Genomic DNA, 62,475 nt, shown 5'->3' with positions numbered 1-62,475 from the left:
GATCAATGCCGCCCTGTCCAGGGCTCGCCAACAAACCCAATTACTTGCTATAGTGGGATCTGCAAAGATGGGCTGGCAGCGGTTGTCACAGATCCCTCCGGAACTTTCATTATGCACACCTGCCCCCTATTCCCACTGATTAGTACTTGTATAAGTGTGCCCTTTGTAACAATAATGGACCACCCAATGGAAACCAATGTGCTTGTGAGTACCTGTGCTGTGTGTTTTGGGATTTCGTGCCCTTGTGGATTGCGCAGATGATTACAGGTCTCGTCCCTTGTGTTAATCATTGTGCGCGTGCTATTTATTCGAGGTACTCCTCACTCTTTTGTTTGGGTTTCAACACTGTTTGTTACGTGTCTGTTTGGTCTTCGTTCCGGTGCCTTTACATGTCACGCTGTAATTTGGGTTTAATAAAAAAAACTATTACGCATTCCTGCGTCTGTCATCCGATCCTTCCTACCAACGTGACAGTGGTTGAGGGCCAAGGAGTTCCTTTGATCACCCCCTCAGCAGATGGAGATGGGGATGGCAATGAGGAAGGAAGCTTTATTTCTCAGATCAAATGATATTTTTACAAAATAAAGTTAATTGATTACACCCGAATTGGCCATTTTAATTTATAGGATTCTATAATATTCAATAATTATAGTACGTAAAATCTTGCCTGACGACTCAAACTGAATTCTTCTGCTTTTCAATGTTCGCGACATACTTCAGTCGGAGTGCCATCGCTGAAGTCATTTGTGGTGACGTCAAAACAAAGTAATTAGGGATTGGATCATCTCTAACCAATCAGTATGAAAGTCAATTACACATTTTCTAAACGCTGCATACCCTCATGTGTTCTGGCTCTGGCACAACTCATCGGTTTCTGGGACTAATCAGAACGGTTAGAATGTGTTTGCATTCTAGAAATTGTCAGATCCAGACTCACTGCGGAGAAGAAACTAGCATTTGGCCAGAGCACGGAGTCTGGGTAGCCAGGCAACCTAACATCCAATTTGGACATTTTTCTAACATTGAGTAAGACATGAGGAATCCAAAGACGTGTTCAAAAGCCATCCACGGACTCCCCACACCCATGTCAATCTCACCGCAACAGTTCTTGGGTTTATGTCCCATCCTACAGCCTGTTACCAGGTTCTGACCACTAGATGGGGCTGTTCCTGTTATTAGGTGATATAAACATATATTTTTTTATAAGGATCCCCCCCATGGTTAAAGAGTTCACCCAAATTCTAAAATTACATATTGGTTTTCTTACCCTTGAAGCAGTCTATGGACCAGAGCCCTATACTACGAATCAGGTTTGAGGAGTTAGTGAGGTGGCTCATCTTTTTAGCCAGGTATATTTTCTTTGGTAATGAATCCTTGAGAACTAACCTGCTCTGGGGCATGCTAACTCGGATAACTCAAATTTTATCCTAAATGAAGTGTCTACCACAAGTTAAGCACCAATGAAATCAAATATCCTCCCTCTCACAAATATTGTCATCATCCCCTTTATTTCAGGAAGACAACTGATTTAAATATTTTGTGTAAAAAAAAAAGTCATGATAAAATACCTATCACATTACATATTTAGTAATGACAGCATTTACTTTCCAAACTATGTTTTTCGCCCAATTGTATTTTGCTTAAGGCAAACTGACAACGCACCCAACCATAGACATATAATCCATAGATGGTAATTCCCATTCAAGACTGACAGCCATTGCAAGCGTATCCATGAGGTTAACAGTCATATTGCCAGAGTTAGAGGTTCCAAAACCCTTCTATGGATTGTGTCTATGGCCACAATGCAACAAGCTGTTCCACAGATAAAAGAAGCGATAGGAGTGGGGAAAAAGGTGATGGTGCATTGATAAGCACAACAAAGACAGCATTAATAATAAGTAATAAAATAAAGACTGCGCTTCTAAAAGCCTATTTCACACCATAGCCTGCTGAATTTGAAAGATAACTTTAATTTCAGGACAAATTAAAATGTGGCACTGACTCACCCGTGTATTGACATTTCAGCATAGAGTACCACAGTATGAGTCATAACACCCATAAAACCTAGCAGTCAAACAAGGAAAAGATTCCAATTGTATTCCCACCATAAATTTTCCCATTCTTAAAATAAGGGCTGCGTTTTGTGTAATCTCTTGCGTGATGTTTTGATAACCATGTAAATATCTCTATGACAAGGTGATAAAAAAAAAAATACAAATCTATATAGTTGCCTGTATTTCCCCCCCCCCCAAAAATGAAATGCTAATGTGGCTATCATAAAGAACTACAAATGTCAGGATGATCTGGACGAGACTGCCGAATTGAGGCAAAGGTAAGAGTCTCTGGATTAACTAAGTGTATTAATGAATAAATTGGCTACATTTCTTTAAGATGAGAATTATGTGAACTGTCTTGTGCAAGTTTTAAATTGACACACTACCTGTTAGCAAAGATGTCAGTTAGAGATGATTTGGGTGCAATCAATTTGCTTAATTTCTCAGAGATAATTAAACAAAATAGTGTTAAAGGAATGCTAATCTTATCTGTTTCTAACAAACTATTTCAGAAAAATGTGGGATGGTGGGAGTTGAAATCCTCTTTATTCTGCTTTTTGAGCTGGAAGGTGTTCATTATTTTGGGCAAGACATTGAGATCAACTTGTACAGTAAATGTATTGGTATTTGACTGCAATCAAGCTTGTTTGACATTCTCCTTTGAATTCTCATTTCCTCACATTTAACAGAGAAAGAAAGTCAACAAAGGGGATATCGCTCCCGTTGAGACCACCAAGGATCCTGCTGATGTTGACTATAATAGTATGTATCTAATCGATTACTATCTTTGCTTTCAAAAGCCACATCCTTTGTTCACAATATTCTGCACAACTCCAACACTGAGAATGCACCATTACAAGAGCAAGATCTTGTCTCCTGCTCCTCAGAGGAAGGAGAGGCCAAATAACCAATTATTTTTAATCAGGGTATACTCTGCCATGTCTAGGCATGACAACAGCTAGTGTCAGTAGAAATGTCCTTTTGGTTATTTGGCAACACAACCAGAGGACCATCTCGTCACCTACTCCACAACGAGGAAGTAGAGGCTCAAGACGCAGTCCTTTTACACTACTGTTATTTGCTGTTGTCAGTCTTCTACACTGATTTGGCAACTCAGAGGATCTTCCCTCCTACTCAATGAGGGAGGAGAGACCCAAGAATGTTTTCATTTGTCAACCAGTCCTTTCAACTCTTTCAAAACCGTCATTCCAAAACTCTCCTTTATCTATTAGTTTCTATTACGAAGCTTCCGAAGATCTTTATCAACAAAACTGTAAGTGGATCTCTCGCCCATTTCGGCAATTCAGGGTGAGACCACCAAGGATGCCCTTTTGATCATCCAGAGTGAGATGTAAAACACAGGTAGTTCTGTGCATGATCGGTATTTGCTATAATCTGTTTTTAAAAAAAAAAGCCACTTCCTCTTGTTCATAATGTCTACACCACCACCAGAGGAACTTGCCTCCTTCTCTCCAATGAGGAAGGAGATGCCCATGAAACGTCCTTTCACTTCAATAATAAACTGCCACTTCATGCATTTATAAGTGCTTTAGTGAAATTAAAAAGTAGTCAAGAGATTGACAAAACAAGGAAATTCATAGGTGTTCAAAGAAATCCTTCATGACATTCTATGACAATTAATGAGACTCCAGTGGTGGAGTTCAAAACAGACTATGTAGGCCTTCCTGCCAAGCCTGTAAATTCTATTCTAGTCTAGTCACCCCTTTGGACTCAAATATTGAGAAAGACCCTGGCAATCAGGTTCACGTGTGACACGAATGGTCTGACAAGAATATTGGCTGAGTAGAACACCACAGCAAACCTTGATGCAAGCTGACCATCTCCAATAAATAAGATGTCCGTCAACATTGTTACTGTTTAAAATGCTGTCCATAATATGTGATCCTATGTTCAATCACACATTTGGTTGTAACAGAAGATATATGTGAAGTAGCGGCCTTCACTGTAATTCAGGGTTTCCTGAACTCGGTCCTGGGGACCCCAAGAGGTGCATGTTTCGGTTTTTACCCTAGCTCTACATGGATTATTTAAAATAATTAACTAGGTGTACAACTGTCTAGGTATCTATACAGGGGGTACCGGTACTGACTGAGTTTGGGAAATGCTGCTGTAAATTGTGTAGTGTGTTTTATATTTCTAGGATCCTAAAATGTCAAATAAACTAAAGTAATCAGTTCAAATCACATGTACAACAGGTGAAATGTTTACAAGGCCTTAACCAACAATGCAGAAAATATTTACCAAATTAAAGTAAAAAATTATAAAGAGTAACAATAACGAGGCTATATACAGGGGGTACCAGTACCGAGTCAATGTGCGGGGGTACAGGTTAGTCAAGGTAATTTGTACATGTAGGTATGGGTAAAGTGACTATGCATAGATAAAACAGCGAGCAGCAGCAGTGTAAAAACAAATTTGGGGGTGGGGGTTCAATGTAAATAGTCCAGGTGGCCATTTGTTTAATTGTAAAGCAGTCTTATGGCTTGGGGGTAGAAGCTCAGATCAAATTGTATTGGTCACATACACATATTTAGCAGATGTTATTGCGGTTGTAGCGAAATGCTTGTGTTCCTAGCTCCAACCGTGCAGTAGCACTGTTTTTCAGTATCTCAGTCCCAGCTTTGATGCACCTGTACTGACCTCGCCTTCTGGATGATAGCGGGGTGAACAGGCCGTGGCGGTTGATGTCCTTTTGATCTTTTTGGTTTTCCTGTGACATCTGGTGCTGTAGGTGTCCTGGAGGGCAGGCAGTGTGCCCCCGGTGATGCGTTGGGCAGACCGCACCACCCTCTGGAGAGCCCTGCGGTTGCAGTACCAGGCGGTGATACAGCCCAACAGGATGCTCTCAATTGTGCATCTGTAAAAGTTTGAGGTGCTATTGCACCTTCTTCACCACACTGTCTGTGTGGGTGGACCATTTCAGATTGTCCGTGATGTGTATGCCGAGGAACTTGAAGCTTTCCACCTTCTCCACTGTGGTCCTGTCAATGTGGATAGGGGTGTGCTCCCGCGGCTTTTTCCTGAAGTCCACAATTAGCTTCTTCATTTTGTTGACGTTATTTTCCTGGCACGCCGACAGGGCCCTCACCTCCTCCTTGTAGGCTGTCTCATCAATGTTGGCAATCAGGCCTATTAGGTTTGTGTCGTCTGAACTTGATGAGTTGAAGGCATGTGTGGCCAGACAGTCATGGGTGAACAGGGACTACAGGAGGGGGATGAGTACGTACCCTTGTGGAGCCCCTGTGTTGAGGATCAGCAAAATGGAGGTGTTATTTCCTACCTTCACCACCTGGGGGCAGCCCGTCAGGAAGTCCAGGACCCAGTTGCACAGGGCGGGGTTCAGACCCAGGGCCCTGAGCTTGATGATGAGCTTGGAGGGAACTATGGTGTTGAAGGATGAGCTATAGTCAATGAACAGCATTCTTACATAGGTATTCCTGTTGTCCAGGTGGGATAGGGCAGTGTGCAGTCCAATGGCGATTGCATCGTCTGTGGATCTATTGGGGCGTAAGCAAATTGAAGTGGGTCTAGAGTCAATTAAGGCAGAGGTGATATGAGCCTTAACTAGCCTCTCAAAGCACTCAGTGATGACAAGTGAGTGCTATGGGGCGGAAGTAATTTAGTTCAGTTACCTTTGCTTTCTTGGGTACAGGAACAATGATGGGCATCCTGAAGCAAGTGTGGACAGCAGACTGGGATAGGGAGAGATTGAATATGTCCGTAAACACTCCAGCCAGCTGGTCTGCGGATGCGGCTAGGGATGCCTTCTGTCCCGGCAGCTTTGCGAGGGTTAACACGCTTAAATGTCTTACTGACGTTGGCCACGGAGAAGGAGAGCCCACAGTCCTTGGGAGTGGCCCATGTCGATGGCACTGTGTTATCTTTAAAGCGTACGAAGAAGGTGTTTAGCTTGTCTGGGCCATTGAATTCATGTCTGAGCCGTTGAATTGCGACTCCACTTTGTCTGTGGTAAACTGTGGGGTGTTGGGTTGAGCGTGCAGAGATTAACACAGAGACAAGGAGGTTTTAGTCCGCAAACACAACTTTACTAGGCCATGAAATAAACAAAGAAAATCACGTAGGTTTAGCTCAGTCCTTCTTCTCAGCTTTGGTTATGTGTCGGTCTCTCCCAGTTCTCTCTCGCGTTCTGCCACAGTGCTCCTTTTATATGGCCTCCACGGCTGGTTGGTACGTTTCCCATAATTATCTCCACTTGGAGCTATCCGTGTCGGTGTGCCCAGCTCCTGTACTCCCAGCAGAGGGCGCCAACGTTGCATCACGTACCTCCCCTGTATTACCACCCCCCGGGGTAGACGTCCTGGGATACCACACTGTACTGATGTTTTGCTTGCATTTGAGGGAATAACTACACTGTTTGTATACGACCATATTACCAGTCACCTTGCCATGGTTAAATGCGGTGGTTCGCGCTTTCAGTTTTGCGCGAATGCTGCCATCTATCCATGGTTTCTGGTTTGGGTAGGTTTTAATAGTCACAGTGGGATCAACATCCTCTACACTTCCTGATGAACTCCGTCACTGTGTCCGCGTATACGTCAATGTTATTCTCAGAGGCTAATCGGAACATATCCCAGTCCGCGTGATCAAAACAATCATGAAGCATGGATTACGATTGGTCAGATCAGCATTGAATAGACCTTAGTATGAGTACTTCCTGTTTGAGTCTATAGGAAGGGAGGAGAAAAATGGAGTCGCAATCTGATTTCCCAGAGGGAGGACGGGGGAGGGCCTTGTAGGCATCCCGGAAGAGAGAACAGCAGAGGTTGAGTGTTTTCCCAGAGCAAGTACCACAGTCAATGTGTTGGTAGAACTTCGGTAGCGCTTTCCTCAAATTTGCTTTGTTAAAATCCCCAGCTACAATAAATGCAGCCTCAGGATATGTGGTTTCCAGTTTGCGTAAATTCCGGTGTAGTTCCTTGAGGTCCGTCGTGGTATCCTGTATCCAACCTAGGAATAAGGCAGGACGCCACCTTGGGTTCTCAAGAGCAAGCTACCCATTAGATGGTGTCTCCTTAGAGTCCAGTGCGAGTCAAGGGACTGGAGCATGAAGTTTCAGTGTGTGTGAGAATATTAATGAGAAGTGTGTTAGCACTTAGAGTGTAACACACCCATCTCACTTTCTTTCATGTGTAATACACTTGATCAACAACCAAGAGTTGATTTGAATAGCCCAGTTCCCGCTTTCCCTAAAGCATCTTAAGGTTAAGTTCATCCAATCTGGGCCCTGGTAGGTAGTCGGTTCCCCGGAATCAAGCTGTATATTGTATGTCTAACGAGTGAAGCCACTCGTGATAATAACCTCACTATGTCAAATGGCATTCTGCGTCTTTCCATTGAATGCTCTATTATGTCTCAATTGTAACATACAGTAGATAATCAATCCACTTATGTTGTTCCCTCTTACATTATCTTCAAAGTAATTGAATTGGTGATGATTAGGTTATGAATGGATTCATTGTGTCAAAAATGTTCCCATGAGCAATTTGTTATATATCAAGAGGTCTGGGGTCAGTCTGCAATTTGTTCAGCAATGACTCAATGTGTACATGAATCAGAAGTAAACATAACCCAGTGACTTTATCTCTCTATTTATAGAAGTACTACAAAGCTGTTGTCTGCATTACACACAGTGGATGAAGTATATCCTAAGTATAGTAAGCTCATACACACAGCCACTTTCTTGTGTTTCTATATCTTCCACACAAAATTGTGGAGATAATGGTTACCTAACAATGCAGTAAAATGTCCTTTTAATCACATAATTCCACTGCTGCAATCTCGTGATTCTCCTGAACTGTTAGCGTGAGCGACTGCGGACAACTTCGTAGTGGTAAAAAATGTAATTCTATTTAATTTATTTACTGTGCAATCGTCCTCACAGCAAGGTGACTTACATAATGTACATTGAAACCATGATTATTTTAGCTATATATTTACTCTTGCCAAGAACCTCACTTGGGTGGGTAAATGTAGAATTATGATCAAGGTTTTGATCTGTCAGCCCAGATTTATCTATCTGGGTTGCCAGTCTGGTACCATCACTATTCATCTCAACTGTCAATTGGAACCCATAACCCCTTATTCATGCCCTGTATCGTGTTTGCCAGCTTGTCACCAGACTGCCTTCTCCACTATCACTGTACTGCAGTGTCCATTGTTGCTGACTTGTGCGAGATAACAACAAAGGGAGCTGGATATTGTTTAAAGGAAAAGTCTAAACTGTTTCCCTGGGATGTCCAACTCTGAAAGTGTACATTTAAAACAGTTACGATTAGGGTTGGGTAAGGGTTAGGGTTAGGGGTTTAGGGTAGGGACATCCCAAGGATCCCAGATAGCACTAACCATTAAGAGATTGGTGCCCAGGAAAACTATAGGCTTCTTCTCCTCACACATTGCAGGCCTGATCACATGGGTCCTCTTTGAATATTAATGTTTTACTAACTCTGGAAGGAAAAGTGATATGAATTAAGTGTTGGCTATTTTCATTGTTGCAGTCTTTCAAGACGGTTGTACATGGTGGGAGCATAATAATATATATAATATATAATCTATACCGATGAGCCGATCTTGTTTTAGTCTGCTAGGAGATTCATAAATAACGTTAGCCTCCATGCATGTGACTTCAACTTGTAAAACTGTGCCTCCAATTAAGAAACCACGAGATCCATTCATTCCATATGAGTTCAGCCTACCAAATATTCCCATAATGGATGTTACAACACACAGGAGGTTGGTGGCACCTTAATTGGGGCTAACAGGCTCGTGGTAATGACGGGAACATAATCAATGGAATGGTATCAAACTGTACATCAAACACATGGTTTCCAGGTGTTTGATACCATTCCATTTGCTAAATTCTCGCCATTTATTATGAGCCGTTCTCCCCTCAGCAGCCTCCACTGCATTTTGGTGTAGCGTTGCAGGTGGGATGTGACAATTGTCCAGAGTCAAGTCAATTTCACATTTTGATTGGACCGCTTATTTCTAATTTAACTGTAAATTGTAATCAAGCCCTCAAACACAGATAACAGTTTACCTCAAACTGTCACCAAGATGACGGTAAGAGACAGAAGTCAGGCATGCTTGTGTGAAGCAAGTATTCGCTCAGCACTCGTCTTGGGGTTCAGCGGGGAGAGGTAAGGCCAACTTTGAGAATTTAGAAAATTGTTTTAAATTTAGACATTCAGTTACATAGCATTGTTTAAATATTCCCAATGTAATATTAATGGGGAGCTAACATGGCTGCCATAGAATGTTAGTGTCATATAAATGCATCAATGCAGAAACCACATTGGCCCAACTCTCTAAATACATTTCTCTACTCAGAGTTTCGCATCAGTGCCAGTCTGCAGCAAGCATGCTTTATAGGGCTATAGCAGGAAGCATGCTTTATAGGGCTATAGCAGGAAGCATGCTTTATAGGGCTATAGCAGGAAGCATGCTTTATAGGGCTATAGCAGGAAGCATGCTTTATAGGGCTATAGCAGGAAGCATGCTTTATAGGGCTATAGCAGGAAGCATGCTTTATAGGGCTATAGCTTTGGCTCCCATGCCCCAATTCTCCTTTTTATTACCACTTCCAAGCATAAATGTTTTCCCCCATATATTTTCAATAACAGTATAGTTTTTATGGCATCCCATAAAGCACACAATTTGCATACAAATGATAAATGCAGTGTAGGTAAACCTAAAGATGGTGTATTTGTTATAAATGTGCAATAGGCCACACGGGCTCCATTTACACAGGCAGTCTAATTCTGATCTTTTGCCAATCATTTGGGCTAAAGAATGAATTGGGCTGCCTGTGTAAACGCAGCCTATGAGAATATGACTAAGAATGACAATGTATTTTTATTTAAACGGAGCCACATTGAGATTACAAATATTTTACAAGAGACCTGTATACATTATAATAATTAAACTAATTCATTACAAATATTTAATAAAAGCAATCACGCTCAACTACATAGAGGTCCTCAATAAGTTAAACCGCTTGAGAGACGCATCTAACTGCAGTGAACTACAAATTAGGGGCAAAAACACAGATTTTCCCAAATCTGTGGAGACTTAAGGGATCTCTAGTGTTATCCAGTTCTAAGAACGGGTTTGGTAATTTATGATCTTAACTTAATTAATGAAGTAACATATGGAGGGAGTTTCTGTAAGATTGCTTTGTAAATAAATAAAATAGACTTCTCACCGACAGAGGTCCATTCCACATTTTTATACAGACTACAAAGAGTCCTGACATGGCCCCCTGTGATAAAACCGATTGCAGAATGGTAGACTGCGTCCAAGGGTTTTAAAACAATATCACAATAACCAATACAGGGAGAAGTGTTGTTTGAACAATCTTTCTCCTATTGTCAATAGAGGCATGATTTATTTTGATATAAAAAAACTTTGGGATCTTAGCTTCTTAGTCAGATTTTCTATATGCGTTACCAAGGACAACTTGTCATCAATCCAGGCACCAAGGTATTTACAGTGGCAAGAAAAAGCATGTGAACCCTTTGGAAATATCTGGATTTCTGTATAAATTGGTCATAAAATTGTGTCTGATCTTCATCTAGGGTCACAACAATAGACAAACAGTATGCTTAACTAATAACACAAACAATTATACGTTTGTCTTTATTGAACAGTGTAAACATTCACAGTGCAGGGTGGGGAAAGTATGTGAACCCTTGGATTTAATAACTGGTTGACCCTCCTTTGGCAGCAATAACCTCAACCAAATGTTTTCCGTGGTTGCGGATCAGACCTGCACATTGATCAGGAGGATTTTGGACTGTTTCAGTTCAGCAATATTCTTGGGATGTCTGGTGTGAACTGCTCTCGAGGTCATGCCACAGTATTTAAATCGGGTTGAGGTCAGGACTCTGACTGGGCCTCTTCAGAAGGAATATTCTCTTCTGTTGAAGCCATTCTGTTGTTGATTTACTTTGTGTTTTGGGTCGTTGTCCTGTTGCATCACCCAACATCTGTTGTGGTTCAATTGGCAGACAGCCTAACATTTTCCTGAAAAATGTATTGATAAACTTGGACAGCAGTGGCTTCTTCCGTGGTGTCCTCCCATGAACGCCATTCTTGTTAATATCTCGTCAGAGATATTAACATGTTCCAGAGATTTCTTTAAGTCTTTAGCTGACACTCTACGATTCTTCTTTCGGGGCGACAGGTAGCCTAGTGGTTAGAGCATTGGGCCAGTTACTGAAAAGCTACTAGATCGAATCCCCGCGCTAGCAAGGTATAAATCTGTCATTCTGCCGCTGAACAAGGCAGTTAACCCACTTTTCCTAGGCAGTCATTGTAAATAAGAAGTTGTTCTTAACTGACTTACCTGGTTAAATAAATAAAAATGTACCTCATTGAGCATTCTGTGCTGTGCTCTTGCAGTCATCTTTGCAGGACGGCCACTCCTAGGGAGAGTAGCAACAGTGCTGAACTTGATCCATTTATAGACAATTTGTCTTACCGTGGACTGATGAATATCAAGGCTTTTAGAGATACTTTTGTAACCCTTTGCAGCTTTATGCAAGTCAACTATTCTTAATCTTAGGTCTTCTGAGATCTATTTTGTTTGAGGCATGGTTCACATCAGGCAATGCGTCTTGTGATTAAAAAAACTCACATTTTGTGAGTGTTTTTTATAGGGCAAGGCAGGGTAGCCTAGTGGTTAGAGCATTGGACTAGTAACCGAAAGGTTGCAAGTACAAAATCTGTCGTTCTGTTACCTACTGTTCCTAGGCCATCATTGAAAATAAGAATTTGTTCTTAACTGACTTACCTAGTTAAATAAAGGTAAAAAAAATAGGGCAAGGCAGCTCTAACCAACATCTCCAATCTCACCTCATTGATTGGACTTCAGGTTAGCTGACTCCAATTAGCTTTTGGAGAAGTCATTAGCCTAGGGGTTCACATACTTTTTTTCCAACCCTACACTGTGAATATTTATATGATGTATTCAATACAGATAAGAAAAATACAATAATTTGTGTGTTATTAGTTTTAGCCAACTGTTTGTCTATTGTTGTGACTTAGATGAAGATCAGATCAAATTTGATGACCAATTTATGCAGAAATCCAGGTAATTCCAAAGGGTTCCCATACTTTTTACTGCCACTGTATATTGAGAAACAAGCAAAATTAGGCCTCAATTTACAGTGCCTTGCGAAAGTATTCAGCCCCCTTGAACTTTGCAACCTTTTGCCACATTTCAGGCTTCAAACATAAAGATATAAAATTGTATTTTTTTGTGAAGAATCAACAACAAGTGGGACACAATCATGAAGTGGAACGACATTTATTGGATATTTCAAACTTTTTTTAACAAATCAAAAACTGAAAAATTGGGCGTGCAAAATTATTCAGCCCCTTTACTTTCAGTGCAGCAAACTCTCTCCAGAAGTTCAGTGAGGATCTCTGAATGATCCAATGTTGACCTAAATGACTAATGATGATAAATACAATCCACCTGTGTGTAATCAATTCTCCGTATAAATGCACCTGCACTGTGATAGTCTCAGAGGTCCGTTAAAAGCGCAGAGAGCATCATGAAGAACAAGGAACACACCAGGCAGGTCCGAGATACTGTTGTGAAGAAGTTTAAAGCCGGATTTGGATACAAAAATATTTCCCAAGCTTTAAACATCCCTAGGAGCACTGTGCAAGCGATAATATTGAAATGGAAGGAGTATCAGACCACTGCAAATCTACCAAGACCTGGCCGTCCCTCTAAACTTTCAGCTCATACAAGGAGAAGACTGATCAGAGATGCAGCCAAGAGGCCCATGATCACTCTGGATGAACTGCAGAGATCTACAGCTGAGGTGGGAGACTCTGTCCATAGGACAACAATCAGTCGTATATTGCACAAATCTGGCCTTTATGGAAGAGTGGCAAGAAGAAAGACATTTCTTAAAGATATCCATAAAAAGTGTCGTTTAAAGTTTGCCACAAGCCACCTGGGAGACACACCAAACATGTGGAAGAAGGTGCTCTAGTCAGATGAAACCAAAATTGAACTTTTTGGCAACAATGCAAAACGTTATGTTTGGCGTAAAAGCAACACAGCTGAACACACCATCCCCACTGTCAAACATGGTGGTGGCAGCATCATGGTTTGGGCCTGCTTTTCTTCAGCAGGGACAGGGAAGATGGTCAAAATTGATGGGAAGATGGATGGAGCCAAATACAGGACCATTCTGGAAGAAAACCTGATGGAGTCTGCAAAAGACCTGAGACTGGGACGGAGATTTGTCTTCCAACAAGACAATGATCCAAAACATAAAGCAAAATCTACAATGGAATGGTTCAAAAATAAACATATCCAGGTGTTAGAATGGCCAAGTCAAAGTCCAGACCTGAATCCAATCGAGAATCTGTGGAAAGAACTGAAAACTGCTGTTCACAAATGCTCTCCATCCAACCTCACTGAGCTCGAGCTGTTTTGCAAGGAGGAATGGGAAAAAATTTCAGTCTCTCGATGTGCAAAACTGATAGAGACATACCCCAAGCGACTTACAGCTGTAATCGCAGCAAAAGGTGGCGCTACAAAGTATTAACTTAAGGGGGCTGAATAATTTTGCATGCCCAATTTTTCAGTTTTTGATTTGTTAAAGTTTGAAATATCCAATAAATGTCGTTCCACTTCATGATTGTGTCCCACTTGTTGTTGATTCTTCACAAAAAAATACAATTTTATATCTTTATGTTTGAAGCCTGAAATGTGGCAAAAGGTCGCAAAGTTCAAGGGGGCCGAATACTTTCGCAAGGCACTGTATAGTGCAAATATGCAGGTTCTCAGGGTCAACATTTTGTGACCTAGAGAACAGCATGAGCTTAGTTTTACTTGTATTTAACACTAATTTAAGATCTGTAAGTGATTTCTGAATTGAATCAAAGTCATGCTGAAATTCACAAATGGCCTGCTGCACTGAGGTGGCACAGAAATACAAAACTGTGTCATCTGCATAGAGATTAATGTTACAAGTATTAAGTGTTTCCTATGTCATCAATATACAAGGGGAATAATAATGGACCCAAAATCGAACACTGAGGAACACCTTTTTGAATCTTAAGAAATTCAGATTTAACCTGTCAAGATGGCCTGAGTTATGTCGCCAAGATAAATCTGAAACCATAAACAGACTGTATTTCCCAGGGCTATTCCTGATAACTTCTTCAGCAAAACAGAATGATCGACAGTGTCGAAAGCCTTTGACAGGTCAATAAACAAGGCAACACAGCTCATTTTAGCATCCAAGGCATTGACAATATCATTAACAACTAGCGTGGTTGTTGTGGTGGTACTATGCCCAGGCCTAAACCATGATTGGTTTATATTAAGAATCAATTATCAGATTAAAAGGAATGAAGTTGTACATTTACCAAGGATTCATGAATCTTAACTAAACAAGGTAGTCTAGAAATAGGGCCATAATTGTCGATATCAATTATATTCCCACCCTTATGGAGTGGTATGCAGATTTCAATGCTTCTGGAATACTTCCTGATAACAATGTTAAATAAAAAATGTGGGCTACTGAGCCAGCAATAAGGGGAGCTGCACACGTAAACAGACCAGGCTCCAAATGACCAGGCCCTGTGGATGTTTTTTTGTCTGTCTAATGTTAGCAAAGCATCCAGGACTTCTTTATCAGTGAATTTCCCGAAAAGAAAACTCCTGACCAGCATTTTCAGTATCATTCAATAGATTTTCCCCATCAACCTCCAAACTACTATTTTCAAAGCTTTGAAATGCATTCAAATATATAGCCCACCGAGATAAAATTGTGATTAAATGCATTAATGATATAAATTCTGTCAGTAATAGGCAGAAGCTAAATTAATTTCTGGGGGGAGAAAAGAGGAGACACAAACCTTCAGTGATGTAACTGCGTTCCAAAATGTAGCTGAGTTCCCTGTACATTCAGATAGTGTATTAACATAAGAATCTGATTTAGATTTTTTTAACTAATTTAACACATATTCCTCAATTGCCTGAAAGACTGCCAATCTGGGTCCGAGTCTGTGAATCTAGCTTTAGCCCAGGCAGGCATCTGTGTAGGACTTCAGATAGCTCTGGACTGAACCAAGGGCAAGACCTATTTTTAATTCTCAGTTTTTTAAAGGGATCATGTTTATCTACAATACAATTGAAAACATTTGAGAACTTGTTCAGAGCCAACTCTGGGTACTGTATATATGCAATACAATCAAAGTCACCAAAATAAAGGTCACAAAAAAAGCCTGTTCATTGAAATGTTTAAGATTAATATTGTTGATAAAACGAGGTATGGCTCTGGGCATCCATATATCCCTGGCACATACAATAGGACAGTGGTCACTAATATCCAAAGCAAATACTCAATATTTCTCTGGAGTATTTAGCAAATATGAGGTTAATCAAAGGCAATTTTGTAGGGTCCTTATGCATTCGTGCAGTGTGCATGACATGTCCATACAGTAGGTTCATCAGCAAAGCATTTTGAATAGTCAGGTATGACCACCAGCCATATTCTCACAACAATACTGTTAAAAAAAGAAAAAAAGTTAATCAGTTATTTATTCCTATAAAGCCTAAACTGCAGCCTGTTTATTGCCCTGTGGCTGATTGATCGCGGCGTGATCATGTGAAAGATGCGTGATCGGGCGGAGACAAAGTGACGTACTTACGCTAACTGGCCAATAGCCGGCTTTGTCTTGCAGCCTATTCTACAGTACATACTGTGACCTATCCTCCCTCATTGCAGCGATGAACCGATAAGAGATGCGAGCGAGGGTGACTGTAGCAAATACCGATGGATAGAACTGAGAATACACAGAACATGTTAATTTAGAATTCCTCATGTTTTGTAGTTTAACGTACATAGGAATTAAAATAAAACCTGTCCGTTCAAAGAGGGGATTGTACGAAACAGAAGGGTTTGTGTGACGTTAGATGACTAGCTAACGTTGGGCAACTGCAATCAAATCAGTTTTACTGATTTTATAACCGACGTCGCCGATATTACGAAGTGCGCATATCGTCATCCAACCCGGTCTTCCTCATTGACGCAGTCCGAAGAGTGTACTGGTTCGGAGAATGCTAAAGAATGAGTCAAAGGGATACCCTGGTTCATTTGTTTGCCGGAGGGTGAGTTGTTTGTTAGGAATAATGTTAGCTAGTTAACATGACCTGACTGTCGTTTATAGAGTCAAAATAAGCTTGCATAGAGAAAACAATAAATTTTTCCAGACGCGCGTGCATGTAACATTAGCAGCTGTCACTACCTTTGCCATCCTCAGCAGCTAGTTAGCAAATTAGCTCTGTCTTGCAGCATCAAAATAGGCAACCACGGTTTAGCTAGGTAGCCAGGCGCTAGCCACTAGTTTATTACACATCGCATTATTAAATTCGACCGAAAACAGGTTGATATTAGTACACATCACACTCCACAGGGTTCGTGGTTTGCCTTACGACAGATGAGTATGCTCGTGAATGAAGTCCACGACAGTGACGCACGAGCCTTTGTTGTCCTCGAGCAGCCGTTGACCGAGTAGCTATATCGTCGAATATTATGATTACATTTCTTGACACTTTGTGCTTTGGCATACTCCGATAGGCCTTATAAAACACACCATTGAAAGATGGAGAACATGGGTACTGTATATATGCAATGCCTATGCAATGCATCCTCTGTATCAACCACTATTCCCTGTATCAACCACTAACCTACAGCAATATCTACCTTATTTGCCTTCCGAGGTTTTCAATGGACTGGATGAAAAGGTCAGGTCAAAACACAGGTTTGGATTCAATATAGCTAGCTACATCAATCAATCAATTGTGTTTATCAAGCCCTTCTTACATCAACCGTTGTCACAAAGTGCTATACATAAACCCAGCCTAAAACCCCAAACAGCAAGTAATGCAGATGTAGAAGCACGGTGGCTAGGAAAAACTCCCTAGAAAGGCAGGAACCTAGGAAAAAACCTAGAGAGGAACCAGGCTCTGAGGGGTGCCAAGTTGTCTTCTGGTTGTGCCGGGTGGAGCTTATAACAAACAGTACGTGGCCAAGATGTTCAAAAGTTCATAGATGACCAGCAGGGTCACAGTGGTTGTAGAGGGTGCAACAGGTCAGCACCTGAGGAGTAAATGTCAGTTGGCTTTTCGTAGCCGATCAATCGGAGTTAGAGACAGCAGCTGCGTTAGAGTCTAAAACAGCAGGTACTGGACAAGGTAGCACGTTCGGTGAACTGTTCAGGGTTCCATAGCCACGGGCAGAACAGTTGAAACTGTAGCAACAGTAGGTAGGTGGACTGGGGACAGCGGGTAGACTGGGGACAGCAAGGAGTCATCATGCCAGGTAGTCCTCAGGCATGTATTTGACACTCACAGGATAGGCTTGATCTGCATGTCAGTGGAAATATTGTGTTTACACAGTTTACACAGGTGTCCCGGTGATATCGTCAAGTGTCAATGTACAGTAGCTAGCTTATTTTTCATTCTCATTGTAAGAAAAACCCAAAAAGAACATCTGTTGCGACTTTGACCACACTACCGGAGTGTCTGTTTCCGTTCCTGTACATCATTGGCATCTTCTGTGTTAAGGTGATACTGAAGTCATGTTCTACCTTTACTACATTGTAGACTTTCACATTCAATACATTATGTTGACAATGAGGACATTGGAAGGGCTGAAGGGCACCTTGCTGAATTTACATGTTTTTAGTTTTTTTTAAATCAATGTCTGACTGCTCCAAGTAAATTGAGATTGTAGATTTTAATCAATAAGCTTAGTGTCATTGAAAAGCAACCTGTTGGTTATTGGAGCCATTCTCACAATTGGACAAGAATATGCCTACTTGTCATGGAAATCGAATTCTAGTATGGTTTTGGCTCAAGTCTTAGGATAGCCTAACACTAGATAGTTTTTTTTAATATATATTTTTTTTACCTCAGAGAAAGGCTAGATTGATTCCATTGCAGTGCCAGCATATTTTCTTCCTTTTATCTTTTCCCCTTTGTCTTGTTTTCTATCAGCCTCTGGGCAAACTTTAAAAATGTCAACAAGTAAGGCCCATCTTGTCGAACCAGATGTTTTATTTTTTTTAATTTTTTTTTGAGTTCTGAAAACACAATGTTAGGGGCACAAATTTAGTTACTTCAGCGAGAAGCAAATAATGATCTCTAAAGCCCCTTGATGTTCCTCACAACAGGTCTCAAGGCCTGTGTGTCTTGTTTCCTCTCACTGTCTGTTGGTTGTACACACAGGCTCAGGCGCAGGCAGCAGCAGCAGCAGCAACCTGGAACAGCCCCCTGAATCTGGGCCGAAGGTCGCTCTTGCCTGTATTTGGTCCGGTCTTTTGAAAGGCAGCAGCGGTAAACGGCCTCAATCCCAATAACCCCCTTAGCCTTCCCCCTCGTTTTCGAGTGTCCCTTGGTGGGGGAGTGACTCTCAAACGGAGCTACTAGTGTTAGGGAGAGAAATAACCCTAGGTAATGGGACATCGCTATGTCACTCGTGCACAGCAGAAGCCGCCAAAGGATTATTCTAGTGATGCACCGATCGGACATTTTTGCCCGATACCGATATTTACAACTTTAGCGGCCTTTTAAGTATTCTAGTACAGTTAACGAAGTGGTCTAAGGCACTGCGTCTCAGTGCAAGAGGCGTCACTACAGTCCCTGGATCGAATCCAGGCTGTATCACATCCGGCCTTGATTGGGAGTCCCATAGTGCAGCGCACAATTTGCCCAGCGTCGTCATTGTAGATAATAAAGGTTACACATACACTGACCAAATCGTTATTTTGTTGGTATTTACATATGTCCCCATTACCAGTAAAACATAATCAAAAACAATTTCTTTCACTTACTTGCTGTGCTGTTTCGTTGTTTAATTCTCAACCAGGATTTCTATGGAACGCTGTTTGGGTCTTTGTGTGTCAAAAAAGATACACATCAATTAGTATTATTTGAAGTGTCAAATAACACATCTGTTTCAGTAGCTATAGTTAGCTAGCTATGTGTCATCTGAAATAACCCTTATTTATAAGACGTTTCTTATTTGATTAATGGTGGTTGGACACATCTATGTGAAACTAGCCACGATAAAGATTAGCTACAATAGTAGACTTTGCGGTTAGCCTTCATAATAAAAGTATGGCATAATTTAAATGTATTAATTTGAATTACTTTCAATTACATACTTTTATTTTGAAGGCAAACCGCAAATTCCACTATTGTGCCTAATCCTTATTGTGGCTAGATTCACAACAACCCGGTGCGGTCGAGCCTCACTAGACAGATGAAGCGAGCTGGCTGCTTATAATGTTAGCTTTGGCCAACAGGAGCTGACTAGCAATTTATTTAAGTTAAATTTCAATAGGTGAACAACAAGTGGCAACCTAGCTAATACTTACTCACAAGGATTCCTAAAATCATTGCTAAGAATAATAAAATTGACTGCAGTTTCTACTGGTCATTGTTTTCAGGCTGGTTGTATTGGTGCTAGCTAGGTACCAAACTAAAGCTAGCTACTCCAGAAGTTGCGGTCGAACAAATTATGCTTAATTAACAACGTGGTATTGTAAGCACATTGTTCGCGGCTGGCGTTTGCTTGTTTGCAGACTTTTTTTGTACAGCTTTGACAGTGCTACTGTATCTTTTTTTGACACGCAAAGACTCCGTTACTGTGCAACTCCAGTAGGGAAACATCTGAAAAATAGCGCACTTGGTAGTGTGTACCGGTGCTTGATCATCACCCACGACAGAGAATGGTTGATTGTCAAGGGCAATGAATTCTATTATCTTGGCTTTAATGTATTTAGCCTTTTGAGTTGTCTTGCTGAAATTTTGTTACTCTTTCAAATGACTGCTCGATCCACATAGCAGACATTGTTGGCTAGTTTAGGAATGCTGTGTTGCATGTGTCAAGTTCCTTGCAGACAGGCCATGCGTAGCCAATGTGATTAATGGGATATTTATTTTTATCAGGACATTTTCTACCTGCGGGCTGCAATGTTTTTATTTGTTGGCTTTATGTAGGCTATTTTTTTTACATATTGGCAATAGAAGTTCCTTTTAGATTTGTATAATCATTTTAGATATAATTTTGATTTACCACACGACATTGATTTTGAGCGATGAAGACTTATTATAAATGAAACTGTTCCACAAAAATGTATGTATGAAAATCATAACTGGCACACAGATCAGTAGAAATTGTACGATAACTTGACACTCGAAATGGGAAAAGGTTGGTGTAGCTTATTACTGGTAACTTCAGGTAGCAGAAGGAGAGTCGGGAATTTTTTAAAAAGTTTTATTTATTTATATACATTTTTTTTTAAATCAGTGAAATCCCTTCTGGTCACACCATACCCAAACTGTCCGCAGGCAAATTGATTTCGTCCCCCTACACCAAACGCGATCATGACACGTAGATTAAATTATAAAAACAAACTCTGAACCATTTATATTAATTTGGGGACAGGTCGAAAAGCATTAAACATTTATGGGAATTTAGCTAGCTAGCTTGCAGTTGCTAGCTAATTTGTCCTGGGATATTGAGTTATTTTACCTGAAATGCACAAGGTCCTCTACTCCGAAAATAAATCGACACACAAAACGGTCAAATGAATCGTTTCTTGTCATCTGTACTAGAGGTCGACCGATTAATCGGAATGGCCGATTAATTAGGGCCAATTTCAAGTTTTCATAACAATCGGAAATCGGTATTTTTTTGGGGGGGCGATTTGCCGGTTTTTTTTTATTATTATTTATTATTATTATTTTTATACCTTTAACTAGGCAAGTCAATTAAATACACATTCAAATTTTCAATGACGGTGGGTTAACTGCCTCGTTCGGAGCAAAACGACAGATTTTCACCTTGTCAGCTCGGGTGATCCAATCTTGCACCCTTACAGTTAACCTGTCCAACGCAATAACGACCTGCCTCTCTCTCGTTGCACTCCACAAGGAGACTGACTGCCTGTTACGGCGAATGCAGTAAGCCAAGGTAAGTTGCTAGCTAGCATGAGTAACGCTGCTTCGATGGTGGCTGTTGTCGTTGTGTTGCTGGTTCGAGCCCAGGGAGGAGCAAGGAGAGGGACGGAAGCTATACTGTTACACTGGCAATGCTAAAGGGCCTATAAGAACATCCAATAGTCAAAGGTTAATGAAATACAAATGGTATAAAGGGAAATAGTCCTATAATTTCTATAATAACTACAACCTAAAACTTCTTACCTGGGAATATTGAAGACGTTAAAAGGAACCACCAGCTTTCATATGTTTTCATGTTCTGAGCAAGGAACTGAAACGTTAGCTTTCTTACATAGCACATATTGCACTTTTACTTCTCCAACACTTTGTTTTTGCATTATTTAAACCAAATTGAACGTGTTTCATTATTTACTTGAGGCTAAATTGATTTTATTGATGTATTATATTAAATAAAGTGTTCATTCAGTATTGTTGTAATTGTCATTATTACAAATAAATAAATAAAAAATTGGCCATTTAATCGGTATCTGCATTTTTGGTCCTCCAATAATCGGAATCGGCGTTGAAAAATCATAATCGGTCGACCTCTAATCTCTACTCCTTCCAGGCTTTTTCTTCTTTGGACATTTTTTGGCGATTGGCATCTAACTTTCATAGTTACCACGACGACCGACCGAACTCAGTTCATCTTTCAATCACTGGGGATAGCGCCAAAAAGGCAGTGCTAACTCTGCTGCAGGGCCAGCTATCCCTGGGCTAAGGTTGATGCTAGCTCACATTAGAATGTGCAAGTACGAACACTCTCTTAGGCCCGGGCTAAAATCTCCCTTAGCCCCGGGCTAAGGAGCAGTGTGATTGCGCCCAAAGAGTATGTGTTCTACACAGCCCATGTTGAGGTTCATTGACAAATATTATTTGAAAGCGGAGGTGGGAAAGCCTGTAGCCTAGCAACCGCCTGTAAAAAAGCCTGTAGCCGAGTAAATCCAGTTCAGTCTCCGCAGGTTACCACTGTTTGTCTGTATTTACAGTTGCACGTTTTATGTTCACCTCCAGTTGCGTAGTCTGTATTCTTTATCTGGCCCAGATCCAGCTGCTGCTAGCAGGGAGCTCAATGAAAATCAACCTAGTTGTTTCCAGAAATATCAGGTCTAGATGTGGGTGGGTCTTTCCCTACTTCTCAACAGCATTGTTGGACCTTTCCTCAATGAAGTCAACGGTGAATGATCACCATTAAAACTTAAGAGGTGTTATGGCCATTTTAGCATCAAAAAAGAATCAAAGTATAAATACATCATCCCCCTTGGTGTTTTTCCTATTTTGTTACATTACAACCTGTAATTTAAATGTATTTTTATTTGGATTCCATGTAATGGGCATGCACAAATAGTCCAAATTGGTGAAGTGAAAGAAATTACTTAAATAAAAATATTTTTAAAATAATAGAAAATTGGAAAGTGGTGCGTGCATATGTATTCACCCCCTTTTCTATGAAGCCCCTAAATAAGACCTGGTGCAACGAATTACCTTCAAAGTCACAATTAGTTAAATAAAGTCCACCTGTGTGCAATCGAAGTGTCACATGATGTGTGGTTATAAAAAAGTCTAAATATTTCTGTTACATTGCACAGCCTTCAATGTTATGTCATAATTATGTAAAATTCTGGCAAATTATTTCGTAACGAGCCAGGCCGCCCAAACTGCTGCATATACCCAGACTCTGCGTGCAATGGACGCAAGAGAAGTGACACAATTTCCCTAGTTAATATTGCCTGCTAACATGAATTTCTTTTAACTGAATATCCAGGTTTTAAAAATATATATACTTCTGTGTATTGATTTTAAGAAAGGCATTGATGTTTATGGTTAGGTACATTCGTGCAACGATTGTGCTTTTGTCACGAATGTGCTTTTGTTAAATCATCCCCTGTTTGGCGAGGTAGGCTGTGATTCCATGATAAATTAACAGGCACCTCATTTGATTATGTTCAAAGCAGGACAAGCTAGTTAACCTAGTAATATCATCAACCATGTGTAGTTTAGTGATTGTGAAGATTGATTGATTGTTTTTTATAAGATAAGTTTAATGCTAGCTAGCATCTTACCTTGGCTCCTTGCTGCACTTGCTTAACAAGTGGTCAGTGTAATCGGCGTACAAAAAAGCCGATTTCCGATTGTGGCTAGATGTGCCAAGCTTATAGAGACATACCCCAAGAGACTTGCAGCTGTAATAGCTGCAAAAAGTGGCTCTACAAAGTATTGGGGGGGGTGAATAGTTATGCACGCTCAAGTTTTCTTGTTTGTAACGTAACAATGTGGAAAAAGTGAAGGTCTGAATACTTTCTGAATGCACTGTATCTACTTCCCCAGAGTCAGATGAACTCGTGAATACTATTGTATGTCTCTCTGTCCAGTATAAAGGAATTTAGAGAGAGTTTCGCAAGCCAATGCTATTGAGCGTTAGCCCAATGGTTGGAAGTCTATGGGTATCTACTAGCATGCTAGCTTCTGTGATATCTGAGAAAATCGGGGTGTTACATTTGCCCAGTTTTACTTAAATGCCGGCTCTCCGCTACTTATTTGCATTGTAATTTATTTGTTTAATTTCATACTTATTTGATCTATTTGGTATTTGGTAGCCTATTCAAATGTGGATTATACTTGTTATAGTCGTATTATTTTGCATTCCTTTTCGCTAGTCAACAAAGCGCAAGTTTGATAGGCCTGTTCGCTTTATATAAAACATAATTTGTTTAATGTGATTGATAGCTTTGAAATAAATGCACTGTTCATAATAGCTATTCAAAATACATTTGTTTGTGACAACTCTTGACAAATCATTTATTTTTTGTTCCCGTTGATCAAAAACACCACTGTGGGAGCTTATTTAGGCTGATGCCAAGTGTGCAATTCAAGGATATGAATAAACACTTCGACAATAAAATAAATGTTAGGTGATAAGTTTAATTTACACAGGTAACCTTTACTGCCACGTTAATTGACCGTAGCCTAATATAGGCCAATATTATTGGCTGATTGGTTTGCAAGGAGGGATTTTCCGGCGGCACACTTAGTTTTTTTCCTAAGGCTTTGGTCAGGTGGACGGCAGAAACTTCCAAACTGATTATTCTCTTGCAAAAATGTTCTCCCATTACCATACCATGTTTTTATTTTGGCTATTCACAAACAACACACAACTTTCCGAGAACTCGGTTACTGGCCTCCTAGATAAATTGCATTATGTTAATAACAGGCTACCTACCTACGACATGTTTATTGAAATAGGCTATGGGAATAGGTAGGTCATTTGGTATTTCGCCCAGCTGTGCGCTGCCCGACTCCAGCGGTGCCAGTCAAGTTCAAATAGGCTAAACTATCGTCTGTCAAATAACGATGACGGTCAAACATTGTTGATTTCCAATTGTACCATTATCACCCAGTTTATTTATTTAGTTATATATATTACAACACAAGTAATTAAGACAAGAAAAACAAGATTCAGTGTTGCGGTAAAGAGTGAAATGACAAAATGCAATTTAATAATTTAACTTAAAATATATTTGCTTTCAGTGTCTTACTCAGGCCATTTCATCAGGTGAGCAATGTAAAAAATAATACATAGATTTAGTTTATTTTTGGGACTTTGAAAACTGTTGCTGTAATGAGAATTTTTGTGTTGGAAATTGTGGTAAAAAGCATATCTGGTCAATAAACAATTATGAAATGGATAAATACAGATCCTAATCTTAGTGATCTGAGAGCAATTATGGGGTTTCTTGTTTTTGTAAAAATAATAATAAACAGCCTTGTGTACTCTGGCTATTCTGACCTGCTTGTCTTCCTCCCATCCTATTTCTTTCTCTCAACCCATCTAGGTGTGGGGGAACAGTGGGTGCTATTCTGACTTGTCCACTGGAAGTGGTAAAGACCAGACTACAGTCCTCTCATGTCACCTTCTACATCTCTGAGGTGCAGCTCAGCACCGTCAACGGGGCCAGTGTGGCCCGCATGGCCCCCCCGGGACCCCTCCACTGCCTCAAGTAAGTTCACTAACACACAGGGGTCACAGAGAATAGTCTACACATTCCATTGTTTGGACAGGGTTTGTTGGGTCACCGTTTCAGGAAGACTAGAAGTTTCTCTCCACGTTTCACTCAAGGCCCCCTCCAGTATCTCACATGCCCTTTTGACACTTAACACCCAATGAGTCAAAGATGAGTTTCTGTAGAAAAGTGTTGTCAGACAAACGTCTTGACTTTTCCTTTTTAATGGTCATGAAGAGGTTGTCTTTTTATTGTCCTCTAAGGTTAAAGTTTACTCTTCCACCCCCCCAAAAGGCAACAACAGTTTGTCATAGCAAAGCAAGACTGTCATAATAGACTACGGTCTGGGAATCTTGCTTTGCATTTCAGCATTTTGATTGCATCAATATGGTTCTCCCACACATATTGAACCACATAGTGGGGTTCTATAATCTCAGATTGGGGATGTAGTTTAGCAGTCATCATTGCTAAGGCTGAAATATCCCTTATCATATTGGACAAGTACAAGTTGTTCTATAGCATACTTAAATCTGCATCACTCACTTGTAAAAATAGAATGAGAACAGGGCATACTGTGGTTCTGTTTTGGTTTGCTGTGGAACTACCCACGTAAGTATCGTAGAGGGCAACTTTCTCCTTTGCCTTAGTTTTTTAAAACATTTAGTCTATACCACTGCAATGTGACTATTCCGACTCCTTCCTATCCTCCATATTGCTAAGGGAAAACATTAACCCCTTAATCTTCTCCTTTCGTATTGCTCTGTAAAAGCTCTCTGCTTATCGGACTAGAATAGAGGCTGAAATACATAGAGGACAAGGAAATAGACACGTTGTTCTTTGCAGCTGTTATTGTAATGTGGACAGTGGCACAGTGAATGAATGTCCCTCATACCAACAGCTGTTTAGATGCCCTCACCTTAAACAATTTCCACACCACGGGGCCAGGATGCACAACCAGTTTCATAATTGGCGTAGTAAAGGGAGCAAAAAGCTAGGGCTGGCACAGTAATCTGGTAACCAACGATTATGGACAAAGACCGTCATGACATTTAAAATACCTGTTTTAATACAAAACAATATATATTTTCAAGTCGACAAACTACCCAACAGCAGTAAAGTAAAAGTAAGCCTGGTTCACATCTAACAGCCATTGTTTATTTTTTTGAATAAGGCAAGAGGAGACATGAATATCCAGTTTTAGAATTTTGTGTGTGGAATGAACAGCTGACTGAAGATGGCCAGACATGCGGTTGACTCCATTTCCGCGGTAACATGGACTCTTTATGACGTGATGAAATTGTTGCTTCTTGTTTTAGCAAGGTGTTGTGGCAAATGTGTGTGTGTGTGAGTATTTTTAAATATTTTTTTTAAATTAATTTTATAATAAGTCTGCAAAGCAACAATATTGAAAAAGTGAAGGGTGGAATACTTTCTGAATGCACTGTATCATGAAATACATGCACCCAATGGCTTACCAAGAACAGGGCCCAATCTGACAGACATATCTTCAAGCCATCCCCTCTACTAGCTGTCAGCTTAGCTAAACAGTAAACACAGGACACCTCCCCCTGCAGCACATACAGTCTGGAGATGAGAAAATATGCATATTTTTGGGCTATTTAACTGATGACCATGGTCATATAACGATGACCATGGTCATTTGGCTGACAAATAACCGTCATCCAAAGTTCCTTGACTCACAGCCCTACATACAGTTAGAGGGGTAATACCAAATACATTGGGCCATAGACCTTGTAGTTGTATGGGCATATAACTTTCTTCACAAGGTCTGTTCAACAAATCTTGACCATCCAAACATACTCTTTTTAGACAAAATTAGGTGTCTCAAATTTTCAGTTAATATATTAATCTTGACTTCAACTAGTTATGTACAGTTGAAGTCGGAAGTTTACATGCATTTAAACTCAGTTTTTCACAATTCCTGACATTTAATCCTAGTAACAATTCCCTGTCTTAGGTCAGCTAGGATCACCACTTTATTTGAAGAATGTGAAATGTCAGAATAATAGTGTAGAGTGATTTATTTCAGCTTTTATTTCTTTCATCACATTCCCAGTGGGTCAGAAGTTTACATACACTCAACTAGTATTTTGTAGCATTGCCTTGTTTAAATTGTTTAACTTGGGTCAAATGTTTCGGGTAGCCTTCCACAAGCTTCCCACAATAAGTTGGGTGAATTTTGGCCCATTCCTCCTGACAGAGCTGGTGTAACTGAGTCAGGTTTGTAGGCCTCCTTGCTTCACACACTTTTTCTATAGGATTGAGGTCAGGGCTTTGTGATGGTCACTCCAATGCCTTGACTTTGTTGTCCTTAAACCATTTTGCCGCGATGTCGGAAGTATGCTTGGGGTCATTGTCCATTTGGAAGACCCATTTGCAACCAAGCTTTAACTTCCTGACTGATGTCTTGATGTTGCTTCTTCAATATATCCACATAATTTTACCTCATGATTCCATCTATTTTGTGAAGTGGACCAGTCCCTCCTACAGCAAAGCACCCCCACAACATGATGATGCCACCCCCGTGCTTCACGGTTGGGATGGTGTTCTTCGACTTGCAAGCCTCCCCCTTTTTCCTCCAAACATAATGATGGTGTGCATACACTTGTGTGTATAAGGTAGTTGTTGTGAAATTGTTAGGTTAGATTACGCGTTGCTTATTACTGCATTGTCGGAACTAGAAGCACAAGCATTTCGCTACACTCGCATTAACATCTGCTAACCATGTGTACGTGACAAATAAGATTTGATTTGGTCATTATGGCCAAACAGTTCTTTTTTTGTTTCATCAGACCAGACAACATTTCTCCAAAAAGTATGATCTTTGTCCTCATTTGCAGTTGCAAACCATAGTCTGGCTTTTTTTATTGCGGTTTTGAAGCAGTGGCTTCTTCCTTGCTGAGCGGCCATTCAGGTTATGTCGATATAGGACTCATTTTTACTGTGGATATAGATACTTTTGTACCTGTTTCCTCCAGCGTTTTCACAAGGTCCTTTGCTGTTGTTCTGTGATTGATTTGCACCTTTCACACCATAGTACGTTCATCTCTAGGAGACAATGTGTCTCCTTCCTGAGAGGTATGACGGCTGCGTGGTCCCATGGTGTTTGTACTTGCGTACTATTGTTTGTACAGATGAACGTTGTACCTTCAGGCATTTGGAAATTGCTCCCAAGGATGAACCACACTTGTAAACCTCCACATTTTTTGTTGTTGTTGAGGTCTTAGCTGATTTCTTTTGATTTTCCAATGATGTCAAGCAAAGAGGCACTGAGTTTGAAGGTAGGCCTTGAAATACATCCACAGGTACACCTCCGATTGACTCAAATGCCTATCAGAAGCTTCTAAAGCCATGACATAATTTTCTGGAATTTTCCAAGCTGTTTAAAGGCACAGTCAACTTAGTGTATGTAAACTTCTGACCCACTGGAATTGTGATACATTGAAATAATCTGTCTGTTAACAATTGTTGGAAAAAAGTAGAAAGTAGATGTCCTAACCGACTTGCCAAAACTATAGTTTGTTAACAGGAAATTTGTGTAGTCATTTGAAAACAAAACAGTTTTAATGACTCCAACTTAAGTGTATGTAAACTTCTCACTTCAACTGTATCATCAATTGCCTCATCACAGTAAAAGCCAGGTCATTGATTAGATACAAAGATTTCCCTTCTAGTGAAATATCGATGAAGCTACTTGTTTTTCTACATTTTAAACCTTAAGTCAGGTTTTGGCTGAAGGCTTCGTTCTGTTGGATCACCGCTCTGCTGCAGTGTTCTTGGGCCTGCCCCCCCCCCCCCCTTTTCTCCATCAGTCAATCACCATGCTTTTGCCCTGGAAGCACTAACTGAAACCCAACACCACCACTAAGCAGCACAGGGAGAGGAAAACAACTTGCAGAAGTGGGTCACCACCGACTGCAGCGTCGGCCAAATCGCATTTAGAACAGAGTAGCTCTGTATGAGCAGTCCTGACTGCGTAGTAGACTGAATTCGCAGTTGAATTTAGAGGCCTTAATCCTTGAATTGAAGCTTAGCTCTGTCGCTGCTTTGAATATCTCCATGAATGAAGTTAATGGTGGAATAACCTTGGGTGACACTAAACAGCATGAACCCCATCAGCCATTACCATGTTACGTAGAGCAGCTCATTGCATTGCTGACCTTTTTATAATTCACATTTACATGTTAGTCATTTTGCAGACGCTCTTATCCAGAGTGACTTACAGCAGCAATTAGGGTTAAGTGCCTTGCTCAACGGCACAACAGATTTTCACCTAGTGTACTCAGGGATTTGAACCAGAGACTGTTCGGTTTCTGGCCCAATGTTCTTAATCGCTACTCTACCAGCCGTCCTAATAACGAGGCCTGCTGTCTTACCTGGGGCTAACTGGTCGGGAGGCCACCTAACCCTAGCTGACTGAGCCAGATCGTTGTATGTGAATAGACACCGGCTGGAAAAGCGGTTTTAACCAAACAGCATTCAGGATTAAAACAACACACTGTATTAAAAAAAAAGGTCACATACACAAATGCTGAAATCCATCATCTAATGTAATGCATCATCAGCTAGCTATATTGATCTGTTTTGACACTTTTGGTTCCTTTCATCCATCTTGCAAAAACACAGTATCAGGAAATGTACCATAAATGCATCTGTTTATTACTGTATTAGTCGCCAATGGACAAGTTTATGCAATGGTCGATGTGCTATGGTCATGGCAGACTGATTATCCTCATTGGCACTAGCCTACTATCTTGATAGCCATCTTTTCTTATGTTTCAGCATATCAGTAATCAACACTTTGCGCTATGCTAGCTATTCATACACCTCTTCCTCTCTCCCTCAACAGGTTGATACTGGAGAAGGAGGGACCGCGCTCGCTGTTCAGAGGCCTTGGGCCCAACCTGGTGGGTGTGGCTCCTTCCAGGTATGACCTCCCTTGCTGTGCAGTAATTTGTCCTGTTGTGGCTTCTGCTAGCATTTTCTTGTCTTTCTGTGTAGGCTACTTTATGAAGTTTTTTCCTGGCTTCAGATGTAAAGGGGTGTGGCTAGGAAACCTAGATTTATTTTGTATTTGGTTTTCCATTATTTGACCTTGACAATAGCAATTCCTTTTTGTAACCACATCGGAGGACGACACAATTACCACAATTTTACATAATCTCCCCCCCCCCAAATGAATTTCTGCAGTTTAATTGCCAGTAAAATTCCATTCCCTCCCTGTCTTCATCTTCCATCTCCACAGGGGCATTATTCACACTCCCTAGTGGTAGAACCCAGACTGAAATGACTGTTCTGAGTGTTAGCCCTATTACGCAACAGTAGCCTCCTGGTCCAGTCTGTTAATCACAGAGTATCGGCTGTCCACCGGGTCATGGCTAGAAGGGATACAGCTTTTGTCAAATTAACAACAGATTTGACTTTGCGTAGCAGGTTATTCAAATTAGGTTGTTAGGAAAAGGGTTGGGGTTAGCTAAAATGCAAAAAATGTGCTTTGTCAATTTTCTTTGAGTATCTTTGAGTATCTGAATTTCTCTTTCCTTCTCTGTATGTAGATCATCACTCTCGTTCTGCTAGTCTGGTCCTCTGTGAGGCGTTAAATGCCCTTGACGGTCTTCCCTGTTTCCGTCTGTGTGTGTGTGACAGGGATTTCCGTTAGGAAAATGTGAAGCCGAACAACATGCCCGGAAAGATTTAAATTTACCAGCCATTTGAGAAATGTACCGGAGCCGTCTGCGTTGCGTGCATAACCCATTAGGGCATCCACCCACGGTGCTCAGAATAACAGACATCACATTTACACTGTGGTAATACATCTGAACAGAACATGCAACTACTGGGATGAAGCAGACAATAAAACTGAATTTTCAAACATTTGCCAAAAATGCCATTCTAAACAGCACACTTGGAAATACACGATTCAAACAGTGCACCTGCAGAGGTTCCATGACTTAGAAAGAGGGGGAATCTAAAGATCCAACAACTAGGATGGGTTGTTAGTGACGAGGGTTGTGACTTCGGCTTCTGGACAATGAAATAATGTTGATATGAAAACCAATAGAACAGGAGAAAAATGGCATAGTGGTGGGTCCAATAGGGAAGTAAATGGAAATGCATTTGCCAAAATTATATAATTACTCCTGTCTATACAGAAATAGAATAATTCAAAATACTTCACCAGAAAGAATGACTTCGCCACAGAGGAATCGAGGATCATTCGTTTCTTAATTTTTTTGTTGTTGTGGATTGTTTCAAGTTACAAGCTCATAGGCCTATGCTTATTTGAGAAGCTGACAATTTGGGCAGTGCGTGAGGCAATAGGCCTAGTTGATTATTGCTTTCAGTGAAAACCATCTAAAAAATATGTGACTATAATGTGTCTTGGGTATAATTTCAAAAATGTTGAGACGAGGAAGAAGAGTGGTGTGTGGTGACTATATAGGCAAGTCTCTCCAGAATGGTTCAGCGGTCTCCCTCTTATTTTGCATTCGTTGTGTGAATTGTTTGCCCTTTTTGGTTTTATCAATTCCCTATTACATACAAACGTACGTGGGCATCGGCTCGTCGAACGTCTCATTCCAAAGTCCTGGACATTAACATGGAGTTGGTCCCCCCCTACTTTGCTGCTATAAGTTTCCACTCTTCTGAGAAGGCTTTCCACTAAATGTTGGAACATTGCTGCGGGGACTTGCTTCTATTCAGCTACAAGAGCATTCGTGAGATGGGCCACTGATGTTGGGCGATTAGACCTGGCTCGCAGTCGGCGTTCCAATTCATCCCAAAGGTGTTTGTTGAGGTCCGGGCTCTGTGCAGGCCAGTCAAGTTCTAACACACCAATCTCGACAAACCATTTCTGCATGGACCTCGCTTTGTGCATATGGGCATTGTCATGCTGAAACAGGAAATGGCCTGGCCTGCCACAAAGTTGGAAGCACAGAATCACCTAGACTATCATTGTATGTAGCGTTAAGATTTCCCTTCACTGAAACTAAGGGGCCTAGCCCGAACCTAACTTTATAGTTGGCACTATACATTGGGTCAGGTTGTGTTCTCCTGACATCCGCCAATCCCAGATTCATCTTGTCGGACTGCCAGATGGTAAAGTGATATATCATTCCAGAGAACGTGTTTCCACTGCTCCAGAGTCCATAGGTGGCAAGCATTACACCACTCCAGCCGACGCTTGGCACTGCGCATGGTGCACTATGCACTTCAGCACTCGGCGGTCCAGTTCTGTGAGCTTTTGTAGCCTACCACTTCGCGGCTGAGCCGTTGTTGCTTTGAGCCGTTTCTAATTCACAATAACAGAACTTACAGTTTACCGAGGAAGCTCTAGCAGGGCAGAAATTTGACGAACTGACTTGTTGGAAAGGTGCTATTCTATGACGGTGCCACGTTAAGTCACTGAGCTTAACGGGGCAACGTAAGTAAGGCCGTTCTAATACCAATGTTTGTCTATGGAGATTGCATGGCAGTGTGCTCAATTTTATACACCTGTCAGCAATGGATCTGGCTGAAATAGCCGAATCCACTGATATGCTGCCTGGAAATGTAGGAAAGTGTTGTTTTTTAAGCATCCTTTTCTATTTTTTCTATTTATTGCAAATGATAATATATAGAAATTGTTCCTCACACTAAGCTATTTGAAAAATCTTTACAACAATCTCCCTCTATAGGCCTACTGCTGCGTTCCATACGCTCATTTCTTTAGCCGTATATGTGACCATATGGCATAGGCTGATGTCGCAGTAATTTACTTTTAACCAAGGGTTGGAACCGGTTCAAGGACAGAACCAAAAACTGGAAAATAATGAAATTGTTTGAAGAAAAGAACCCTAACCTAAAACGAGGGTGATCTATACTCTTCCCGGAACAGAACCGTTATTTTAGAAGCATATGAACCAGTTAACTTTATTTTACATTCCCACAGAAATTGCAACAAAGCGCCTATGCCAAGCCCTCTGTCACTCAAACTTATGCCACGTTCACGTGCTAGTCGGAACTTGAAAACTTGAAACGCAGTACGTGTATAACTACAACCAACTAACGATAACCAACGTCTGCCTGCCAGTTCGAAGTGTGTGTGGGTTACCTCCCGCTCTGTTCTGAAGCATAGGTTGCTGTAGCCTACTGACGATGTTATAAGTGTAATTCAGAAATTAGGGAGAGATGTTTTAATTACACAAATTATGGATCTAGTTTAATGCTAGTTAAGGATACTATAGTTATCACGTTTCACATTGGATTTATTAACTACAAAAAGGTAAGATGTTTTTAATTCTAGTGCTACTCCGCACGCACAGGCTTGTTGACTAGCTAGCTAATGTTTGCTCTGGTCCAACATTAAACCAACTCGGAAGCCCAAATTTATTCAAAGCTCTTCCATAGAAGCGGCTCCTCTGTAGGTATAATTCTGTGGGCCTAATTCTGATCATGCACGTCATAACAAGGATGCCCAGTGCTTCAAGGCAAGCTTCTTCCATCCTCTCTCGTGCTCTCCTCACCCTCAATTTCAGTTGCATCTCTCGGCCTACACTGTACCTGGCGTGTGTGTGTGTGTGTGTGTGTGTGTGTGTGTTTGTCTTTCATTATGATTAAACCATACTGTTATGGCAAAATACAATTTTGCTCTTAACGACTTACCTATACCGATTAAATCGCTTACCCGCTCCACAGCAAGCTACTCCATCCGCACTGATTGATGTAATTTAATGTTGAGCTCAATGTAATTATTATTTTTAAATAGGAACAGAAAGGAACGACATAAACCAATACTTTGGACCGGTAGGGTGGATAACGAGGAGGGAGGGGAGAGGTAGGGAGGAAAGCGAGGAGGACGAGGAAAGCGAGGAGGACGAGGAAAGCGAGGAGGACGAGGAAAGCGAGGAGGACGAGGAAAGCGAGGAGGACGAGGAAAGCGAGGAGGACGAGGAAAGCGAGGAGGACGAGGAAAGCGAGGAGGGCGAGGAGGGCGAGGAGGGCGAGGAGGGCGAGGAAAGCGAGGGGGACGAGGGGAGGGAGGGGGAGGGAGGAAGACGAGGAAAGCGAGGAGGACGGGGGGAGGGAGGAAAGTGAGGAGGACGAGGGGAGGGAGGAGGACGGGGGGAGGGAGGAGGACGAGGAGGACGAGGGAGGAAAGCGAGGAGGACGAGGGAGGGGAGGGAGGAAAGCGAGGAGGGAGGAGGACGAGGACCGGTAGGGAGGGGGGATAACGAGGAGGGAGGGGAGAGGTAGGGAGGAAAGCGAGGAGGATGAGAGGAGAACGAGGAAAGCGAGGAGAACGAGGAGGACGAGAGGAGAACGAGGAAAGCGAGGAGAACGAGGAAAGCGAGGAGAAAGCGAGGAGAACGAGGAAAGCGAGGAGAAAGCGAGGAGAACGAGGAAAGCGAGGAGAAAGCGAGGAGAACGAGGAAAGCGAGGAGAAAGCGAGGAGAACGAGGAAAGCGAGGAGAAAGCGAGGAGAACGAGGAAAGCGAGGAGGAAGAGAGGAGAACGAGGAAAGCGAGGAGGACGAGAGGAGAACGAGGAAAGCGAGGAGGACGAGAGGAGAACGAGGAAAGCGAGGAGGACGAGAGGAGAACGAGGAAAGCGAGGAGGACGAGAGGAGAACGAGGAAAGCGAGGAGGACGAGAGGAGAACGAGGAAAGCGAGGAGGACGAGAGGAGAACGAGGAAAGCGAGGAGGACGAGAGGAGAACGAGGAAAGCGAGGAGGACGAGAGGAGAACGAGGAAAGCGAGGAGGACGAGAGGAGAACGAGGAAAGCGAGGAGGACGAGAGGAGAACGAGGAAAGCGAGGAGGACGAGAGGAGAACGAGGAAAGCGAGGAGGACGAGAGGAGAACGAGGAAAGCGAGGAGGACGAGAGGAGAACGAGGAAAGCGAGGAGGACGAGAGGAGAACGAGGAGGACGAGAGGAGAACGAGGAGGACGAGAGGAGAACGAGAAGGACGAGAGGAGAACGAGGAAAGCGAGGAGGATGAGAGGAGAATGAGGAAAGCGAGGAGGACGAGAGGAGAACGAGGAAAGCGAGGAGGACGAGAGGAGAACGAGGAAAGCGAGGAGGACGAGAGGAGAACGAGGAAAGCGAGGAGGACGAGAGGAGAACGAGGAAAGCGAGGAGGACGAGGAAAGCGAGGAGGACGAGGAAAGCGAGGAGGACGAGAGGAGGACGAGGAAAGCGAGGAGAACGAGGAGGACGAGGAAAGCGAGGAGGACGAGAGGAGGACGAGGAAAGAGAGGAGGACGAGGAAAGCGAGGACGAGAGGAGGACGAGGAAAGCGAGGAGGACGAGAGGAGGACGAGGAAAGCGAGGAGGACGAGAGGAGGACGAGGAAAGCGAGGAAAGCGAGGAGGACGAGGAAAGCGAGGAGGACGAGAGGAGGACGAGGAAAGAGAGGAGGACGAGGAAAGAGAGGAGGACGAGGAAAGAGAGGAGGACGAGGAAAGCGAGGACGAGAGGAGGACGAGGAAAGCGAGGAGGACGAGAGGAGGACGAGGAAAGCGAGGAGGACGAGAGGAGGACGAGGAAAGCGAGGAGGACGAGAGGAGGACGAGGAAAGCGAGGAGGACGAGAGGAGGACGAGGAAAGCGAGGAGGACGAGGAAAGCGAGGAGGACGAGGAAAGTGAGGAGGACGAGAGGAGGACGAGGAAAGCGAGGAGGACGAGAGGAGGACGAGGAAAGCGAGGAGGACGAGAGGAGGACGAGGAAAGAGAGGAGGACGAGGAAAGCGAGGACGAGAGGAGGACGAGGAAAGCGAGGAGGACGAGAGGAGGACGAGGAAAGCGAGGAAAGCGAGGAGGACGAGGAAAGCGAGGAGGACGAGAGGAGGACGAGGAAAGAGAGGAGGACGAGGAAAGAGAGGAGGACGAGGAAAGCGAGGACGAGAGGAGGACGAGGAAAGCGAGGAGGACGAGAGGAGGACGAGGAAAGCGAGGAGGACGAGAGGAGGACGAGGAAAGCGAGGAGGACGAGAGGAGGACGAGGAAAGCGAGGAGGACGAGAGGAGGACGAGGAAAGCGAGGAAAGCGAGGAGGACGAGGAAAGCGACGAGGACGAGGAAAGCGACGAGGACGAGAGGAGGACGAGGAAAGCGACGAGGACGAGAGGAGGACGAGGAAAGCGACGAGGACGAGAGGAGGACGAGGAAAGCGACGAGGACGAGAGGAGGACGAGGAAAGCGACGAGGACGAGAGGAGGACGAGGAAAGCGAGGAGGACGAGGAAAGCGAGGAGGACGAGGAAAGCGACGAGGACGAGGAAAGCGACGAGGACGAGAGGAGGACGAGGAAAGCGACGAGGACGAGAGGAGGACGAGGAAAGCGACGAGGACGAGAGGAGGACGAGGAAAGCGAGGAGGACGAGAGGAGGACGAGGAAAGCGAGGAGGACGAGGGGAGGGAGGAAAGCGAGGAGGACGAGGGTAGGGAGGAAAGCGAGGAGGACGAGGGGAGGGAGGAGGACGAGGGGAGGGAGGAGGACGAGGGGAGGCGAGGAGGACGAGGGGAGGGGAGGAGGACGAGGGGAGGGAGGAGGACGAGGGGAGGCGAGGAGGACGAGGGGAGGGAGGAGGACAAGGGAGGGAGGGAAGCGAGGGGGGGAGGGTAGCGAGGAGGGGAGGGAGGAAAGCGAGGAAGACGAGGGGAGGGAGGAGGACGAGGGAAGCGAGGGGAGGGAGGAGGACGAGGAAGACGAGGGGAGGGAGGAGGGCGAGGGGAGGGAGGAGGACGAGGGAAGCGAGGGGAGGGAGGAGGACGAGGGGAGGGAGGAGGACGAGGGGAGGGAGGAGGACGAGGGAAGCGAGGGGAGGGAGGAGGGCGAGGGGAGGGAGGAGGACGAGGGGAGGGAGGAGGACGAGGGAAGGGAGGGGAGGGAGGAGGACGAGGCGAGGGAGGAGGGGGAGGGGAGGGAGGAAAGCGAGGAGGACGGGGGGAGGGAGGAAAGCGAGGCGGACGGGGGGAGGGAGGAAAGCGGGGGGGGGGGAGGAAAGCGGGGGGGAGGGAGGAAAGCGAGGCGGACGAGGAAAGCGAGGGGGAGGGGAGGGAGGAAAGCGAGGAGGACGGGGGGAGGGGAGGGAGGAGGACGAGGGGAGGGGAGGGAGGAAAGCGAGGAGGGGGAGGGGAGGGAGGAAAGCGAGGAGGGAGGGGAGGGAGGAAAGCGAGGAGGACGAGGAAAGCGAGAAGGACGAGGAAAGCGAGGGGGAGGGAGGAAAGCGAGGAGGACGGGGGAGGGAGGAGAGCGAGGAGGACGAGGAAAGCGAGGAGGACGAGGGGAGGGAGGAGAGCGAGGCGGACGGGGGGAGGGAGGAGAGCGAGGCGGACGGGGGGAGGGAGGAGAGCGAGGCGGACGGGGGGAGGGAGGAGAGCGAGGCGGACGGGGAGAGGGAGGAGAGCGAGGCGGACGGGGAGAGGGAGGAAAGCGAGGATGACGGGGAAAGCGAGGAAAGCGAGGAAAGCGAGGAGGGGGAGGGGAGGGAGGAAAGCGAGGAGGACGAGGGGAGGGAGGAGGACGGGGGGAGGGAGGAAAGCGAGGAGGACGAGGAAAGCGAGGAGGACGAGGGGAGGGAGGAAAGTTAGGAGAGCGAGGAGAGCGGGAGGGAGGAGAGCGAGGAGGGGGAGGGAGGAGAGCGAGGAGGGGAGGGAGTAAAGCGGGGAGGGGAGGGAGGAAAGCGAGGAGGGGAGGGGGAGGGAGGAAAGCGAGGGGGGGTGAGGAAAACGAGGGGAGAGGTGGGAGGAAGGCGAGGAGGACGGGAGAGCGACGTGGGAGGACAGTGAAGTGGAGCGGTAGCTGAGGACAGGGAGAGCAGGGGTTCTGGGGGTGAGAGGGGTCGGAGAAACCGGGAAGGAGCGAGTTAGAACGGCAGGGAGGGAGAGGGTAAAGAGACAGACTGACCTGAGCGCACACTGCCATAAAAATTACTGCAGTGGAAAGGGGGAGAATAATGGATCATCCTTCATTACTCCTACAGGGTTCTGTTCCTCAATACTCTCCTCAATGTTGCACTGGAACAGAGCAAAAACACCAATGCCATTTCCTCAATAAGCCCTTCCAGCGACTAGACGCTCACCAGGCTTTACCAACATTAACACAGCAAGGAACCTTATCCAACCAGACAGTGAAGTGACTGTAACACTGTTGCGTGCCATGGCTGTGGAAAGGTCCTGGCTGATTGGTCTCCCCTTGCCCTTTGCAGCCTGCTGCCCAGCAGAGCATATTGTTTGCCATTAGAGCATGGTTGGCTGGGCAGTCAGCTGTTCATCTACAGCACACTCCACATCACAAGCTTTAGATGAGTCCGCGTCACCACCACTAAGATCGGCCAAGTCTCTCACATGCACAGTGTACATAATCTCACTCTCACAAACATACACTTGCACACTAAGGGCAGGGTGAGCGAGCCAAGCGCTGGCGGGTCGTTGGGTTTTAATCCCCACAGCGGATATGTTTACTTGCGTTAATCCTCTGGAATTTGAGTTTAGTGGAGGAAGCGTAGGAGTTGCATGGGAGATGAATCTCCAGCTAAAGCAGGACATGTGAGTGCAGTGACAGACAGACACAGGCACTAGGCAGGAACAGGCCTAATGGGCCATTCTATATATTTTAATACGCAAATAGAAAGTCTACAGCCCCTTGGGCTTTTTAAAATATTGTTGCTTTATAAAGTAGGCTTAAAATATTTAATTGTAATTTCTTGTCATTTATCTGCACAAAATACTTGATAATGTCAAAGGTAAAAGAAAATTCTACAGGTTTTTACAAATTAATAAAAATGTAATAACTGAAATAGTCATTGTGAAAGTATTCACCTCCTTTGTTTAGGCAAACCTAAATTAGTAATTTGGCATAACAAATCACAAGTTATATGGACTCACTCTGTGTGGAAAAAGTAGGGGTTGACATTATTTTTGAATGACTAACCTTTTCTCTGTCCCTCATACATACACTACCGTTCACTTAGAAATGTCCTTGTTTTTGAAAGAGAAGCACATTTTTATGTCCATTTAAATAACTTTTTAGTAATAAAAAGTTATTTTTGTGTAGATCGTTGACAAAAATAACAATTCAATCTGTTTTTGTCTTACTTTGTAACACAAAATGTGAGGAAATCCAAAGGGGTGTGGACTTTCTATAGGTGCTGTAGATGTTTATTTTTATGTAGGTTGGTAACACACAAATGATCCAAATGAATGCAACAGGAGTTCCAGGCCAGATCAAATTGTGTTGGTCACATACACATATTTAGCAGATGTTATTGCAGGTGTAGCAAAATGCTTGTGTTCCTAGTTCCAACAGTGCAGCAGTATATACACAAATCTAAAAGTAAAAGAATGGAATAAAAAAGATAAGTATTAAATTGAGTAATGTCGGAGTGGCATTGACTCAAATCAAATGTTAATGTCACATACACATGGTTAGCAGATGTTAATGTAGTGAAATGCTTGTGCTTCTAGTTCCGACAGTGTAGTAATAAACTTAGCGCGATAAAAAGAAACGTCCTCTCACTGTCAACTGCGCTTATTTCTGGCAAACTTAACATGTAAATATTTGTATGAACATAAGATTCAACAACTGAGACATAAACTGAACAAGTTCCACAGACATGTGACTAACAGAAATGGAATAATGTGTCCCTGAACAAAGGGGGGGGGGGGGGGTCAAAAGTAACAGTCAGTATCTGATGTGGCCACCAGCTGCATTAGTACTGCAGTGCATCTCCTCCTCATGAACTACACCAGATTTGCCAGTTCTTGCTGTGAGATGTTACCCCACTCTTCCACCAAGGCACCTGCAAGTTCCCAGACATTTCTGGGGGGAATGGCCCTAGCCCTCACCTTCCGATCCAACAGGTCCCAGACATGCTCAGATCCGGGCTTTCTGCTGGCCATGGCAGAACGCTGACATTCCTGTCTTGCAGGAAGTCACTCACAGACCGTGCAGTATGGCTGGTGGCATTGTCATGCTGGAGGGTCATGTCAGGATGAGCCTGCAAGAAGAGGGAGGAGGATGTCTTCCCTGTAATGAACAGCGTTGAGATTGCTTGCAATGACAAGAAGCTCAGTCCGATGATGCTGTGACACACCGCCCCAGACTATGATGGCCCTTCCACCTCCAAATCGATCGTGCACCAGAGTACAGGCTTCGGCATAGCGCTAATTCCTTCAATGATAAACGCAAATCCGACCATCACCCCTGGTGCGACAAAACCGCGACTCGTCAGTGAAGAGCACTTTTTGCCAGTGACGGTGGGTTTGTGCCCATAAGCGAAGCTGTTGCCGGTGATGTCTGGTGAGGACCTGCCTTACAACAGGCCTACAAGCCCCCAGTCCAGCCTCTCTCAGCCTATTGTGGACAGTCTGAGCACTGATGGAGGGTTTGTGCTTTCCTGGTGTAACTCGGGCAGTTGTCGTTGCCATCCTGTACCTGTCCCGCAGGTGTGATGTTCGGATGTACCAATCCTGTCAGACATTGCAATTTATTGCCCTGGCCACATCTGCAGTCCTCATGCCTCCTTGCAGCATGCCTAAGGCACGTTCACGCAAATTAGCAGGGGCCCTGGGCATCTTTCTTTTGGTGATTTTTCAGTCACTAGAAAGGCCTCTTTAGTGTCCTAAGTTTTCATAACTGTGACCTTAATTGCCTACCGTCTGTTAGCTATTAGTGTCTTAACGACCGTTCCACAGGTGCATGTTTATTAATTGTTTATGGCTCATTGAACAAGCATGGGAAACATTGTTTAAACCCTTTACAATCTGGGAAGTTATTTGGATTTTTATGTATTGTCTTTGAAAGATGGGCTCCTGCAAAAGGGCCATGTCTTTTTTTGCTGAGTTTATCTAACAAGTAATCTAACATTCCCCAACAACGACCTAATACACACACATCTAAAGGGGTGAATGAGAATATGTACATGTATACATGTGATCTGAGTAATGTAAGATCTGTAAAAAATAAAAATACAGTAGAATAGAGTATATACAAATGAGATGAGTAAAGCAGTATGTAAACATTTATTAAAATGGCCATTGATTCCAAGTCTATGTATATAGGGCAGCAGCCTCTAAGGTGCAGGGTTGCATAACTGGGTGGAAGCCGGCTGGTGAAGACTATTTAACAGTCTGGTGGCCTTGGGAGAGAAGCTGTTTTTCAGTCTCTTTGTCCCAGCTTTGATGGGATGATAGCGGGGTGAACAGGCCGTGGCTCGGGTGTTTGTTGTCCTTGATGATCTTTTTGGCCTTCCTGTGACATCTGGTGCTGTAGGTGTCTTGGAGGGCAGGTAGTTTGCCCCCGGTGATGTGTTGGGCAGACCGCACCACCCTCTGGAGAGCCCTGCGGTTGCGGACGGTGCAGTTGCCATACCAGGCGGTCATACAGCCGACAGGATGCTCTCAGTTGTGCATCTGTAACAGTTTTAGTGGCCAAGCCAAATATCTTCAGCCTCCTGAGGTTGAAGAGGAGCTGTTGTACCCTTTTCACCACACTCTGTATGGGTGGACCAATTCAGATTATCATTGATGTGGAAGCTTTCCACTTTCTCCACTGTGGTCCCGTCGATGTGGATAGGCTTGTGGTCCCTCTGCTGTTTCCTGAAGTCCATGATCAGCTCCTTTGTTTTGTTGACTTTGAGTGAGAGGTTATTTTCCTGGCACCACTCTCCCAGGGCCCTCACCTCCTCTCTGTAGGCTGTCTCGTCATTGTTGGTAATCAGGCCTTCTACTGTTGTGTCATCTAACGAACTTGATGATTGAGTTGGAGTCGTGTGTGACTACGCATTCATGGGTGAACAGTGAGTACAGGAGGGGGCTGAGCGCCCACCCTTGTGGGGACCCTGTGTTGAGGATCAGCAAAGCGGAGGTGTTTCCTACCTTCACCACTTGGGGGCACCTCGTCAGGAAATCCAGGACCCAGTTGCACACGGCAGAGTTCAGACCCAGGGCCCCAAGCTTAATGATGAGCTTGGAGGGTACTATGGTGTTCAGTGCTGAGCTGTAGTCAATGAACAGCATTCTTTCATAGGTATTCCTCTTGTCCAGATGGGATAGGGCAGTGCGATGGCGACTGCATCATCTGTGGATCTATTGGGGGGTAAGCAAGTTGAAGTGGGTCAATTTGGACAGAGGGCATTTACCTGTGCTTTATACTGTGCAATTTTGCCCCAATCTCACAAAAATGAAACACATTTTTTGTTTGCCATATTGGTATCGACCGTCATGACCCCAAAAAATCTAGTTTAACGGTAACGGCTCAGAGTTACGGTATCGTTATTGATTGATTGATTCGCTCTATTAGCTCACATCTATTCCCTCCTGTATCAACAGAGCCATCTACTTTGCATCCTACTCCACTGCCAAAGAGAAGCTGAACGGCGTGTTTGAGCCCGACTCTACGCAGGTCCATATGGTGTCTGCAGGCCTAGCAGGTAACAGTTGTTCCACAAACTCCTCCTCTGCTGTCTATAGCCTGCTTGTCAGTGCAGTTTCTACTGCTTGTTGCTACATTCAAAGTTGACTTGTTTAGACAATTCATTTCCAGCTACTTATTTTATTTTGACTGTTTACATAGAAAAGGGGATATGTTAAGTATTTATTTAAAGATATTTAGTTTTTGTTTTTTAAAGTAACTGGCCATATTTGTTTATTTGATTAAATGTTTGTTTTGTACATTTGTATCTTGCGTTATGGGGTGAATGGGGTTTCCTGTTAATTTGAAGATAATTCAATATTTTATTAACATTGCTCTAGCCTCTATCCAGCTAGGTGTTAGACATTGCCACTATATGGGTTGCCTTGTGGACGTTTTCCAGTGTTTTGAATATCAACCACAGATGGTTTGCCCGAAAGCACAATTGAAGACTTTCAGGATCAGTCTCTAGTATAAACCCTACTTTATATCTATAGTGAAAGTGAAGAGGTTATTCTGCCCTTCAATATTGTAGTTCTTAAGTTGTATGTGGAAAAATGATCTGTGTTCTCTGTCAAAGCACTTAGTAAGAAAAGACAAAGCACAGAGTTAACACTGTCAGTTACATTTTCTACTACTTCCACTCATATAGTGAACTGCTCTTGTGATTTCACACGGCAAGTAGACCCACTGACCCACATTACTGCCTCTGTCCTACAATTCTATACAGCCAACTTGGCAGAGGCCCAACACCTTACTACCTACAACTACAAGACTTACCACTAGCTAGCTGTCTGTTCCAGCAATACAATAAATAACATCCTCAAAGTTTGGGTTGTGCTTTCCATCCCACCCCCACTTTCCCCAGTTTTTTCTCTTGAGGCTCTTCGACTCTCTCGAAGGACCCTAAATTGTGTTAACGTACCAGTTTGTTGCTAAACAGTGAGTTTGGCCCTTCAAGCGCTGACTATGCTGTGTGTGTACAGTAGTAAAGGCCCCAGGGTGCTAACATGTCAGGGCCCTCACTGCGGGAGCCCCCCGCCTCGCGGCGACACACCGGCCGGACGCCTCAGGTAGCACTCCATTTCCTTTCACTGGTATGACCATGATGATGATGATGCTATTGATGCTAATAATGATGCTGGTTATAGGTCACTAGCTGGTTTGCAGCTCTTTCATCTCCTTTAACTTCTACATGATTGCACAGTCTTGATACACTGTACCCCTTCCCCCTTTTTTTTACCAGCCTGTTTACCCCCCACCCACCCCCACTGAAGGTACATGAACAATACGCATTTTTAGATGTTTCTTAGTCGGCATATGAAGTGAAATGCTAACCTTGTCACTATTTGGTTTGAGGGTCCTTATTTGGTCCATCGTCATTTACTCTTGAACCGCTGACACCACAGATGTACATCGCTGAACTTAAATAACTTACATCTGCCCTCGTCTGATGACAATACTGTCCACTGTGCTGTAGATATCACTCATGTGTGTATGTCTATATACAGGATATAGGCTTTCGGTGACAACCTAGTTCCAGACACTAGAAAATCCCTATCGGATTATGGCACTCCCAAAATGATTTGAAACACCTGAATCCTTTCCCTCAGTTACACATGCAGATATAGAATAATTACCCAAAGATGCTTTTTAGTCAGCATTTTTTAAATTTGATATAGTGCCAGTTCTCCCAAGTACAAATTATAGAAACATGCTTACTGACTTTTTCAATTACAGATGTAGAATGAATAGACCATTTTATTTTAGACAACATACACCGAGTATACAAAACATTAAGAACACCTGCTCTTTCAATGAATGACTGACCAGGTGATTCCAGGTGAAAGCTATGATTCCTTATTGATTAAAGAAGGATTTTTAAGCCTCCAGACAATAAAGACATTGATTGTGTATGTGTGCCATTCAGAGGGTGAATGGGCAAGACAAAAGATTGAAGTGCCTTTGGACGGGGTATGGTGGTAGGTGCCAGGCTGCAACACTGCTGGCTTTTTCACGCTCAACAGTTTCCCGTGTGTATCAAGAATGGTCCATCACCCAAGGACATCCAGCCAACTTGGAACAACTGTGCAATGCTTTCGACATCTTGTAGAGTCCATGCCCTGACGAATTGAGGCTGTTCTGAGGGCAAAAGTGGGGAGCGCAACTTGATATTAGGAAGGTGTTCCTAGTGTTTGGTATACTTGGTGTTGATTCATAATCATACCCACTACTGGCCTATAAATCATGGCCATTTTGCACAGTCATTCAACTCCCTGAACCCTCTCTATAGGAGTTGAGGAGTGGAGCTAAGAACTGCACATCTAAACCATTTTCCCTAGTAAATGTAACACATGAGTATGAGTTGCCACACATACTCATGCCTTCTCTTGAGTTCAACACAACCACAGTTTGCTCAGGGCCTAGTGTCTCTTTCTGTCCATAGACCTCCTGTATAGACTTGCTAGTTCATGTGGTTAATTTACGCTAGATCAGGAACCCATAGTATGTCAAGAGCCTTGAACTAGGTTGTGGACTCTGACACCCTCGACCATAATATGTGACCCTCTTTGTGCACAGATATCACATCTATCATATATTTTAATAGCGGGCCCCATTCAGCCTAAAGCACACTGCATTATAGCAGATGACTGTAGTGCTGTAATAACACTGGAACTAGGTCACGCCATTGAATTAGTTTAGATATGAAACGGCTGACACTCCAGTAATATGTTTCATTTGGGGGAAAAGTTCTATGTATTTGAGACATCTGGCCTCCACACAGTCCTTTGTCCAACATAAAAATGGCATTAATGCTTAACTTTTAGAAGTTGTTCAGGCGATCAGAAACCGATGGGTGGTCTTGTTGAATTGGCGTATCACAACACTGTTTATCAGAGAGAAACAAATTCTCCACTCAGCGATATTCCGTTTAACTTATTCCGCGTTGGTCCTCTTGAATAATTCAAGAAGGCCAGACTCCATTTAGTTTCCTCCTGGCAGCCAATGAGGCCTTCAGCTGAGGCTCACACCATGACGTCGTTCATACAAGGACTTTCTCTTAAGATGTAGGCCTACTGTAGGGCTGAGCTCACCTCATCTGGGAGCTAGCTACTATTGTTCAAACTACATTTACACAATTCATTGACTAATTTATAGGGTAGAATTTAATCGAGCACACTTAACAAAGCTCGTCATTTTATAGACTTAAGTCTGCTTGACAAGGTTAGCATTTCAACCCTCTGGCATTATTTGACCTTTTTTTTTTTATTGTGACTATTTCATTGTTGACTTTGTCCCCCATTTTTATTTGACCCCATCGTTACTGTTTAGAATCAATAAAAGTTACTGTGGTAATGATGCCATTGGTTGACAATGATTGGCACCTGTAGCATTGTTGAAATATATTTTATTATTGTGTACCACACATGTTTATTTGTTTTGCCCTGCACATAATGAATATACCAGTGGGGTGATGTTCATTTAAGATAGATTTGCATGTTTCTTCCCTTACCAAGAACAACATACAGTACCTGACAAAACGTAGGGGAGAGAAATGACACGAGACTGCCACTTGCATTTTAAAACAGGTGTGGGTCGGGTAAGGTCAAGAGTTTGAGGGTTAGAGTGGGGAGGAAGTGATGGGGTGTGACCCCCCCCCCCCCCCCCCCCCCCCCACACACACACACACACACACACACACACACACACACACCTTTTCTCCTCTCCCACCTTGGTTGGTTTAAAAAAGCGTGGGTAAAAATGTTGGAGTGGGGAGGATTCTTAAGTTTATATATAAAAGGGGGGATTTGGGGAGGCTTAGGGGGATCTTACCTGTTTATATCAGATTGGGGGAGATGGGAGTGATACCTGTCATCCTATTTTACCTGTTAAAAAATACAGGGATTGGGTAGGATCGGTAGGTTTCCTCTTCATCTATGTAAATAAAGGGAGTTTGTGGGTGGGTTGGTTGGTTGACTGCTGCCTGTGTGTGACTGTGGTCATTTTAGGGATTTACTGTAGCTTTCACCCCTGCGTGAGGGGGGAGAGCCCCCGCCACCTCAGCCCCCCCATATCTGCAGGCTTCTAGCTGCAGCTGTGAGGCGGAGTAGCTTTGCCCCTACTCTGTGAGTACACGCCATAGACGCTATCTCCTTCTTCTTCTTCAACAGACTTGTCATCCTCTTCATGCAGTTTCCTTAGGACTGTGTCCCTTGATACAGTAGAAGCTCTAATCGTGCGTGTTGTACTGTAGACGTCCCCTGGTTTCTTGTTTAGAGAAGATGCTATGTAGTGATCTAAATGTATGTTGATTTTCAAATGGTCATGTTTTAAATTATGTTCCTGTTTGGAGGTTTAGTATCTTGACCACATCGGTACAGAGCACAAGTGATGTGCAGGATTTACTGTCTGTCTTTTAAAAATGCACACATTATGATCACACTAGAATGACCTGCACCTTACACATTTGTCATATACCTTGTAATGTATATGACATAACACTCCTGTGTGAATTAACATACTTACTTGTTGCATTGTCAGGGGACTCATTGGTCTCTTATTTAAAAAAATAAATAATAATCAAACCCAAATTTAGTACAAGCAACTTATTAATAACACTATTAAACTAGTAAATGTTTTGGTATTTATAAATACACCTAGTTTCCCAGGGAAATAACATCCGCCTACTTGTCCACTTTGCGAGAAAAAAAAAATCCCCTCTTTGGTCCTCTTGAATAATTCAAGAAGGCCAGACTCCATTTAGTTTCCTCCTGGCAGCCAATGAGGCCTTCAGCTGAGGCTCACACCATGACGTCGTTCATACAATGACTTTCTCTTAAGATGTAGGGCTGAGCTCACCTCATCTGGGAGCTAGCTACTATTGTTCAAACTACATTTACACAATTCATTGACTAATTTAAATGGTAGTATTTTATCAGGCACACTTAATCAGAGTGAAGTATAATAATGATGTTCATTGAGGGGGCTGAACAATAGCATAGCACTATGCTATATCATTCTGTGGTGCCTTCCGTGTACACGAGATTCAGGCCCACCTTGTTTATTAACACTAAGGAATAGTAATTATAGGCTATATCTTGGTTATATTTGTTGCAACTTGTAAATATGAAGAATGTGGACTGTATCTTTAAGCTGAGTTTTTGCCTGTACTGTAATAACCTTGAGGAATCTAATCAGTCCATATAATACCATTCCTGTGAGGGACAGTCTGCCCTTAACAAAGGTAATCAAGTTTAAATGTTTTATAATCTCTGGTACCAGAGCACCAGCGATAAAAGGAAATATTTTACAAGATTGCCAATACGTAAATAAACCACTTGTAAAAGGCCAATAAACACAGCTTAAAGATGTCAACAAAGCTTACACACACTGCTGCCAGTTGAGAAGGAAATGTTTAGAGTGCACCGGGGTTGTATTTCACAAAACGCAGGATCGATAGATAGGCCAGCAGTCAGTTCTAACTCTTACTTTTCTAGTTCATAAAGCCAGCTGAAGTTGAGTGTCGTTGGGTTACTACTGCAAGTATTGAATCTGTAATATCCTTCCCTATATTCAAGTTGATCTTCCTTTATCATCCAGGAAATACAGTTGTTAGATGGCTGGCTCACTCATTGGTGGTGCTTTGTGAAATACACCCCCCACTGTATATATCTCTGTCCTTGGATAGGCTGAGTCCTTCTCACACAGTCACTCCCCCTGTCTGAACCTCTGAACTCTTCTTCCCAGGGTTCACTGCTATCACGGCGACCAATCCCATCTGGTTGATCAAGACCCGGTTGCAGCTGGATGCCAGGTAAGCACAGAGGAGGGAGGCTATATCTAGGCCACATGCTGTAAAAGTCTTTGATTCTCCAAAGTCAGAATGCAGCCAATTTGAAATTCCCTAAGCTTTTACGTTAATCCACAGCTGTTTCATATTTTGTTGGTTCTCTATATACTGTATGTTATGCATTGTCATGCTTATTGTAGCCTAGTGGTTAGCGCGTTGGACTATTAACCGAAAGGTTGCATGATCGAATACCCGAGCTGACAAATCTGTCGTTCTGCCCCTGAACAAGGCAGTAAACCCACTGTTCACCAGTAGGCCATCATTGTAAATAAGAATTTGTTCTTAACTGACTTGCCTGGTTAAATAGAGGTAAAATAAAATATTGTTTGGATTCATTGTGCTAAGGGAAAAGGTGTTATTCTGAGTACTAGTAGAGCATATTACGTTATTGGATGTTGCGAATCCCTTAACATGTTACTTACTTGCCAAATGTATCCCGTTTAGCTATAAAGACCCCTTTTCTCTCCTGCCTCCCCCTTTTCTCTCCTGCCTCCCCCAAACGTGTTTTTACCACAGGAACCGTGGCGAGAGGCGCATGAATGCGTTTGAGTGTGTGCGGCGGGTCTACCAGGCGGAGGGCTGGCGGGGCTTCTATCGGGGCATGTCTGCCTCGTATGCCGGCATCTCCGAGACGGTCATCCATTTTGTCATCTATGAGAGCATCAAGCGCAAGCTGATGGAGTCCAGGGCCCAGGCCAGCATGGATCAGGACGAGGACGAGTCGGTGAGGGATGCCTCAGACTTTGTGGGCATGATGCTGGCCGCCGCCACCTCCAAGACCTGTGCCACCTCTCTCGCCTACCCCCACGGTATGCATGTTGTACGTTGTATATGGGTGTTTGATATGATATTTGTATCGCCAATGATACATATTTTTAAACTGAATCGGGGTTAATAAGTCAATCAGTCTATCCCCTCCCTTTTTTCTCCCCTCTCTCCTGTCCTCCCCCTTTTCTCTCCTGTCCTCCCCCATTTCCTGTCCTCTTCCCTTTGTAGAGGTGATCCGCACCCGGCTACGAGAGGAGGGCAGCAAGTACCGCTCCTTCTTCCAGACATTACTGACAGTACCTAAGGAGGAGGGCTACCGCGCCCTGTACCGTGGTCTCACCACCCATCTGGTCCGCCAGATCCCCAACACCGCCATCATGATGTCCACCTACGAGATGGTGGTCTACATGCTACAACGCTAGCCTCTCCCCTTCCTGTCTGGAGAGAAAGTAGGAAGTGACTGACTTGGTTGGGCATATCTAAGATGGAGACCAAAAGAAAACTGATATAGACCAGAATCAAGAAGAAAGAACAGGAGCCCCTCTACTCCACATCCAACAACCTCACACCCTAATCCTACAGGCTGACCCTCAAGGGGGCTCTATGGTCTGGGGACAGAGAGAAACAGTTGGGTCAGTCTTTTTATAGAGCCTGTCAAACAGGAGATGTCTCTGAAGGAAAGACGGATATCATGTTGTGGCCTTTAAAGAGTTTTAAGTTTGTCGCTGTGTCTTTTGTAGAATGAAACCAAACTGCTTTAGCCTGTATCGGAAATTACAACCTGAAAGGGAATGCTTGAAAACAATCAATCAAAAACTGGTGTCATAACACTGAACATTACATAAAATTCTCCAGTAGATGCTTTTGATTAAATTAACGCTTTTTCACTAGGATTTAGTATGTAAGCTAATATTTAAAACAAGCTTAGCATGCTCTGTTTCAGTAACTTGAAACCAAGTTTGGTGGATGGGTATCTTTATTTTCAACTGATTTTTTTCCCAGATCAATTTCTCAAGCAAGAATTTTGCTAGGACTGTTTGAGTGGGGAGGGGAAAGCTAGCTACTATTGGAAGAGAGGTTTGGAACTCTTTCTTATTGGTCTATTAACTGATTTCAAAGCTCCATCCCACCTAAACAGGCTGAAATTTCAGGTCTCTTCAAACAGCTCTTACACTAAAAGGGCATTATCATTTTTACAACTTCACAATATTCCAACCTCCATTGTGTATAAAACACAGTAAAATCATGTTTTTGACTGCACTGGGCCTTTAAAACCTTGTAACAATAAAGCAAACGCCAACCTAGTGTCTTAATAGGGCGTTTGGCCACTACTATCAACCAAAACCGCTTCAATGCGCTTTGGCATAGATTCAACAAGTGTCTGGAACTCTATTGAAGGGATGCGACACCATTCTTTCAGGAGAAATTCCATAATTTGGTGTTTTGTTGATAGTGGTGGAAAATGTGGTCTCGGGCGTCGCTCCTTAATCTCCAATAAGTCTTCAATCAGGTTGAGATCTGGTGACTATTTTCCTATGAAACCCCTCTTTTGAAGTCCCTGAGAAAAAACTGGGCATTTGTATACCTGACCCTAAGCATGATGGGATGTTAATTGCTTAATTAACTCCGGAACCACACCTGTGTGGAAGCACCTGCTTTCAATATACTTTGTATCCCTCATTTACGCAAGTGTTTTCTTTATTTTGGCAGTTACCTGTATATCAAAAGAAAATAGCAAGCAAACCATACATGCACTACAACGAGTTTGTCTTCAAGCATTCCCCTGAAGGTCCCAGTTTCCCGTTATAGTCTGAAGCAATGTAAATGGTGCACTGCTGCACAAGACTAGTGATCGCCGATCACAACACATGCCTCACACTTAACCAGTGGTTTATTTGTTTTGAAAGCTGACTATCATGTCAGTGTTTTTCTATAATGGTATTGTTTCTCTGATACTAGTCATTGTGAAGGACCTAGTTGTCTCATGAATGAACTAGACTTCACTGCCCTAGAAGGGTACCAACATTTAGCAGGTTAGAGATCTATCTATCGGTGTGATGCCGCTACTTGATGATAATTTAAGTATTGAAGCCAGGTTGTGTCAATGTTTATTTCATCACTACTCCCAACCTGAGTGTTTGCAAGACTCGGACTGTGACCATAAGTGCGTGCGAAAGAATGTGTGTGTGTGTTGATGTGCATTTGACTCCGTTTGTGGGGTGAGAGCGAACATCCCTGATATCTGGTAGAGTTCCCCCCACTAAAAGTGAATCATGTATACTGAACAAAAATATAAATGCAACTGATTTTACTGACTTACAGTTCATATAAGGAAATCAGTCAATTGAAATAAATGTATGAGGCCCTAATCTATGGATTTCACATGACTGGAAATACAGATATGCATCGGTTGGTCACAGATACCTTATTAAAAGAAGTGGTCCTCGCCACATTATTTCTGTGCATTCAAATATTCATTTATCAAATGCAATTGTGTTCGTTGACATCAGCAAACCGCTCACCCACACAACGCCATACACGTGGTCTGCGGTTGTGAGGCTGATTGGACATGCTGCTAAATTCTCTAAAATGACCGAGGTGGTTTATGGTAGAGAAATTCTGGCAACATGTGGGCAATTCCTGCAGTCAACATGCCAATTGCACACTCCATCAAAATCTGAAACATCTGTGGCATTGTTTGACAAAGCTGCACATTTTAGAGTGGCCTTTTATTGTCCCCAGCAAAAGATGCACCTGTGTAATGATCATGCTGTTTAATCAGATTCTAGATATGCCACACCTGTCAGGTGGATAGATTATCTTGGCTAAGGAGAAATGCTCATTAACAGGGATGTAAACAAATTTGTGCACAACATTTTAGAGAAATAAGCTTTTTCTGTATGTAAAATTTCTGGGATCTTTTATTTCACCTAATGAAACATGGGACCAACACTTTACATGTTATATTTTTGTTCAGTGTAGATCATTAAGGTTAGGAGCAAGGCCGAGCTACTGTACATTTGTGGTCCATCCCAGCTCCTACACCCGAGCCCTGCCTTACCAGTGGCTTCCAACTCAACATTTATGACCTTTTGGGTCTTGTGATTAACATTATTGTGTGTGTGGGACATTTTAATCTTGTATTATAAGAATAGTGTTACTGTTTATGCAAAAACTGTATTTTGCTCAACAGTTCCCATTGCAGATATTGTACAGTTGAGTACTTAATCTTGCAAAGGATTTTCATTTGTGTGTGTTTATATAGTACATGTTTATGCATATCAACTATTGTGTATATTTTGCTTAGATCCATGTATTATACTGCAGTTCAGTTGCAAATGATTTGTTTTGTTTGTGTGCTACTGTCAAGATGTTTGAACCTGTTGCAAAATGGTGTGTTGACATTTTTATTTAGTTAAAGTTGTATATTATAATATTGTATTTAATTTTACATCATGTAAGGCTTGATGCTGAAAGATGGTCTTTAATTTTATGGCATTCATAAAATAATTGGATTTGGTGTAATTTACTTAATTTTTTGTTTTGTTTTTACCCCGTTTGCTATCCATAGTAACCTCCATATCTAAGTGTGTAGACTGCTACAACATCCTATGAGCTCTTAACATTATAGTCATTTATTAGACACTCTTATCCAGAGCGATTTTACAGGAACAATGAGGGCTAAGTGCCTTTGTTCCAAATTGTCAATCTGGCATTTCAATAAATAAAGATAAAAAACAGATGGGGCTCAATCTTACTGAATATTTATATTATTGTAGTGTCAATATGACAAGATTGTTTTGGCATTCAAGTTGCCCTGAAGTAGTTTTAAACTGATTCTGGATTCCTGATTTAAATACTTTTCGGCAGTGCAGAGGCGCTACATGGGATTATGATGCGTATAATTTAGATGGATGTAAATATCCTTCTGTACATGGAAGCTTTCAAGCACAGTGTCTTTATCTACAATAGTTGCTCATTTTCTCATGCCAATTTCAACTTATTTCCTTTCCACTGAAATACTGTATTAAAACCGCAATGTGAAGGAACATACTGGAGTCCTTTTCCCACAGACTACAGCGTAGGTGTAATCGTTACTGTCAGTGCCCTGATAGTCATACTGACTTGAATAACTAGTGTACAAAGGAATATCATTTTCACAAACCAACAACAGTTCCATGAACAATCAACTGTGATGTATTTTGTTGTAGAGCATAGGCTTGCATATAAATGACTGTCCTGTTCTGCTTTCAATTCAAGACTCTGTTGTATTGGAAATAAAACACACTATACAGGTCATCAGATCTGCAGTATCATGATCTGTCTTTCTCCACAGAGTCTTGAGTGATGGTGTATACAAAGACAACTGGGATCTCGGGGGAAAAAATGTAATCATGACATCGGTGATCTCCAGGTCGGAACCCTAGAAAGAGGCCCACGTTTCTGAGTTGGATGACGGTTTCAAGCGATTTGTTGTATCCATGTTTTTGCCTGAAACGTATATTTTTCTCAGATGCTTGATGACTCAATATTTAAAGGAGAACTACGGTAACTTGAGGTCAAATCTTTAAAAATGTGTAAATTAGAAAAATGGATTGCTAGTGATCTCATTTATTTCAAATATTTTGTTTTGACTCTGCCATCAGCCTGTATCTGAAATGCCTTTCGATCTCACCTGTTTGCTGTTGGTTAACGTGGTCTTTACTTTGCCGCCTATATCATCATCCCTCCTTTTTGTACAAAAGTCGATAAAACCCAAATTGTAACTCAAATTGCTTGCTTGTTAATTTATTTATATATATATACATGGCCTAGAAGCAAAGCAAAGGCCATGATTGTTCATGCAATTTTACTATGGACTTTCTTGACTGCTGTTGTGTTGGCTATTTTATGCTGAGCCTGTTTCACACTGTAGGACATTGTACCACAAGGTGTCAGCAAAGGCAAAGCCAACGTGACAGTACTGCCTACATCCCATTAAACCATAAACTCCAGTGGCGCTCTGTCGCCATAACTAGATACAAGGAGGTACGTTTCCAACCTGACCGATGGGACGTGTCATCCAAACAACATGAGGTCCTGAAATTCTATTGATTAGTCGAGCTACAATTTTAGTATCCTCAAAACAATATAAAGGCATTGATGTCCTGTTTTTGGTCTTTGCGAGAATATTTGAAGCACTCACAATTGTGACCATAAGTAACTTGGGTAGTAGACCATGTAGCCAACAATAAATCGGAGTAATAACAGTAATTACCTTGCAACGTTGAGGGTTAAATGTATACGTAGGTAGCTTTATAATAAACATGACAGTTACAGAGGCTCTAACATGGACGCTTTCACCAATCTTACCTCGCGAGGTAGGTTAATAGAAAGCGATTCCATAGCCTTTGTCATTAGAGTTGATGGTATGTGGAAATTCTATTGTATAAAATCCCATCAAACATTGAGTAGCCTACCTATATTCTATACACAAAAAAAAATCAGTCGGATTGTATAATTAATCAGGCCTGAGTGGGTGTGGTATGCTTGGATACAGCCCTTAGCTGTGGTATATTGGCCATATACCACAAACCCCCAGGGTGCCTATTATAAACTGGTTGCCAACGTAATTAGAGCAGTAAAAATAAATGCTTTGTCATACACGTGGTATACTGTCTATTATAAACTGGGTGGTTCGAGCCCTGAATGCTGATTGGCTGACAGCCGTGGCTATCAGACCGTATACCACGGGTATGACAAAACATGTATTTTTATTGCTCTAATTACATTGGCAACCAGTTTATAATAGCAATAAGTCACATCGGGGGGTTTGTGGTATATGGCCAATATACCACAGCTAAGGGCTGTATCCAGACACTGCTTTGTGTCGTGCATAAGAGCAGCCCTTAGCCATGGTATATTGGCCATATACCACACCCCCTCGTGCCTTATTGCTTAATTATAAACTGGGTGTTTCGAGCCCTGAATACTGATTGGTTGACAGCCGCGGTATATCAGACCATATACCACGGGTATGACAAAACATTTATTATTACTGTTGTAATTACATTGTTAACCCGTTTATAATAGCAATAAAGCACCTCAGGGGTTTGTGATATATGGCCAATATACCATGGCTGAGGGCTGTATCCAGGCACTCCGTGTTGCATCGTGCTAAGAACAGCCCTTAGCCGTGGTATATTGGCCATATACAGTGGGGAGAACAAGTATTTGATACACTGCCGATTTTGTAGGTTTTCCTACTTACAAAGCATGTAGAGGTCTGTAATTTTTTAAATCATAGGTACACTTCAACTGTGAAGTTGAAATCCATAAAATCACATTGTATGATTTTTAAGTAATTAATTTGCATTTTATTGCATGACATAAGTATTTGATCACCTACCAACTAGTAAGAATTCCAGCTCTCACAGACCTGTTAGTTTTTCTTTAAGAATCGCTCCTGTTCTCCACTCATTACCTGTATTAACTGCACCTGTTTGAACTCATTACCTGTATAAAAGACACCCATCCACACACTCAATCAAACAGACTCCAACCTCTCCACAATGGCCAAGACCAGAGAGCTGTGTAAGGGCATCAGGGATAAAATTGTAGACCTGCACAAGGCTGGGATGGGCTAGAGGACAATAGGCAAGCAGCTTGGTGACAAGGCAACATCTGTTGGCGCAATTATTAGAAAATGAAAGAAGTTCAAGATGACGGTCAATCACCCTTCGGTCTGGGGCTCCATGCAAGATCTCACCTTGTGGGGCAGCCCAGAACTACACGGCGGGACCTGGTCAGTGACCTGAAGAGAGCTGGGACCACAGTCTCAAAGAAAACCATTAGTAACACACTACGCTGTCATGGATTAAAATCCTGCAGCGCACGCAAGGTCCCCCTGCTCAAGCCAGCGCATGTCCAGGCCCGTCTGAAGTTTGCCAATGACCATCTGGATGATCCAGAGGAGGAATGGGAGAAGATCATGTGGTCTGATGAGACAAAAATAGAGCTTTTTGGTCTAAACTCCACTCGCCATGTTTGGAGAAAGAAGGATGAGTACAACCCCAAGAACACCATCCCAACCGTGAAGCATGGAGGTGGAAACATCATTCTTTGGGGATGCATTTTTGCAAAGGGGACAGGACGACTGCACCGTATTGAGGGGAGGATGGATGGGGCCATGTATCGCGAGATCTTGGCCAACAACCTCCTTCCCTCAGTAAGAGCATTGAAGATGTGTCGTGGCTGGGTCTTCCAGCATGCAACGACCCGAAACACACAGCCAGGGCAACTAAGGAGTGGTTCCGTAAGAAGCATCTCAAGGTCCTGGAGTGGCTTAGCCAGTCTCCAGACCTGAACCCAATAAAAAATCTTTGGAGGGAGCTGAAAGTCCGCATTGCCCAGCGACAGCCCCGAAACCTGAAGGATCTGGATAAGGTCTGTATGGAGGAGTGGGCCAAAATCCCTGCTGCAGTGTGTGCAAACCTGGTCAAGAACTACAGGAAATGTATGAACTCTGTAATTGTAAACAAAGGTTTCTGTACCAAATATTAAGTTCTATGCTTTTCTGATGTATCAAATACTTATGTCATGCAATAAAATGCAAATGAATTACTTAAAAATCATACAATGTGGTCCTACTTCCGGCGCCGACAGAGATGGCCGCCTCGCTTCGCGTTCCTAGGAAACTATGCAGTTTTTTGTTTTTTTACGTGTTATTTCTTACATTAGTACCCCAGGTCATCTTAGGTTTCATTACATACAGTCGAAAAGAACTACTGAATATAAGATCAGCATCAACTCACCATCAGTACGACCAAGAATATGTTTTTCGCGACGCGGATCCTGTGTTCTGCCTTACAAACAGGACAACGGAGTGGATCCTATGCAGCGACCCAAAAAAATGACTCCGAAAGAGAGGGAAACGAGGCGGTCTTCTGGTCAGACTCCGGAGACGGGCACAGCGCGCACCACTCCCTAGCATTCTTCTTGCCAATGTCCAGTCTCTTGACAACAAGGTTGATGAAATCCGAACAAGGGTAGCATTCCAGAGGGACATCAGAGACTGTAACGTCCTTTGCTTCACTGAAACATGGCTCACTGGAGAGACGCTATCCGAAGCGGTGCAGCCAACGGGTTTCTCCACACATCGCGCTGACAGAAACAAACATCTTTCTGGGAAGAAGAGGGGCGGGGGCGTATGCCTCATGGCCAACGTGACATGGTGTGATGAAAGAAACATACAGGAACTCAAATCCTTCTGTTCACCTGATTTAGAATTCCTCACAATCAAATGTAGACCGCATTATCTACCAAGAGAATTCTCTTCGATTATAATCACAGCCGTATATATCCCCCCCCAAGCAGACACATCGATGGCTCTGAACGAACTTTATTTAACTCTTTGCAAACTGGAAACAATTTATCCGGAGGCTGCATTCATTGTAGCTGGGGATTTTAACAAGGCTAATCTGAAAACAAGACTCCCCAAATTTTATCAGCATATCGATTGCGCAACCAGGGGAGGAAAGACCTTGGATCATTGTTACTCTAACTTCCGCGACGCATATAAGGCCCTGCCCCGCCCCCCTTTCGGAAAAGCTGACCACGACTCCATTTTGTTGATCCCTGCCTACAGACAGAAACTAAAACAAGAGGCTCCCACGCTGAGGTCTGTCCAACGCTGGTCCGACCAAGCTGACTCCACACTCCAAGACTGCTTCCATCACGTGGACTGGGAGATGTTTCGTATTGCGTCAGATAACAACATTGACGAATACGCTGATTCGGTGTGCGAGTTCATTAGAACTTGCGTTGAAGATGTCGTTCCCATAGCAACGATTAAAACATTCCCTAACCAGAAACCGTGGATTGATGGCAGCATTCGTGTGAAACTGAAAGCGCGAACCACTGCTTTTAATCAGGGCAAGGTGTCTGGTAACATGACCGAATACAAACAGTGCAGCTATTCCCTCCGCAAGGCTATCAAACAAGCTAAGCGCCAGTACAGAGACAAAGTAGAATCTCAATTCAACGGCTCAGACACAAGAGGCATGTGGCAGGGTCTACAGTCAATCACGGACTACAGGAAGAAATCCAGCCCAGTCACGGACCAGGATGTCTTGCTCCCAGGCAGACTAAATAACTTTTTTGCCCGCTTTGAGGACAATACAGTGCCACTGACACGGCCTGCAACGAAAACATGCGGTCTCTCCTTCACTGCAGCCGAGGTGAGTAAGACATTTAAACGTGTTAACCCTCGCAAGGCTGCAGGCCCAGACGGCATCCCCAGCCGCGCCCTCAGAGCATGCGCAGACCAGCTGGCCGGTGTGTTTACGGACATATTCAATCAATCCCTATACCAGTCTGCTGTTCCCACATGCTTCAAGAGGGCCACCATTGTTCCTGTTCCCAAGAAAGCTAAGGTAACTGAGCTAAACGACTACCGCCCCGTAGCACTCACATCCGTCATCATGAAGTGCTTTGAGAGACTAGTCAAGGACCATATCACCTCCACCCTACCTGACACCCTAGACCCACTCCAATTTGCTTACCGCCCAAATAGGTCCACAGACGATGCAATCTCAACCACACTGCACACTGCCCTAACCCATCTGGACAAGAGGAATACCTATGTGAGAATGCTGTTCATCGACTACAGCTCGGCATTCAACACCATAGTACCCTCCAAGCTCGTCATCAAGCTCGAGACCCTGGGTCTCGACCCCGCCCTGTGCAACTGGGTACTGGACTTCCTGACGGGCCGCCCCCAGGTGGTGAGGGTAGGCAACAACATCTCCCCGCTGATCCTCAACACTGGGGCCCCACAAGGGTGCGTTCTGAGCCCTCTCCTGTACTCCCTGTTCACCCACGACTGCGTGGCCACGCACGCCTCCAACTCAATCATCAAGTTTGCGGACGACACAACAGTGGTAGGCTTGATTACCAACAACGATGAGACGGCCTACAGGGAGGAGGTGAGGGCCCTCGGAGTGTGGTGTCAGGAAAATAACCTCACACTCAACGTCAACAAAACTAAGGAGATGATTGTGGACTTCAGGAAACAGCAGAGGGAACACCCCCCTATCCACATCGATGGAACAGTAGTGGAGAGGGTAGCAAGTTTTAAGTTCCTCGGCATACACATCACAGACAAACTGAATTGGTCCACTCACACAGACAGCATCGTGAAGAAGGCGCAGCAGCGCCTCTTCAACCTCAGGAGGCTGAAGAAATTCGGCTTGTCACCAAAAGCACTCACAAACTTCTACAGATGCACAATCGAGAGCATCCTGGCGGGCTGTATCACCGCCTGGTATGGCAACTGCACCGCCCTCAACCGTAAGGCTCTCCAGAGGGTAGTGAGGTCTGCACAACGCATCACCGGGGGCAAACTACCTGCCCTCCAGGACACCTACACCACCCGATGTCACAGGAAGGCCATAAAGATCATCAAGGACATCAACCACCCGAGCCACTGCCTGTTCACCCCGCTATCATCCAGAAGGCGAGGTCAGTACAGGTGCATCAAAGCTGGGACCGAGAGACTGAAAAACAGCTTCTATCTCAAGGCCATCAGACTGTTAAACAGCCACCACTAACACTGACACTGACTCAACTCCAGCCACTTTAATAATGGGAATTGATGGGAAATGACGTAAATATATCACTAGCCACTTTAAACAATGCTACCTTATATAAATGTTACTTACCCTACATTATTCATCTCATATGCATACGTATATACTGTACTCTATATCATCGACGGTATCCTTATGTAATACATGTATCACTAGCCACTTTATACTATACTATGCCACTTTGTTTACATACTCATCTCATTTGTACATACTGTACTCGATACCATCTACTGTATCTTGCCTATGCTGCTCTGTACCATCACTCATTCATATATCCTTATGTACATATTCTTTATCCCCTTACACTGTGTACAAGACAGTAGTTTTGGAATTGTTAGTTAGATTACTTGTTATTACTGCATTGTCGGAACTAGAAGCACAAGCATTTCGCTACACTCGCACTAACATCTGCTAACCATGTGTATGTGACAAATAAAATTTGATTTGATTTGATGTGATTTTCTGGATTTTTGATTCCGTCTCTCACAGTTGAAGTGTACCTATGATAAAAAATTACAGACCTCTACATGCTTTGTAAGTAGGAAAACCTGCAAAATCGGCAGTGTCTCAAATACTTATTCTCCCCACTGTACCACACCCCCTCGGGCCTTATTGCTTTAATATCCCACACCCCCTCGGGCCTTATGCTGCGTTCATATTCATAACCAAGTGGAAAGCTGGAATTTACCGCATACGACTGGGAAAAATCCAGTTGAACGGCCTTCCAACTGGGAAACTCGTCTATCATCCCTGTGCTCAGTTCCCCAATTGCACCTCTCTAATGTCATTGTCAACAAAAAAAGATGGCAAGGCGGCATCTTCAGAAATGATTGTTTATTGTAATAACTAAATACAAATTATTTATAAAACATTTATTCTGTTCATCTTCCTTTTGAGTTAGAGAGTCAAAGCAACTCTGGATCTAAACTCATCAAAAAAAGAAACGTCCCCTCACTGTCAACTGCATTTATTTTCAGCAAACTTAACATGTGTAAATATTTGTATGAACATAACAAGATTCAACAACTGAGACAAAAACTGAAAAAGTTCCACAGACATGTGACTAACAGAAATGGAATAATGTGTCCCCGAACAAAGGGGGAGTCAAAATCAAAAGTTACATTCGGTATCTGATGGCGCCACCAGCTGCATTAAGTACTGCAGTGCATCTCCTCCTCATGGACTGTACCAGATTTGCCAGTTCTTGCTGTGAGATGTTACCCCACTCTTCCACCAAGGCACCTGCAAGTTCCCGGACATTTCTTGGGGGAATGGCTCTAGCCCTCACCCTCCGATCCAACAGGTCCCAGACATGCTCAACGGGATTGAGATCCATGCTCTTCGCTGGCCATGGCAGAACACTGACATTCCTGTATTACAGGAAATCACGCACAGACCGAGCAGTATGGCTGGTGGCAATTGTCATGCCAGGATGAGCCTGCAGGAAGTGTACCACATGAGAGAGGATGATGTCTTCCCTGTAACGCACAGCGTTGAGATTGCTCAGTCCGATGATGTTGTGACACACCACCCTCACCCCTGGTGAGACAAAACCGCAACTCATCAGTGAAGAGCACTTTTTGCCAGTCCTGTCTAGTCCAGCGATGGTGGGTTTGTGCCCATAGGCGACGTTGTTGCCGGTGATGTCTGGTGAAGACCTGCCTTACAACAGGCCTACAAGCCCTCAGTCAAGCCTCTCTCAGCCTATTGCAGACAGTCTGAGCACTGATGGAGGGTTTATGCATTCCTGGTGTAACTCGGGCAGTTGTTGTTGCCATCCTGTACTTGTCCCGCAGGTGTGATGTTCGGATGTACCGATCCTGTGCAGGTGTTGTTACACGTGGTCTGCGACTACGAGGATGATCAGCTGTCCGTCCTGTCTCCCTGTAGCGCTGTCTTAGGCGTCCCACAGTACGGACATTGCAATTTATTGCCCTGGCCACATCTGCAGTGCTCATGCCTCCTTGCAGCATGCCTAAGGCACGTTCACGCAGATGAGCAGGGACCCTGGGCATCTATCTTTTGGTGTTTTTCAGAGTCAGTAGAAAGACCTCTTTAATTGCCTACCGTGTCTTAACGACCATTCCACAGGTGCATGTTCATTAATTGTTTATGGTTCATTGAACAAGCATGGGAAACAGTGTTTAAGCCCTTTACAATGAAGATCTGTGAAGTTATTTGGATTTGTATAAATTATCTTTGAAAGACAGGGTCTTGAAAAAGGGACGTTTCTTTTTTTGCTGAGTTTACGATCACAAGCCTTAAATGACCTCCATGTTTGATGGTATTTCCCAGTTCAAAACATGAATGCACCAAAGTCCTATTCACTTCTTCACAACCTTTAATTACCACCTCTCACTTGGTTATGAAAGCAGCATTAAATATACCACGGCTAAGGGCTGTTCTTTAACACCTCAATCACACCTACAGGGTTTTTGCACAAAATGGTACGGATTAGTGTCCAACAAAAGTTCAACATTCACGCCTCGATGACCCCGACAGCATCATTGCATTTTGGTACACCAGAAGTACATTCCCTTCCAATGGAACGCTGTGTTTGACTTGCACGGTTAATTGCAGTGCATTCTGTGTCACTAATATGTTGGATTTATCAAATGTATGCATTCAATTGTATGTGTAGACAGCTTGACAGAAATGGTAGCAGAAGGTCAATGTT

General features: G+C 43.3%; 1 protein-coding gene across 2 annotated transcripts; it reads left to right on the top strand.

The window, feature by feature from the left end:
• Positions 1 to 2,743: 2,743 nt before the first annotated feature.
• On the top strand, positions 2,744 to 53,469 carry slc25a36a (solute carrier family 25 member 36a). Of its 2 annotated transcripts, none has more exons than XM_090225023.1 (7): positions 2,744 to 2,816; positions 24,969 to 25,133; positions 30,007 to 30,084; positions 42,470 to 42,570; positions 48,300 to 48,366; positions 48,919 to 49,211; positions 49,399 to 53,469. In XM_090225023.1, exons 2-7 carry the CDS (start codon positions 25,102 to 25,104, stop codon positions 49,590 to 49,592), a joined length of 765 nt encoding a protein of 254 aa, XP_090081149.1. In that variant the 5' UTR covers positions 2,744 to 2,816; positions 24,969 to 25,101; the 3' UTR covers positions 49,593 to 53,469. The 2 variants fall into 2 exon arrangements, with proteins under 2 accessions (XP_090081149.1, XP_021445460.1); XM_021589785.3 differs by lacking the exon at positions 2,744 to 2,816 and adding an exon at positions 15,800 to 16,236.
• The last annotated feature ends 9,006 nt before the right edge of the window (positions 53,470 to 62,475 follow it).

Source organism: Oncorhynchus mykiss, chromosome 28 (genome assembly GCF_057628025.1).
Source record: "Oncorhynchus mykiss isolate SJ-2025 chromosome 28, ASM5762802v1, whole genome shotgun sequence".
Taxonomy (NCBI): Eukaryota; Metazoa; Chordata; class Actinopteri; order Salmoniformes; family Salmonidae; genus Oncorhynchus; species Oncorhynchus mykiss.
Note: the sequence above shows the minus strand (reverse complement) of the source record. Positions and strands in the feature narration are given on the sequence as shown.

Excerpts from the sequence above, each read along its gene's own strand:
- slc25a36a (XM_021589785.3), top strand. The coding sequence starts at position 16,196 with ATGAGTCAAAGGGATACCCTGGTTCATTTGTTTGCCGGAGG. Across the intron at positions 30,085-42,469 it reads GTGGGTGTGGCTCCTTCCAG|AGCCATCTACTTTGCATCCT; the intron begins GTATGACCTCCC and ends CTGTATCAACAG. Across the intron at positions 48,367-48,918 it reads CGGTTGCAGCTGGATGCCAG|GAACCGTGGCGAGAGGCGCA; the intron begins GTAAGCACAGAG and ends TTTTTACCACAG.